Source organism: Lactuca serriola, chromosome 2 (genome assembly GCF_051521515.1).
Source record: "Lactuca serriola cultivar US96UC23 chromosome 2, Lser_US96UC23_V15, whole genome shotgun sequence".
Lineage (NCBI taxonomy): Eukaryota > Viridiplantae > Streptophyta > Magnoliopsida > Asterales > Asteraceae > Lactuca > Lactuca serriola.
Genome location: NC_136409.1, coordinates 7,329,826 through 7,401,914, shown reverse-complemented (window position 1 = coordinate 7,401,914; position 72,089 = coordinate 7,329,826). Strand labels below are relative to the sequence as shown.

The 72,089-nt window shown below is 38.4% G+C and overlaps 2 protein-coding genes, 1 long non-coding RNA gene and 2 other non-coding genes across 5 annotated transcripts; 2 read left to right on the top strand and 3 right to left on the bottom strand.

Moving 5' to 3' along the window:
• Nucleotides 1-4,694: 4,694 nt before the first annotated feature.
• On the bottom strand, nt 4,695-4,801 carry LOC145090902 (small nucleolar RNA R71). The gene has a single exon (XR_013701825.1). It is a non-coding gene; the product is annotated as a small nucleolar RNA R71 (small nucleolar RNA).
• A 16,076-nt stretch (nt 4,802-20,877) lies between these two features.
• On the top strand, nt 20,878-24,507 carry LOC145088997 (uncharacterized). The gene is made up of 4 exons (XM_079027502.1): nt 20,878-21,027; nt 22,717-23,321; nt 23,913-24,038; nt 24,135-24,507. Exons 1-4 carry the CDS (start codon nt 20,878-20,880, stop codon nt 24,505-24,507), a joined length of 1,254 nt encoding a protein of 417 aa, XP_078883628.1.
• Nucleotides 24,508-30,734: 6,227 nt separating this feature from the next.
• Nucleotides 30,735-30,841, bottom strand: LOC145091183 (small nucleolar RNA R71). Its single transcript, XR_013702070.1, has one exon. It is a non-coding gene; the product is annotated as a small nucleolar RNA R71 (small nucleolar RNA).
• Nucleotides 30,842-31,930: 1,089 nt separating this feature from the next.
• Nucleotides 31,931-32,917, top strand: LOC145088996 (uncharacterized). The gene has a single exon (XM_079027501.1). The coding sequence runs from the start codon at nt 31,931-31,933 to the stop codon at nt 32,915-32,917; it is 987 nt and encodes a 328-aa protein (XP_078883627.1).
• A 26,114-nt stretch (nt 32,918-59,031) lies between these two features.
• LOC145090225 (uncharacterized) lies at nt 59,032-59,707 on the bottom strand. Its single transcript, XR_013701443.1, has 3 exons — nt 59,620-59,707; nt 59,354-59,456; nt 59,032-59,155 (listed from the first exon to the last, which is right to left on the bottom strand). It is a non-coding gene; the product is annotated as an uncharacterized LOC145090225 (long non-coding RNA).
• Nucleotides 59,708-72,089: the final 12,382 nt, after the last annotated feature.

Genomic DNA, 72,089 nt, shown 5'->3' with positions numbered 1-72,089 from the left:
CTTTATCCAATATAATCTTTAGAAGATTTAGATATGATGAGTGGAGCCTTGGTCTTAAAGGATTAATACCTTAATGAAAATGTAACTCCCGCAAATTCGGGCTAGATAATTTAAGGATTACAGATTATAAATATTCATTTTATCAAAAAAAATAAATCCTCAAATACGATAATCGTAAATAAAAAAGAATCTTTCGTAGGCGATACGAGTCATATAAATGATATTTATATGTTGCGTACATGTGTAATGGAAAAATATATGAGCTTATAATATCTATATAAAACATTATTATAAATTTAATGAATTACGATAAACAAACGTTTAAAACTAAAATGGTATTTATGATAAATAGCATTGATAAAATTTGTAGTAGTCGCTATGATCATTATATGGGTATATTGAATGTCTAAATTAAGTTATGATTTTTTGAAGTTTTGCGTTCAACTCTAAACGACAAAGTGCATCATAATATATGAATCGGTGAGAGGTTGCTTATTAACCTAAGTGATCTAAATGAAAGACGTAGTAATCGTAAATAAAAAAGTATGCATATAAAGAATGTCTAAATCTGACTTCGTATGAGTAAGTTATGATTTTTTGAAGTTTCAATTCAACATCGTACAACAGTGTTTGACACAAACGTCGAAATTATAATCAGCTGATTGTTATCTAAAACAATGTAAACAACAGTTGAATATCTCTTAAATATGATTACGTCGATATAGAGGCAGTTAAGAGCGGAGTTTGAATGACAGAGTTTTGATTTTCATATGGATTTTAACACTATAATCTCTACAAAACAGGAATTTAAAATAGAGTGAGAAGTAGTAGTTGAGATTTAATAAAAGTTGTAGTACTCAAAATTGCCTATATGTTATTACAAAGAACGTCGAAAATAGAGCTCGTATGAGAGATATATGATATTTCAAAAATATGAAATTTTATATATGACTGATTAGATGGCGGCCCGAGAGCATGCCATGTGGCGAAGTTGAAACCGGATCTTCCTTAGGGATATGTTATTTGCACCTCAATTTTTATCCAATTTGCTTTGTGACCATTTTTAAACGAATATTTTTCATTTCTTTTATACATATTTTTCTCTATTATAAATACACATTTATACTTCACATTTCAAACCACAAAAAAAAAATTTAAATACTTATATTCTTTATAATTACAATGTGAAAATGTTTTCATCAACATCTACTTTGTCGGAAATGTTGGCGTTGCGGAAATTGACATTTATCAGGGATGTTATGTGAACACTCGCTTATCTGTTCGAAAATATAGTCGTAAGTTTACGTTCAAAAATTAGAAATCCTCTTTTACAGAGAAATCATGAGGAAATGAACAACCAACTTGTGAATAACTACTTTAAAGATGATGTAGTCTACGTTGACAAATCCAAACGTCGGTTCTAGGTAATGAAAGAATTATTTTTACGTATTGTTGATGATATCAAAATTCGATTTTCCTATTTTTAACAAAGGATTGGTGCTATAGGCCATGAAAGTTTCTCTACAATTAAAATTATACAATTGTAATTTGTCAACTATAACATCCCATTGACACAACCAAAAATTTTCATTTTTATTAAGGTAAACTTCCCAACTTATTAATCCATTATCTAAGAAAACCATTTATTCAAAATTACAATTATTAAAAATTAGAGTATTGTGGAAAATGTGAAATCCTCAAAGTTGTTGATGAGTGTGAACAGTCCCGCCTTCGTCTTCCCGCAATCACCTACGATTCCTGAAACAATAAACAACTAGGTAATCACAAAGCTTAGTGAGTTTCCCGCAAAATACTACACACAATAAACATATAAGCTTGCATAACGGCCGCTCTTCGGGACTTCGGACTGACTGGAACGCCTCACAGGCCTTCAATCTATCGAGGCTAGAATACCAGGGTTTGTTGTCGTACCGACTCAACCCAAACGCTCCTCCCGAGCCTCGATACCTACGGCTTATAGCCGGACCGTACCAGGTATATTGGATTACAACACAAAGCAAGACCACCTCAACCCCAACCAAACACAACACGTCATCATATAAATGATGAAGATCAAGTGGGCAAATAATACAGGCAAACAACAATCATACAACTCACTACCGCCTACTAGTCCTCTCATAACATACAATCCTGCTAACAGCTAACCTCCATAGAATGCAAAACCATAAGTAACCAGAGGTGAGATAACCACCCGAACAGATGATCCTACTCTAAAGCCACAACCAAACAAGGAACATGTAATATTTGACTTGGAACTCGTCGAGTTGATAGCCTCAACACAACATGTAGGGAATTCTCTACTCGGTGAGTTAAAAGGAAAAACTCGAGGAATAGGAGCTGGAAAACGAAACCTAAATTTCCAGGATTTTTCACCTGATATTGCCATATTTATACATAATTTTACGTAATATTTGAATACATTTGGTTATTTGCATGGAATAATGGTACTTAAAAGATTAAATTGTATTAAGAAGCCAAAATAAGTCATTTTGAAGAATAAATACTAAAAGTGGGAAAAAAAGAAACTTTAGTGGCTTGGAAGATTAAAGAGAATAAAACCCATGAAAAAAGTTGTATCCACGTCGTGGATAGTTGTTACACGACGTGGAAAGGAAAATTCTGGAAGATGAGTACGCACAAAGTCAAAATCCTTGTCCGATAAGGATTCATATAATTCCACGATGTGGAATGTAATTTCATTACAAGTGTATATATATATATATATATATATATATATATATATATATATATATATATATATATATATATATATATATATATATATATATATATATATATATATAACTTTAACACTTACAGGTTTGGGGTGGGGTGTTTTTTGGAAGAATAGAGTTCCAGAAGACGTTTTTCAGAGGATTACAAGTCAGAAAACAAAACGTTTCAACCATGGAAGAAGAAGTTGATCATAGTCTATTATTTTCTTGGTATATTACTATGTCTTTAACTATGAAGTTTACTAGTGTGATTATTTTGATGAGTAGCTAAATCTAGTTGCTTCTGTTAGCTAGATGAAGCTAGAACTCATGGTTTGTTTATATTAATTTAGACTTTTCTAGTTGGTTAATATCCTATGTGTGCTTGTTTATACCTATGATGCTTAACTTGATACTTGATTGCTTTAATTCATATTCTTTGTAGTTTAGTGACCATTAATCTACATGAATTTGACTACCTAGTAATTTAGTGAACACGATATTATTAGAGCTAAGATCAAACCAATCTTAGATAAGCAATTGAAGTATTGAATTTTGTTGTGTTAGAGAACTCATATTGTGACCACAATTGTGTTGTTAACGCAATCTTACATAGCTCCAATCCTCACTAATAATTGATTTTGTGTTAAATTATGTGTGACTATGCATAAATCTACATCAATTAATTGAATATTGGTAAATTTGGAATTGAATTGCTAATAACATTTTAATTGGTAACAAACGGAAAATGCCATAATTAATATTTAAACCACTGAGGGAAAGTGGATTCAAACTAACAAATGTGTTTTTATAATTTTCTTGAATAGTTGTTGCTAAATTAAGTTCATCTAAACTTGCAAAATTAGAAAAAAAACCCCATTTTATTTTTGTTAGAATTTTAGATTAATTTAATAGTAAGTAGGTTAGATAATTGATTCCATTCCCTGTGTTTGATACCTGACTTTTGTGGTATACTATTTGCGAGGGGTACACTGCCCTGAGTCGAATAGCTAGTTGGAGAGTAGTTAAAATTAGGTGTAGCTATTTGCACGCAACAAGTTGTTGGCGCTGTTACTGGGGAACGACTTATTTGATTGTTAATTTATTTTCTTTTAGTTAATCGACCCTTTTGTGGGGTAAAACCTGCAAAAAGTTAATTTTTTGCATTAATTTATGTTTTCGATTTTAGACCATGACGTGGACCAGCATTACATGTCGTGTGTTCACTTAGGAAGGTATTTTTAGTATTGTTTATTTTTTGTTCAGAGTTATGTTTTTATTTTTGGTTATTTTGAAGTAGTTCATGACCAGAGGTTCCAACAAACCTTTGGCACCACCACTTGAAGATCCAGAGTCGGCCCTTCACAAAAGACGGATAAAAACGTGAAAGAAGACCAACCAATAAAGAGTTCACCAATTAAAGACGTTAAATCAATATTTGTAAAGAAGAAAGGGAAGAATGTGGGAGAGTCGCATACATCTTCGAGAGACAAAAGAAAAATTGAAGACCTTCATCAAATACCTAGTCCACAAGAATCTGAATACGAGTCTGAACCTGTATTCGAATTAGTAAAAATTGAACCCGAAGATGAGCCAAGATAAGAAATGGAAAACATTGCGGATATGTCCATGGGAGCATACAAGAAGCACATAAGAGACGATTCTTGTCCTAGTTTAGTACAACCTACAATTCCCACCATTGCAACATTCGAGCTAAAGGGGCACATTCTTACTACACTTACGGATGTACCATTTTCTGGGAAGGATCATGAGGTTGTTTATAAGCATTTAGATGAATTCAATGACATTGCGGACTATTTCAATGTCCCAAATGTTCCAAGAGAGACTGTGTTGTTAGGGATGCTACCCGTTACTTTTAAGGGTGCTGGTGTAATTACTACTTGGGCACAAATGTGTGAGCAATTATTGGAGCAATTCTTCCCACCATCAAAAATATCTAAATTCAAGAAGGCAATAGCCAACTTTGAGCAACAACTACGTGAGTCACTTTATGAGGCATGGGAGCATTATAAACGGTTACTAATAAATTTCCCTCAAAATGACCTTAACATATTAGAAGTGGTGTCTATCTTTTATGATGGGGTGAATTTCATGACAAGGAAACTCCTTGATTCTAACGGAACACTTACTAACAAAAGCTGGGTGAAGTAAGGTTGTTGATTGAATAGTTTCCAAAGCGTTCTTGTGAATACCATAATCCAAGACATGATGGAGCTAAAAGAATTAGGGGACGAAATTCTGAAGACATGGATGATGTACTATCTATGCTCGATACCTTGGATAAAATAATGACCAAGATGGACCAATCAATTCATGCAATTAGAGTTGGTTGTGAAAGGTGCAATGTTCCACACGTAACAAAAGAATGCCACTTGAATGAATGTGGAAATAAAAAGATGCTAGTTTGCTACTCAAGTGGGGAAAAGTATGATGAAAATTGGAGGAAAACAAAATGGGAGTGGTTACCATATGATGAATACACGAAGAAGATGGAAGAGAAGTATAGGCAGATTGACCAAGGCTTCTACTAAAAAGAACAACCACCTCTCAAGAAAAACGTTGATCTTGAATCTATGTTACATATATTTATGGAGACTTCCGAGAAAAGGCACAACGAAATGGATGCAGTGATAAGGTAACATCAGAATATCATGAAGGAACAGCAAGCCTTGCTAAGAAATCACCAACCATCAATCCACAATATTGAAGTCCAACTAGGTCAACTAACTACTCTAGTACAAGATAAATTATCTCTAAAAATCCTAAAGAAAATTCTTCAAGCACATGTCATGATAATAGAAACTAAAGAGGATACTTTTTCTGAGTTCCTTGAAGCACTAGAAGTTTACCCATCTCAGTCTGAACCTAAGCCAAAGAAGACCAACCTCAAAGAAAATAAACTGCACCAAACTCGCAATAGAATGAAAAGTTTGGACCTCTGGTGCTAGTCCAAACTTTTTTGGACCAAAGTGGCAATTTTCAGCTAACCATAGGGACCATTAGTGCAGTTTTGTCAAAAATAATTAGTTTTGCTTGAGGGCAAGCAAAGGATAAGTGTGGGGTATTCTGGTATTGCCATATTTATACATACTTTTAGGCAATATTTGAATACATTGTTATACATATTTTGGTTATTTGCATGGAATAATTGTATTTATAAGATTAAATTGTATTTTCCAGCCAAAATAAGTCAATTTGAAGAATAAGGACTAAAAGTGGAAAAAGAAGAAACTTTGGAGGCTTGAAAGATTAAAGAGAAGAAAACCCACGAAAAAAGTTATATCCATGTCATGGATAGCTTTGACACGAAGCGGAAAGGAAAATTCTGGAAGATAAGTTTGCACAAAGTCAAAATCCTTGCCCGATAAGGATTCATCTTAGTCCACGACGTGGAATGTAATTTCATGACAAGTATATATATATATATATATATATATATATATATATATATATATATATGTATATATATATATATATATATATATATATATATATATATATATATATATATATAACTTTGGGGTGGGGTTTTTTTGGAGAAATGGAGTTCAAAAGTCATTTTTCAGAGGATTACAAGTCAGAAAACCCATAATTTCAGCCAATGAAGAAGAAGGAGATCATAATCTATTCTCTACTTGGTACATTACTATGTGTTTAACTATGAAGTTTACTAGTATGATTACTTTGATGAGTAGCTTAATCTAGCTGCTTCTGTTAGCTAGACGAAGTTGGAACTTATGATTTGTTTATATTAATTTAGACTTTTCTAGTTGGTTAATGTCTTATCTTTGATTAATTATACCTAGCTTTCTTAACTTGATACTTGATTGCTTTAATTCGTATTTTATTTAATTTAGTGACCATTAATCTGCATGAATTTAACTACCTAGTAATTTAGTAAACATTATATTATTAGAGCTAAGATCAAACCAATCTTAGATAACCAATTGAAATATTGAATTTAGTTGCGTTAGAGACCTCATATTGTGACAACAATTGTATTGTTAAATCACTCTTACATAGCTCCAATCCTATCTATTAATTGATTGTGTGTTCAATTATGTGTGACCATGCATAGCTCTACATGAATTAATTGAATATTGGTAAATTTGGAGTTGAATTGCTAATAACATTTTAATTGGCAACCAATAGGAATTGTCATAATTAATATTTAAACCATTGAGGGAAAGTGGATTCGAGCTAACATAAGTATTTTGATAATTTCATTGAATAGTTGTTGATAAATTAAGTTCATCTAAACTTGCAAAAATTAGAAAAAAAACCCCATTTTACTTTTGTTAGAATTTTAGATTAATTTAATAGTAAGTAGGTTAAATAACTGATTATGTTCCCTGTGTTCATACCCGACTTTCGTGTTATACTATTTGCGAGGGTTACATTGCCCTGAGTCGAATAGCTAGTAGGAGAGTAGGTAATATTAGGTGTAGCTATTTGTACGCATCATCACCTTGTTAAAAGGGTCATTAGCCTCCCTCTACCTCCGTTATCATTCCTCTTGAGCATAGAAAACCCTAATCGTATGTAACACCAGATAAATAGGTCAATAACAATCACATGTAATTATACCAATCATGTAAAGTGATTTTGTTAAACTAGTAATGTAATAAACACAATATGTATTTCATGATAATTCTAATATAAATATGAACTTTCATACATACTTTATGGTATAAATCAAAGTATACGTCCATACGATTCCAAAAATATAGAGAACATCTAAATCTGACTTTGCATGAAGAAGTTGTGATAAACCGAACACTATAAAATCTCTATAACACAAGGAATTTAAAATAGGCTTTGAATTAGCTATTGGAGTCTAAAAGAGAGTTGTAGTGCTCGTAAATACCTACGCGTGGATATAAAGAATGTCAAAAACGGAGTTCATATGCAAAAGCTATGGCCTTCCGAAGATGCAGCTGTCAGAACCCTAATTTGACTGACGACGTGAGCATCAAAAATTCACGACGTGAGGAATCAACAGACACTAATCGGAGCTAGAAAACACGCGTTAACACTATGGATGACTCATGGAAGTTCACGGCGTGAACCTATCATGTTCATGACGTGAATGGCCCCAGAACACCCTATAAATAGAGATCAAATCTCATTCAATCCTTACACCTTCTCCTTTCATTCTCTCTCGTTTCCGAAGGACGTTTTCCCTTCTCGAGCTTTACAACGACGAGCCTATGACCGTTTAGATTCTATAATCACGCTAGTAAGGTTTGTTTCACGGCCCCACTTTCTAATATTTTTGGGGGAAAACACATGCTAAATATTGAATAAAAGTTAATATTATGTTTATATGATAGTATGTTCGTATCAACATATATAGCTGTATTAACCTTGATATAGTTGTTTTGCTTCATATATACTCAAAGTATATATGATTATTTTAAAACATACAACTATCATAAACTTGTTAGCATGTTATTATGCTAATGTAGACCTTGAGTTATACTCGGGAGTTCTATATATACTATGTGTGATATAGCCTCGATGCTATACTCGAGAGTTATATATATTGATTTCTAAGTGTGTTATTATTATTGGTTTTATGTCAAGATAATACCTGCTGTGTTATATGTTATTATTGTTGATTTTATGTAAAGATAAAACCTAGTTTTACTTCAAGTTATAGCTGTTATACTGCCTAAATGTTATGAAATTAGGAGTAATTTTTAAAAGCATAGTCTAGTAACTTAGGGTTTTAGACACGAAAATGCTTTTGTTGTTAAAACTATTGAACGTCGTCAAAGTCTACCTGAGCTAATGTATTCATCATCTAAGATTGGGGATCTTAGTGAAAGTCCTCTGACCTGTATTCGTTAATCCCGTGTGAGCGAGGAAGTCGTGTATAATTAGTATACAGGTTGACCACCCCACTTGTGATTGTTAGCTACAGTCAACCAAAACCGAGTGATGAACTATCCTTTTTTTTGTTTATTGTTCCGGCGTCGATGAAACGTGTGGAAACTACCGCAAGGTGTGATCTTTGTGCTACCGCAAGGTGTAATCCTTGTACTACTGCAAGGTGTAATCCTTGTACTACCGTAAGGTGTGATCATTATAATACCGCAAGGTGTAATCCTTGTACTACCGCAAGGTGTAATCCTTATACTACGTCAAGGTGTAATCCTTGTACTACCGCCATGTGTGATCCTTGTAATAATAACCAAACGTATAAAACTAATTCATACAGTCCCAACTATAGACTCATGGTAGCATAACTTTAGAAGAATTATAATTTGTCGATATAAAAGTATGAAGGTTAAGTATAAGTTTTCCAAAGACTTATACTCTAAGTATAAGAATCTAGTAGGTATATTACTTGTATATTAAGTAGACCACTATACCTATCCTACTTACTCGTATAGAATTGAAATAAGATTTATACATAGCAACTTAGTTTGTATGGAATTACAAACACTTATACTTATACTCTAGGTTCAAGGATTGTTTAGGTATAACACTTATTCAGTAAGTAAACCATTATACCTAGGATATATATACTAAAGGTTTGAGGGTCAAAATGATACTTTCAAAACTATACTTTTCGAACTTAGAAAATGTATTATTTTTATATGGACTCAAAACCTGTGGACTCACCAACATTATGTTGACGTATTTTAAATTGCATGTGTTTTCAGGAAGTTGATAACTATGATACGAGAAATGACGTTACACCGCCCGGTGTTTCCACCGACGGCAAGGGTGTGACAGATTGGTATCAGAGCTATTAACTATAGTGAATTAGTACTTTCTTAGGAAAGCACGACTATATTTTAGGGCTTACTCTGTTAGGTTTAGGTATATACCTTAGCTTACAAATATAAAGTAGTAATAATTATAATACTAAAGGACTACTTACGGGAGTGGTGACAGGATAGACATGTCAATTTGGGTTGCTGGATTTTAGAACGACTATATGCTAAAATGATCCTGCCCTTTCGACTGTCCTGACTGGCCGGTGCCTTATCAGCTAGACCTGAAGTAACAAACAATAATTAATAGAGCATGAATACAACAAATAATAAATATTGAGTCATATATGAAGACTCAGACCCGCGATGAGAATACACCTAAATACCCGAAATGTTTTTGATCTCAAGGATTGAGATCAGATATTCCAACTAAAGTTTATATGTGCATAGATCTTATCACAAATAGGTGTAGGGGTACAACTATATTTTCTTATGATCAGATCATATGAACTATTTAAATTCGGAGTAATATTTGATAGACTAAACACTTTGTGATCTAAAATGTATAGGAACTAATCAAAATGCCTAGAAGAAGTAGCGCTCGTCTAAACCTGAACCAACGACCAGAACCAGAACAACAACTGCAACCACCACCACCAGAAACAAACCCTCCAATAAGTTCAGTAGAACTTGAAGAAATTATAGCTCATAGAATTGTTGTAGCTCTTGCTAATGTCACAAGAGGAGGAGTTAGAATCGAAGGCAATGTAAGGACTAGCAAAATGTGTACCTATAAGGATTTTATGAATTGCAAACCTAAGAGCTTCCATGGAACGGAAGGGGACGTTAGCTTGACCTGGTGGATTGAAAAGACAGAATCAGTATTTCAGATCAACTTCTGTCCTAACAAATGTAAGGTACAATTTGCAACGTGTAACTTCGCTGATGCAACACTTACGTGGTGGAACAGCCATGTGAATACAATGGGTATTGATGTCGCCAATTCCATGCAACGGGAAGAGCATAAAAGGATGCTAGTAAAGGTGTATTGTCCCAGGGAGGAAATACATAAGTTAGAACAAGAGTTGTGGACCCTAACCATGAAGGGTTCAGAGATAAATGCTTATACTGCTAGATTTAATGATCTTGCGGTGATGTGTCCAGCACTAGTAACCCATGAATACAAGAAGATCGAGCGATATATCTGGGGTCTAGCATTGCAAATCAAAGGAATGGTAATCGGATCGAAGCCTAAAACATATTACAGTGCAAAGCGTATAGCTTATCAGCTAACCGACACAGAAATCCAACTGGGATTTATAGCTGAGTCTCCCGAATCTGGAACGAACAAGCGCAAATTTAATGGAAAGAATCGCATACAATCATCTGAGGAAATACAATATGTGGAAACTAATTATGCAACCACAACAACAATACCCATGCAACCAAGGAAGTATGCTGGAAAACTCCCATGGCGCACTTAGTGTAATCGTCATCACCTAGGTAATTGTTCATGGTGCAGTCAATGTAACCATCAGCATGCAGGTGACTGTTATATTTGCATGAAGTGAAAAAAGAAGGGACACACTGCTAGTTACTGCAGGACTACAACACCTATAATAGAAAATCAAGGAACAAACACTGGAAAAGGCTAGGATAGAGGAAGAGTGTGTTTTGAGTGTGGTGAAACTGGACATATACAGAAGGAATGTCCAAAGTTAAGGAGTCAAGGAAGTTAGGCGTGGTAGGTCAATTGTAATAGGAAGCATGAAAGCTATCTAGTACCCTTCGGTGGTATCCAGTTAAAAATACATTTCGCAATGAAATTTTATCAACGGGGGGAGAATTTAACACCAGTCAAAATAGGTCAATAACAATCACATGTGATTATACCATCATGTAATGTGATTTTGTTAAACTAGTAATGTAGTAAACTCAGTATGTATTTAATGATAATTCTAGTATAAATATGAACTTTCATACATACTTTATGGTATAAATCAAAGTATATGTCCATACGATTCCAAAAATATAGAGAACATCTAAATTTGACTTTGCATGAAGAAGTTATGATAAACTGAACACCATAAAATCTCTATAACATAATGAATTTAAAATAGGCTTAGAATTAGCTATTGGAGTCTAAAAGAGAGTTGTAGTGCTCGTAAATACCTACGCGTGGATATAAAGAACATCAAAAACGTAGTTCGTATGCAAAAGTTATGGCCTTCTGAAAATGCAGCTGTCAGAACCCTAATTTGACTCACGACGTGAGCATCAAAATCACGACGTGAGGAGTCAACAGACACTAATCGGAGCTAGAAAACACGCGTTAAGGCTATGGGATGACTCATGGAAGTACACGACGTGAACCTATCATGTTCATGACGTGAATGGCCCCATAACACCCTATAAATAGCGATCAAAGCTCATTCAATCCTCACACCTTCTCCTTTCATTCTCTCTCGTTTCCGAAGGCCATTTTCCCTTCTCGAGCCTGACAACGACGAGCCTCTGACCCTTTAGATTCTATAATCACGCTAATAAGGTGAGTTTCACGGCCCCACTTTCTAATATTTTTGGGGGAAAACGCATGGTAAATATTGAATAAAACTTAATATTATGTTTATATGATAGTATGTTTGTATCAACATATATAGTTGTATTAATGGTGATATAGTTGTTTTGCTGCATATATACCTAAAGTATATATGATAGTTTTAAAACATATAACTATCATAAACTTGTTAGCATGTTATTATACTAATGTAGACCTTGAGTTATTCTCGGGAGTTCTATATATACTATGTGTGATATAACCTCGATGCTATACTTGAGAGTTATATATATTGATTTCTAAGTATGTTATTATTGTTGGTTTTATGTCAAGATAAAACCTGGTGTGTTATATGTTATTATTGTTGGTTTTATGTCAAGATAAAACCTAGTTATACTTCAAGTTATAGCTGTTATACTGCCTAAATGTTATGAAATTAGGAGTAATGTTTAAAAGCATAGTCTAGTAACTTAGGGTTTTGGACACGAAAATGCTTTTGTTGTTAGAACTATAGAACATCATCAAAGTCTACCTGAGCTAATGTATTCATCATCTAAGATTGGGGATCTTAGTGAAAGTCCTCTGACCTATATTCGTTAATCCCGTGTGAGAGAGGAAGTCGTCTATAATTAGTATACATGTTGACCACCCCACTTGTGATTGTTAGCTACAGTCAACCAAAATCGAGTGATGAACTTTCCTTTTTTTTGTTTATTGTTCCGACGTCGATGAAACGTCTGGAAACTACCGCAAGGTGTGATCCTTGTGCTACCGCAAGGTGTAATCCTTGTACTACCGCAAGGTGCAATCCTTCTACTACTGCAAGGTGTACCGTAAGGTGCAATCATTGTACTACCGCAAGGTGTAATCCTGGTACTACCGTAAGGTGTGATCCTTGTACTACCACAAGGTGTAATCCTTGTACTACCTCAAAGTGTAATCCTTGTACTACCGCCATGTGTGATCCTTGTAATAATAACCAGACGTATAAAACTAATTCATACAGTCGCAGCTACAGACTCATGGTAGCATAACTTTAGAAGCATTATACTTTGTTGATAAAAATGTATGAAGGTTAAGTATAAGTTTTCCAAAGACTTATACTCTAATTATAAGAATCTAGTAGGTATATTAATTGTATATTAAGTAGACCACTATACCTATCCTACTTACTCGTATAGAATTGAAATAAGATTTATATGGAGCAACTTAGTTTGTATGGAATTACAAACACTTATACTTATACTCTAGGTTCAAGGATTGTTTAGGTATAACACTTATTCGGTAAGTAAACCATTATACCTAGGATATATATACTAAAGGTTTGAGGGTCAAAATGATACTTTCAAAACTATACTTTTCGAACTTGGAAAATGTATTATTTTTATATGGACTCAAAACCTGTGGACTCACCAACATTATGTTGACGTATTTTAAATTGCATGTGTTTTCAGGAAGTTGATAACTATGATACGAGGAATGACATTACACCGCCCGATGTTTCCGCCGACGGCCGAGGTGTGACATCGTATTTACCCTCCATTTTGTATGTTAAGAAACTTGGAAGGAGAATCTTGTGAAGAAAACTTGAAGTCTAAGGAACATGGAGCAAGGAGATCCTTATGGATCTGATTTCTGCTTCATCTCAAAGGTAACAAGTCGTTACCTTGAATTCTCTTTAGCTAGATCTCTTCATGCAAAGGCTTAGGGTCATTTCTAGTTTGTTGTGGAGTTATTTCTGGTTTTGGGTTGGATCTGAAGTTGTAACTTTATATCTGGAGTCCTCTAGCCTATTATAGTCACAAAGTTTTAGTCTTTTGCAAGCTATGGCTTTCTCCTTACCCGAAACTTATTCTTTAGCTTGGTTTTTGCCCTTAAGACCTTGCATGCACGTAAAGTTTGCAACTTTACGTGGTTATTAGGCCGTAGGAGGGTAGATCTACAATTTGGAGCTTTTGTGTTGCTTAAAAGCATCTGAATAAGAAAAAGATTGAAGGAATTTGATGAGTTGCATAGTCAACTCGGCGAGTGGGGTGATGGTTTCCCGCTTTCTGGATTTTGCATGGACTCCACGAGTTAGTGAGTAACTCGACGAGTTGGTTAGGGTTCTCTCGACATTTCGAACACTACATGGAGTCGAAGAATTGGATGAAAACTCGGCGAGTCAGATGGGGTTTTTACGATTCCTTAAGTTTTGATGGAACTCTAAGGTTTTGTAAGCTGCACTCGATGAGTTGGGTCAACATGGACTGTTGACCTTGACCGTTGACTCTGAATTTGACCAAGGTTTGACCAGTTTGATTAGTGTGGGTATTATGGTAAATTAGGTCTCTATAGGATTGGTCCTATAATGGTTGTTGGTGGTTGAGTTTGGAGACGGATTTTGTGAGTTTGATATTACCGTCCAAAGCTACTTGTGAGGTGAGTTCTCCTTACTATACCCAGGGGTCTAAGGCACCAAGGCTGACCCTTTGGATTGTTATCCTGCTTATCTTATTATTATGTACTTTTATGATCTGTTAGACTGGTATCCTGGTAGATAGGCTGATGCTATTCTTAGGGATATGCTAGATTTGCTTGACTGTCTGTAGATTGTTATGTGATTACCTATTATATGTGTACATGTCTGATTGGTAGTTGAGGGTATTCCATCCCTATGATGATTGGCCCCATTGTATGTTGGCATTTAAACCTGATGGTTGATTGGACCCATAGTATGTTTGCATTCCAACCCGATGGTTGAGGGCCTGGGGTGTTCTAACCCAATGGTTGATTGGACCTATAGTATGTTGGCATTCCAACCCGATGGTTGAGGTCCTTGGGTATTCCAACCCCATGGTTGATTGGACCCATAGTATGTTGGCATTCCAACCCGACGGTTGAGGGCCAGGGGTATTCCAACCCGATGGTTGATTGGACCCATATTATGTTGGAATTCTAACCAGATGGTTAAGAGCCTGTGGTATTCTAACCTAATGGTTGATTGGACCCATAGTATGTTGTTCATGATTATATGCGCTTTGTTGTGTGTATGGGTATTTTGGGGGCAACTCACTAAGCCTTTGAGCTTACATTTATCGATTATTGTTTCAGGTACTTCTGACGATCACGGGAAGGCGAAGGTGTGACGTACACTTCCTCATATGTTGATTTGGATTTCTGGGATACTCTGACATGAAATTATTTTGAAAACATATTTGTAATAATTTTTGTTTTTTTTAATGTTCGAAAAAGTTTTAAATTGTCATGATTTTTATGGATGTTATAGAACATGCAAGAGATCCTAGACCAAGAGTTCTCAGGCTATCCTACATAACCACAAACAGTCCCTAAGGGCACTCCATAGATGATAACCAACAAGAACAAATAACATACAGTTCTACGGATTATTACCGCAAAGCAACATACTCAATACCACGAGACAAATTTAACAGATCACTCCATCATAACAACATACTCGATACCAGAACATAGATCTAACTGATCACTACAACATATCAATATACTCAAAACTAGAACACAAATCTACCATACCACAACATCATAAAAACATACTCAATACTAGAACACAGATCTAACAGTTCACTACAACATAGCAGTACACTCAACACCATAACACAGATCTAACAGATCCCTATAACCTAGTAGGATACTCAATAACAGAACACAGATCTAATAGATCACTACAACATAGAAACATATTAAATATCACCAATCCAAGGAATGCATGGTCGTATATACTCAGAGGTGTGATAGTCACTCGGATAGATGATCCAACTCTAGAACCACAACCAAAAAAGGAACATGTGAGAGAGCTTGGATCAAGATTCCTCAGTCTATCCTACATGACTATATATAGTCCCTAAGGTATCCCTTGACTAATAAATATCCAAAACTAGTGCGCCGACAGTGGTGCCTTGGACCCACAGGTATAGTGAGGCTAAACTCACCTCGATATGTACGTAGGTAACCATAGTATTAACGAAGAACTCTACTAGCTTCAACTTACTTCCAATCAACTATAGAAAGATACTAGAGTCAATACGCAATCATAGGTCATAGTTACTTGCAACAATGACTACCTCACATGAAATCTCGATTAGGGTTCAACATAAAATGACGATTAGGGTTAAGAAAGAACACTTAACCTATTAAGGACTTAATCACCTACGAGTAAGACTGATTAAGGTTTGACATAGTTATTTCGGGGTGAAATAATAATCGAAGCAGCAGCTTAAATACGCGTACGATCATTGCCCAAAATAGAGCTCCTCGATTCTAGGGTTTTCCAAATAAAATCATAACTAGGGTTAATGTTCCCCACCTAACCCCTTAAGGACTTACTTCATTAAGTATAATATTGCATTAAGTTTATTGTTAAGCATTATTAAGTATTATTTAAAGTTTAATAAACAGTTTTAACGCGTGTCTTGATAAAACTCCAAAACTAGGGTTTTTCTTGACATTTGGGTTTTCTAAACCCTAATTAGGGTTTCCAACCTCAAAATCGTGCCACTAGGATTATATTTAAATGCTTAAGTCTTTAAATGTTCAATAAATTGGGCACCACCCGCCGCCACCTCAGGTAGTGGTGGTCGGTGGCGGTCCATGGCGCCAACCACCGACATATAGCGTTGATGACAGTTTCGAGTGATAAATCCAACAATCCTAGACACATAAAAATTCCTACATCATTCATACACACACCAGCACAAAATAGAATACCAAAATGCCCAATACAACCACCAAAAAGGGTGGCAGACGTGAAACATCCCAAAAATACGACCCAAAAATTTTTGTTTTAACATTAGCTGACAACATAATCTCAAATATCATATTATCAAACCCTGTCTCGTCTATCCCAAAAAGTCATAACAATGTATCAACTCAAACCTGATATCAAAATATGTGGAAGTATCAGAGTTTAACTCCTAGGGTAAAACTGTGGTGTGTGTTATGCCATCATCCCGAGCCCTTCACCTTGCTAGCTAAAGTACCTAAAACCAAATTGAAACTATAAATACGAAGCTTAGTGAGCTCCCCCAAACTACCACATACCATACATCAACATAATAAGCACATACTGGGCCTTGCCCACTGCATCGGACCTGAGTCTGGAACTAACTAGGGCCTTGCCCTCTGCATCAGACTGAAGTCCGGAACTGCATCGGACCGAAGTTCGGAACTAACCCGGGGCCTTGCCCCCTGCATTGGACCTAGTTCGAAACTGCCTCGGACCGAAGTCCGGAACTAACTAGGGCCTTTCCCTCTGCATCAGACCGAAGTCCGGAACTGACTATACATAGCATAGCATAAGCATAACATATAGCATGAACACATATACTGCATACTACATCGGACCGTAGCCTGGAACACATTACACATAATCCTGCTTGAGTCACGAAGACATCAAGCATACTAACTACTGCATCAGACCAAAGTCCAGAAACTAATGCTAACTAAACGGGCCGGCATTGTGGCCTTAGACCCATTCCTACTGGAAGGAAACTCACCTCGTACGACTGACTGCTGAAATGCTGATCGAGAACTGTCTGACTGCTGCTGCGGTAGCTCACCAGCTACAATTCCCGTAAAAACACTTAATCAAACACTAATAACTAATCTTAGGGTAGAATGATTGTTTTACCCTCTAGTAAAGGTCAACGTCCTCGTCAAAGTCAACTTCCAGTTGACCTGACTCACCGAGTTGGTCTGCCAACACGTTGAATCCCTATCCTTCCTTCTATTCCCCCACCCGACACTACTCGTCGAGTTTGGTAAAGACTCAACGAGTTCTCCTTCTACATTAATGTCGAGTCGACCTTCAATTGACTCGCCGAGTTGTATGAGAAACTGGTCGAGTTCCACTTCAACATAAGAAGACACCTAGTCTATGACTCGCCGGGTCGTATGAACAACTCGTCGAGTCTGTCTGCTTCTAGATCCAAGTCTTAACTCACAGAGTCCCTAATCTACTCACTACACAGACTCGCTACTACTGAACCGGGAGTCTAATACTCGTGACCCGAATCGCTGAGTCCTTTGCATGTAGATTCCATACAATTGATTCTAATCAACTTTAGTGCATCTGATTCATAGATCTAAGCATCTGGGACTATCTGAACATGTAAAGTTGTTAACTTTACGTTTATCTAAGATGCAACGAAGCAATAACACTCAAACATTGCTATTATGGGGGGGATTATTAGACCAAAACAAAGCCTTGGTTGTCAAAAGGTGGTCTCCTTGGGCTTCTAGAGCTCAACAGAGGCTAGATCTGAGATGTGACTCGATCACAAGACTTTATCATAAAGGATTTGGGGTTTGTGAGCGTAAAACTAACAATTTGGGGGAAAAACTAGATCTATTAACACAATAATCAAGATGGAAACTTCATTACCAGAAGGGATAGTCAAAGAGGAGTGTATTCTGGATCTACTACTTCTTCCTTGAGCTCTTCCACCTTCTCCTTCTTCACCTTGCTCCAAGATGCACCAAAAGTTCCTTCACAAGGTAAAGATCACTCACACACACTTCAAGGAGGCTAGGGTTTCGGGAATAAGTCTCTGGGAAGTGAAGGAGGCTGGGTAGGGGCTATAATGACGTTTAAATAGGGTGAAAACCCTTGAAATTAGGGTTTCATCTTGACTGGCAGACTTGCCAAGTCCGAGAATATGGACGTGTCGAGTCACCAACTTAAACCGTGTGCAAATCCCGTCTCTACACGACGAGTCGAGCTACTGACTCGTCGAGTACCCCCCCCCCCCGCCAAAGAATGAAAATCACTTTATTTAAATCACATACTAGAAACAAGGCGTTACAATTCTCCCCCACTTAGCTTAGACTTCATCCTCAAACTCTGTTGTTGCTGATTCTATACATAACTCTGGATAATGCTCCATCATTTCCTCCTCGGCCTCCAAGGTCCATTCTGAACCCTTCCGGTGCTGCAACTGCACCTTCACTAGCTGGAATACCTTATTTCTCAAGTTCTTTGTTTTCCGATCCAAGATCGCAATAGGCCTCTCAATATAATTCAAGCTGCTATCAACCTGAATATCGTCCAAGGGTACAATTGCTGACTCATCCACCAACACTTCCTCAACCGAGAACCATGGAAAGTGTTGTGGATCTGGGTAAGCTCTGCTGGAAGATCCAACCAATAAGCAACCCGACCCATCCAGGCCAAAACCGTAAAAGGACTAACAAACCTGGGGCCCAGCTTGCCCCTCTTCCGGAACTTGATAACACCCTTCCAGGGTGATACCTTCAGGAGGAACATCTCCCACCTGGAAATCCATGTCCTAACGGCTTCTGTCGACGTAACTCTTATGCAGACTCTGCGCAGTCTACAATCTACTACGGACTGGGTGGATCAACTCTGTGGTCTTGAGCACCACCTCGGTACTCCTGATGAATCGCTGACCGACCTCGCCCCAACAAATCGGAGTCCTACACTTCCTTCATTAAAGTATCTCGAAAGGAGGGTGGTTAATGCTGGTGTGGTAATTGTTGTTATATGAAAATTCCGCTAATGGAAGATACGTATCCCAACTGCAACCAAAATCTACAACACATGCCCGTAGCATGTCCTCGAGAGTCTAAATCGTCCTCTCGCTCTTCCCGTCCATCTGAGGGTGGAAAGCGGTCCTGAAGTGAAGACGAGTCCCCATCTCGTCGCGAAACCGCTTCCAAAACCTCGAAGTGAACCGGACATCTCGATTTGATACTACAGATACAGGAACTCCATGTCGTGCCACTACCTCGCGCACATAAATATCGATTAGCTTCTCGGCCGAAAATCTCTCATGAAGCGATATTAAATGCACGCTCTTGGTCAGCCGATCTACTATGACCCAAATCGAATCAACTCCACGTGCGGTCCTAGGAAGCTTAGTGATGAAATCCATGGTGTTATCCTCCTATTTCTACACAGGAATGTCTAATGGTTGCATCTTGCCATGGGGTCTCTGGTGCTCTGCCTTGACCTTCCCGCAGGTCAAGCATCTCTCCACGTACCAGGCGATGTCCCGCTTCATGCAGGGCCACCAATAATCGGGTTGAAGATCTCTATACATCTTCTTCGCCCTTGGGTGGATGGAGAACTGAGACTTATGGGCCTCATCCATCAACAATTGTCGTACTCCACCCCAGTACAGCACCCAAACTCTCCCATGAAGGGTCAACAATCCCCGACTGTCATAATAGAAAGAGGCTACTCGACCCACGATACTCTCACACTTCTGCCTCTCCTCCTTTAGGCCCTTAACATGTGTCTGTCTAATATGCTATAACAATGGAATAATCATTGTCACCCTCAGGGATATATCTCTGATCGGGGCCGCCATTACCTTGCGGCTTAGGGCGTCAGCCACTATGTTGGCCTTGCCTGGGTGATACAGGATCTCACAATCGTAGTCCTTTACCACATCTAACTACTGACACTGCCTCATGTTTAGATTCGGCTGATCCATGAGGTACCTCAGACTCTTATGATATGTGTAAATAGTATAGCGGACCCCATAGAGGTAATGTCTCCAAATCTTGAGGGCAAATGCCACTACCCCAGCTCTAAATCGTACGTCGGATAGTTAGCCTTGTGAGGCTTCAACTGTCTAGATGCATAAGCTATCACATACCCTCGCTGCATCAACACTTCCCCCAGCTCTACAAAGTCATCCACGCCTCTGGAAGGGTAAGAATCGGTGTCTCACACAATCTCTGTCTAAGGGTCTCAAATGTTGCCTGCTGCTTAGGCCCCCAACGAAAGATCACCAACTTCCTAGTCAGTTGGGTTAGCGGAACTGCTATCTTGGAGCTTATAAATAATAGAAAGAAAATGGAAGAATTGAAGAAGGTGGTTCTAAATGAGAACTGTTCAGCTGCAATGTTGAACAAACTTCCTATGAAGAAAGGAGATCCGGGAAATTTAACATTTCCCTACCAATTTGGAAACATAGCCACCATTTATACACTAGCTGATTCAAGGGTAAATGTTAGTCTAATGCCTTACTCGTTTTTCAAAAAGCTAGATCTTCCCGAGCCAAGGCCCATTCGTATGACAATACACTTAGCAAACAAGATGGTTACATTTCTTAGGGGAATTTGTGAAGATCTTTTGGTGAAGGTGGACAAGTTCGTGTTCCCCATGGACCTTATATTTTTAGAAATGGAAGCAGATCCCTAAGTCCAGATTATATTAGGAAGAGCTTTCCTTAATACAACAAGTGCTATTGTAGACATGCGAGATTCTAATCTTACCCTTCGGGTATGAGACGAATCAGTTACTTTTGGAGTTGATCAAGCCATGAAGCATGAAAGGAGTAGTGACGACACGACATTTTCGATTGATATGTTGGAAGAATTTTTGGAAGATTGGAATGAAGATAACCCAAGCAAGTCCACCATCTCATTTGAAGAAGAGTTTGATGCTGAAAGGGACCTGTTGGAATTAGAAAGACTACTCTAGGAAGCTGAATATAACGACTTGATTGGAAGTACAGAAAGTCCGACTCGCCGAGTAGCCCCGATGGACTCGACGAGTCCGTCCGAAGAACCCAGAATAGTCGCGAGTATTACAACGGACTCGACGAGTTCCCTCACTGGACTCGACGTGTTCAGCATTCAGAGCACCAAAACTGAGTTCAAAGCACCACAAAATCACTTGGAGTATGCATTTCTTAAAGATAGCCATTAAAAAACTGTAATAATAGCTGCTGATTTGACCAAACATGAGAAGGAGAGCCTTGTGGGTGTATTAAAGAAGATGGAAATGGCTATAGCATGGAAGATAACCAACACAAAGGGAATTAGTCCAACCTATTGTTCCCACAAAATTAACTTAGAAGATCGGTTAAAAGCTGTAGTGCAATGCCAACGAAGACTCAACCCGAACATGCATGAAGTATTGAAAAAGGAGGTGGTAAAATTACTAGATGCCAGAATCATTTATTCAATCTCTGATAGTCCATGGGTGAGTCCAGTCCAATTGGTTCCGAAGAAAGGAGGTATGAGGGTAGTGGCTAATGAAAAAAATGAATTAATTCTAACAAATACGGTAACCGGGTGGCGAGTTTGCATCGACTATAGGATGCTAAATGAGGCCACATGCAAGGATCACATTCCATTGCCTTTTATCGATCAAATTCTTGAGAGGCTTTTCGGACATCTTTAATATTGTTTTCTCGATGGGTTTTCGGGGTACTTTCAAATTCTAATCGACCCACAAGAGCAAGAGAAGACCACTTGTACATGCCTGAGTGGAACATTCTCATATAGATGCATGCCTTTATGGTGGTTTTTATGGATGACTTCTCGGTTATTGGGTCCTCTTTTTAGGATTGCTTGTCCAACTTGGATCTAATGTTAGCAAGATGTGAGAAGACCAACCTTGTCCTTAATTGGGAGAAGTGTCATTTTATGGTGAAGAAGGAATTGTGCTAGGACACAAGGTCTCAAGGAGAGGGATAGAGGTGGATAGAGCAAAGGTGGACACTATAGCCAAATTCCCACCTCCAACAAATGTCAAGAGGGTAAGAAGCTTTTTAGGCCATGTGGGATTCTATAGGCAATTTATTAAAGACTTTTCGAAGATCACAAGACCCTTGACTCAACTTCTTTTGAAAGACGCCCCATTCAACTTTTTAAAGAATATGTTGATGCGTTTAATTTGTTGAAGGAAAAGTTGACTACTTCACCTATTAAGGTAGCTCCAAATTGGAGCCTTCCTTTTGAGCTAATGTGTGATGCTAGTGACTTTGCGGTGGGAGATGTTTTGGGACAAAGAACTCACAAGAATTTTCATCCAATCTATTATGCAAGTAAGACCCTAAACCCAACACAAGAAAACTACACCACTATAGAAAAGGAGCTATTAGTGGTAGTTTTTGCGTTTGATAAATTTCGCTCATATTTGGTTTTGTCAAAAACCATAGTATTTACCGACCATTCTGCCCTAAAATATATTTTTGCTAAACAAGATGCTAAGCCCAGGTTGATTCGTTGGGTTTTTCTATTACAAGAATTTGACATTGAAATACAAGATGAAAAAGGGATGGAGAACGTGGTTGCCGATCATTTATCGAGATTGGAAAACCTGCATTTGGAAGAGTTACAAGATAACAAGATTGGAGATGAATTTCCCAAAGAGCATTTATTAGTTGTAGCAGGTGAGATTCCATGGTTTGCAGATATAGCTAAGTATTTAGCTAGTGAATACATCCCAAAAGACTTAACCCGCCAAAAAAACAAGAAGTTCTTTTTAGAAATCAAGTATTACTTTCGGTATGAACCATACCTCTTTCGTAGTTGTGCCGATGGTATGATAAGAAGATGTGTATTTCGAGAAAGAAAGTTGGGAAATCTTGGATCATTGTCATAGCGAGCCCACCGGAGAACATCATGGAGTGCAATATACGGCCAAGAAAGTTTTTGATTCAGGTTTTTATTGGCCCACAATATTTGAAGATGCTACAAAATTTGTCAAAGAATGCGATTCATGCCAAAGAACGGGAAACATTTCATCACGCAACTAGATGCCCCAACATAGCATTCAATTTTGAGAAATATTTGATGTTTGGGGAATTTACTTCATGGGTCCTTTTCCAAAGTCAAAGGGAAATAAATACATTTTGGTAGCTATTGATTATGTATCTAAATGGGCGGAGGCCCAAGCATTACCCACGAATGATGCTCGAGTGGTGGTGCGTTTTCTCAAGAAATTATTTTCAAGATTTAGAGTTCCAAGGGCCCTAATTAGTGATCGAGGCACGTACTTCGCCAATGATCAATTAGCTAAGGTGTTGCAAAAATATGATGTCCACCATAGATTTTCAACATCCTATCATCCTCAAATGAGTGGGCAAACTGAAATAGGGCGTTGAAGACAATATTAGAAAGATCGGTTGGAAGTAATAAAGAAGGGTGGTCGGATAAGCTGGATGATGCACTATGGGGATTTAGAACAACTTTCAAAAAACATATTGGAAGTACACCATATCGGTGAGTTTATGGGAATAGTTTTCACTTGCCGGTTGAGATTGAACATAAGGCATTTTGGGCTTTAAAACTGTGCAATTTTGAGTTGGATGAACTTAGAAACAACCGATTGATGCAAATGAATGCCCTTGAAGAACTAAGGAATGAGGCCTACACTAGTTCATTGATTTACAAAGAGAAGACCAAGAATTGGCATGACAAAAGACTCAAGAGTAACAAGGACTTTCACGAAGGACAAAAGGTGTTGCTTTTTAATTCAATGCTCAAACTATTTCCGAGCAAGCTTAAGACACGATGGGAAGGTCCGTTTATAGTTAATAAATTTTTTCTACATGGAGCTATTGAGCTACTATCAAGAGATGGAGCGTCTTTCAAAGTCAATGGTCATAGGGTGAAAAGATATGAAGGAGGAATTCCAAGAACTGAAGAACATGAAGAAGGGATGATGCTGGAAGGGATTATGGCAACATAAGCAGGAAGGAGTGTAGCTAATGACTCCTTAAAAAAGAAGCGCTTCCGGGAACCCGCGTTAGAGTTTGCTTTCTTCTCTTTTCGTTTTTTTTTTTTTTTTTTTGCTTTGGATTTGTTTTTATCAATTTTCTTTTATTTTAAAATGATTGCTTGAGAACAAGCAGTGCTCAAGTGTGGGGTGGCATACATTTTATTTTCCAAACTCAACTCAAAATTTTCACAAAATGAAAAACTCGACGAGTCCTTAAGTCTGCTCGGCGAGTCTATCTGAAAATTTTCAAAAACACGTTGAGTCAGGTCTCTACTCGCCGAGTAGGTCCGCCTACTCAACGAGTACATATATTTACCCGAAAATAAATTTTATTTTTATTACATTATGTAAAAGAGGGGTTTTTACCCTAAATTGAAAAACATTCAACCATTCTCATGAGCTGCTTCCCCACACTCGATGTGCATACACTCTTAAGCATCCATCTTGAATCTTCTCTCCTTTAGCAATTTCATCCAACAAGGTAACAACTTTAGCTCATAATCCTACACATGTTTCAATTTTTGGTGTCATAACACCTTTAATTTATGGAAAATCCAGTTTTTAGGAACACTTGGACTTTAGGGTTTTGATTTTTGATGAATTAGGTCGTTTTAGTTGTCAATTTTTACATTCATATGCCCTTGGAACATACCGAAGCAAACCCTTAAAGTAATTTTTGGATTTGGCCGGTTAAATTCATCAAAACAAATTTATATACTCGAGCAGTTCGTCCTACTCGCCGAGTCGGTTCGTGGACTCGGTGAGTCCATGCTGCTGATGCCCATAAATTTGCCATTTTTAATTCTTCCCAATATTGTTTGTGGTTTTCTTGTTTCTTTGCTATGCAAGAACCATGTTTAGAAGAGCCCAAAGCTCACGAGGAGGCGGTCATGGGGATATCTCATGGTTAAGTTTTGCGAGCATTACGAGCTAGTCTTCACTTACAAGAACAAAAAGCAAGCTGGATGCCTTAAGGCGGAAGGAAATCTATGTTCCCAATGAGTTGGATTAATCATGGATGGGGCAGGCTAATTTGGAAGAAGCACTAAAAAATTATCTAATTAAGTCTTGTGAAGTTAATGGGGTGCAAATAGTTTGTGATGGTTGGAGTCGTTGTTTCACCTGCAAGAGCCGGTATATCAAGAGCTTTGTTGGGAATTCTTTGCCACCATATCTTTCTGGGGTGGTGATGAGTACTATAATCCAAGCATCATTTCATTCTACCTTGGAGGAGAGTATCGCCAGTGTAGCATTGCTGAGTTGGCGTGGAGGCTGGGAATTTATGATTAAAATGAAATCATGTCGGAGACTTTTGAGTTATTTTTGGAGCAGTGCCACAAGGATTTGCCTGAGGGTGTGGTTGCCTTTACCTGGTGGAACACCATTGCCAATCGGGTTTACATACCTTCATCCGCTCAAGAAGGGAGCATCCGTTTCCTGATCCATCGCCTGATACATCGTCGGATCGCAAGCACTATAAACATGCGAAACGATGACGATAAAGTCCCCACTCTCGACATTTTCTACATGTGGAGTATTATTACTCCTAATGTATTTTGCAATTTTCCATATTGCATGGAAAAGTACTTGGCAGAGGGGACAGTAAAAGAACATGTAACTTCAAAAATTAATGGTGGCATGTTTGTGACAAGGCTTGCGAGAACCTATGGCATTTTGGATCGACCGGAGGCACGAGCATTGACTTTGATTCCTAGTCCTCCCTTCAGCATGACTATATTTAGGAGGGCTAGGATCATTGAGGGTTATAGAGGGGGCCATATTAACATCCCAAATGACGATAAACCGTTGGTGCCGGAAGAACCGGGAAGGAGGGTACGACAAAGGAGGGCGCATGTGTCACAAGACCCATCGGTTATTCCGGTAGAGGAGGAGCTATCGATGGATTGGTATAGTGTTGAACAGTGAAGGTACCAAGACGACATCAGGCGTGGAGTGAACTTTACCAATGAGTCATTGGTTTCTTTTTTCGAGCAATTGCAATTTGCACAAACGCCCGGATACCCGTATATCTCCAATTGGGGTGAAAGGGTGCAAAGAAGAGGAAATCAAGCGGGTGGAAGTGGAGCAGGAGGAGCTGGAGGAGATGAGGTAGAAGAGGAAGATTGATGTTTTATTGTGTTCTCGGTGTTAAACACTATTTATTTTTTTCCTTCTTTTTTCTTTGTTTTTGGGCGTTAAACTTGTCGGATATTTATTTAGGAATCTGTTTTCTTCCATAACTTATGTCGTTATCTTTTCAGATTGAAGGATTGAATGCATGCAAGAGTCGCAATTATTAAGGTTAGAGTGAGGATCGGGTCTAGATGAGAATGTGCACGAGTTAGGGTCGAGTCCGTTATCAAGGAGGGTCTTAGAGAGTTATTTTGAAGAAAATCAAAGAAAATACATTGAGTTACTATACCAACCCACATTAGAAAGGGAACGCACAAGCAGAATGATTATATTTTTCACTCAGCAATGGACTCGCGGAGTGCACTTTACCTACTTGACAAGTCCGAGTTCAGTTCTACGTTTTTCTTCTTGATACACTAGTACTCGTCGATTTGCCGTATAGACTCGACGAGTTTGTAAGTTTTTCATTCTCAAGGCTGATATTCTGCTCATATTCACAGCGGGCCTTACTCATTTTCATTAGAGTTTAATTTCGAAAGATTTTTGAGTATTTTTTCCCTGCATTTTTGGAGCTTTCCCACACAAGAAGTAACACCCAAGGCTTGGATGAGGTGTTCTCATGTCTAAAGTCAATTGAAGATGGAGCTTTAACATGAAGAAATGCCGACCTCGCCACTACTACTCTATGGGAGTTTGTTCCAATTCCCTCTTTCTTTTATTGTTCTTTATCATGCATAATGTGCAATGGGGACATTGCATAAATTAAGTGTGGGGTAGGGGGTTGGTTACATTAGTTAAATTTCTAGTTAAATTTTGAAAATTTTGAAAATTTTGAAAATTTTGAACATTTTTCATTAAAATTGCTAGGGCTAAATTAGAAAATTTTGGTAAAAGCAAGTAGGGTTCATGCTAGTATTATGTTCGATGATTCTTTGAAGACCCAAATGTTTAGTTCAGCCTATATACGTTATAGTGCATTTGTGGCCACCCTTATTCTAGTGAAATCATTGGACAAAAACAAATCCTCGCTTAGTTTGAGGGGTGCAATATGTTTAGCATCGTGTACCAGAAATGTATCCTGGAAAATTATTATTTTAGTCAATAAAGGTTGAAGTTGAGCGCCCCTGCTTAAGCATGTAAGTGTTGAGTGAAAAAAAGTGAGGTACATGTAAAAATGGAGAGAGAATTACAAGCAAAGTTTTAAGAATTTTGGAGCAGTTAAAGTGAAGATCAAAAGACCAAAATTCCAAAAGTTCAAAAGTTGAAGATACCCAATAAAATCAAGGTAATCAAAAAGGTGGCAAATTTGAAGAATTCAAAGAAATCAAAGTCTAAATTATCAAGAAAGTGAAGAATTCCAAAAAGCTCCATAATGGTATCAAAGAATTGTAATTTTTAGAATATGTATGATTGTGTTGCTCAACCAAAAACACATTGAGACTAGTAGGTTTTATGTGGATGGATTCGGAGGGATGCATAAAATGAGCATTGTTCGGAAAAAGTGGGCGAGTGTTTATGAGGATTGTGAGTATTTAGAATCGAGGGGGGTACTTAGGAAAATTATTTAGACACAAATGCATGCGTTGCGGTCTTGGCATAATTGTTGGGTTCGATTAGGATTGTATTATGTGGTATTGGTGTGCTAAAATTAAGTTTTGCTTGGGGGCAAGCAAAAGTCAAGTGTAGGGCATTTTGATATTTGCATATCTAGCTATATTTTTATGTTGGATTTTTATCATTTATTGGCTAATTTATTGCATATTATGGACAAAAGATACTTAATATTTTTCAAGTTATATTTTCAGTCCAAAAAAGAAGCTCGGAAGCAAAAGGGAGCAGGAGATATGAATGGAAGCTTGGGAACAAAAGAAAGAAGAAAAAGAGTTAATTTTAAAGCAACTCGCCGAGTAGGATCGTCTACTTGACGAGTAGATGTGAAGGTTCGCAAAGCAACACGTGGAATCCTTGCCGTACACGGATTTCAAGTGAAGGACTCGCCGAGTAGGTCACTGGACTCAACGAGTAGCCCTTGTTTTGAGAAAACTATAAATAGAACTCACAAACCCGAATTGAGAACTTTTCTGGAACCCTAGGAGGCTGCTGAACGACTGGAGGTACTGCTAGGACGTGAGAAGTTGCAACATCAATCCTATATACAATTGTGAAGAGAATCAAGTCAATTTTGGTTTATTCTTAATAACCTTTTAATTTGAATCATGTTCATACACTTTGATTTTGTTTTTCAGTTTATGTTAATTGCAATCATGAGCTAAAACTCGTAACTTGTATTTAGGGTAGATGAATTTGTGAACATGGATTGATTATTTAATTAGAATTTATTTTAATTGGTGATTATGTTTTATCCAACTTGTTAAAGAACCTTTTGTGCTAGCAAAACTATTCTTCTGTTGATAAATAAATAATTAAGTTGCATGAACATCTCTTAGTTATTAATTTCATATAATTTATCATGACCACATAATTGTATGTCTAGGAATAGCGAATGTGAAACTAGAATTAACTAGAAGATAGTAAGTTAATGTGTGAGCTTGTTTGATGAACATCAACAAGAGGTTAATCGAAGGGCCAATTCAATTAACCATTACAAGTCTTATTTAACCCAAATCAATAACTAGAAAATCTGTTAATTTTGGTAACTAGCCATTGCTTGAGTTAATTTGTTTTCTAAGGATAAGTAATAACGAACGTGAATCTAATCATCTTAATCGTTATCCAATAAAGAATTAATCTGATACATTGAGATCCTCCATGGGAACAGATGAGTCGAACCTAAACAGAAGTCCTCTTTTTATTGAATTCAGTTGGTAATCTCGTGTTTTAGTTGTTAGTTAGTTAATTTGAGTGTTAGTATTTTTAATTAAGTTTCTAGTCATGCAAAACTAGAGAAACCCCCTTATTTAATACTTGTTCTTTAGATAATATTAGTTTTTAGTTTTAATTTTCAGTTTCCTGTGTTCGATACCCTACTTATTTAACTATACCATAATTGATAGGTCCACTGCCTTTGTGTGTCAATTTTATAATTAAAAGTAGGATTAAAACTAGTAGGTTTTACACATATCAAGTTTTTGGCACCGTTGTCGTGGAACGGTTCAAAAATTAGCACTAATTTCTAGTTTTATCGATCCTTTTTGTGAGAGTTATGTTGCACAAAGTTAGTTTTTTTAGGTAATTTAGTTATTAGGATTAGTTCTTATAGTTTTTTGTTTTAGAAATTAAAATAGAAATTTTTTCCATTTCTGCTTTGAACTCGCTGAGTGTAGTGGAAGCTACTCGGCGAGTCCGTTGCAGTTTTGTTTTTTTTTTTTTATTTTGTTTTTGTTCTTTTTACGCGTTTTCTCGTTTTTTTGTAGGATTTTCATGACCAGAGGATCCAACACACCTCTGGTTCCCCCTTTTGAAGACCCAGAATCCGCATTGAGGAAAAACACAGGTAAGGGCGACGAAAGCTCGAATACACCTAAGAAGTCACCTTTGACTAGCTTGAAGACGGGTTTTGGGAAGAAAAAGAACAAGAAACCAGGAGAGACCAGCAGTCAAAAGAGCGAAGAAAGTAAGTAAGAAGATATTGAAGACAATCCAAAAGAAATTCGAATTCGAATACGACTACGATACCGAATACGAAGAGGAAAGCGATCAAGAAGGAGACTTGGTCAACACCATGGCAAACATCGATGAAGTCCCCATGGGCGAATGCAAGAAGAGGATACTAGATGATACGGCCTGGGACTTATGCAACCCACAATTCCCGCAACTGCCATTTTTAAGCTTAAGGGTCACATACTTGCTCAACTCAAAGAGATCCCCTTCTACGGAAAAGACCACGAAGATGCCTACAAACACTTGGATGAAGTCAATGATGTAGTTGATTATTTTAATGTTCCAAACGTGCCTCGTGAAACCCATCTGCTTCGTATGCTTCCAGTTACATTCTAGGGTGCTGCAAAGGATTGGCTCAAGTCACTCCCCCCGGATCCATCACTACATGGGCTAAGATGAAAGAAGAATTTATTGACCAGTTTTGCGCACCTTCAAAGATAGCCAAGTTGAAGAAAGCTATTGCCAACTTTGAACAACAAAGCGGAGAATCCCTTTATGAGGCGTGGGAGAGGTACAAAAGTCTACTAAGGAATTGCCCGCATCATGATCTTAATAGCCAACAAGAAGTCGCTATCTTTTATGATGGAGTCAATGTGACTATAAGGCAGCTTCTTGACTCGCAAGGACCGCTCACCAAGAAGCCACCCCCGGTGATCAAGGAATTAATTGGGGAATTCTTTAAACACTCTAGAGAATATCATAACCCACAAAATGAAGTAAGTAGGGGGTGCTGAACACTGTTAACGATAGCATGGCTGCAATGATTGCTAAACTACATAGTTTAGATACGAGGATGACTAAGATGGATCAAACAATCCATGCTATTCAGGTAGGATGTGAGAATTGTAGCGGACCTCACCTCACAAAGGATTGTGATTTGGATGAGAATGGAAACAAGAAGGCTCAAGTATTCTATTCAAGTGGCGACAGATTTGATGATAATTGGCGAAAACCAAAGAAGGAATGGCTCCCGTATGACGAGTACAAAAAGACAACAGAGGAGAAATATAAGCAAAAAGAAAGAGGCTTCTATCAAAAGGAGGAACCAGTTATGGAAAAAAGGACTGATTTGGAAGAGATGCTTACAAGATTCGTAGCCACATTCGAAAAACAACACAATGATACCGATGCTACACTTAAAGATCAACAAAATATGTTGAGAGAACACCAACTTATGATAAAAGATCAACAAGCTTCTATCCTCAACATAGAAAAGCAGTTAGGGCAACTTGCACAAGAAGTAAATAAGAGAAGACCAGGTGGACTACCGAGTAATACCGAAAGTAACCCGAAAGGTACACATATAAACTTTGTCACAACTAAGAGTAGGAAGATCGTAACCCCTCTGGCACCTATTCAGAATGAAGATCCAAAACTGGTGCAAGAGAAGGAGGCAGAAGGGAAGAATCAAGATCCAAAAATCCATTAAAACCCAGACCCTACTCGCTGAGTCCACAATATGGACTCGACGAGTCCGACAACTGAATAGAAAAATAAACCTCCTGTTAAGCCATATCAGCCTCCACTGCCTTATCCAACTCGAGCTAGACAGGAAAAGAATGAAGAAGACTACCAGAACTTTTTAGAACACATAAAGGCTCTTCAAATTAATATACCATTCATAGAAGTAGTTGTTGAAATGCCAAAATATGCCAAATTCCTCAAGGAGCTTCTAACTAATAGAAGGAAAATGGAAGAAGTGAAGAAGGTGGTGCTAAACGAGAACTTTCCAGCTGCAATGTTGAACAAACTTCCTAAGAAGAAAGGAGATTCGGGAAGTTTAACATTGCGCTGCCAATTTGGAAACTTAACCACCATTTATGCACTATCTGATTCAGGGGAAAGTGTAAATCTAATGTCTTACTCATTTTTCAAAAAGCTAGATCTTCCCGAGCCAAGGCCCATTCGTATGGCAATACACTTAGCTAACAAGATGGTTACATTTCCTAGGGGAATTTGTGAAGATCTTTTGGTGAAGGTGGATAAGTTCGTGTTCCCCACAGACCTTATAGTTTTAGACACGGAAGCGGATCCTCAAGTCCCGATTATATTAGGAAGACCTTTCCTTAATACAACAAGTGCTATTGTAGACATGCGAGATTCTAAACTTACCCTTCGTGTAGGAGACGAATCAGTCACTTTTGGAGTTGATCAAGCCATGAAGCATCCAAGGAGTAGTGACGACACGACATTTTCGATTGACATGTTGGAAGAATTTTTGGAAGATTGGAATGAAGATAACCCAAGCAAGTCCACCATCTCATTTGAAGAAGAGTTTGATGCTGAAAGGGACCTGCTGGAATTAGAAATACTGCTCGAGGAAGCTGATTATAACGACTTGATCGGAAGTACAGAAAGTCCGACTCGCCGAGTATCCCCGATCGACTCGGCGAGTCCGTCCGAAGAACCCAGAATAGTCATGAGTATTACAATGGACTCGACGAGTTCCCTCACTGGACTCGACGTGTTCAACATTCAAAGCACCAAAAATGAGCTCAAGGCACTACCAGATTACTTGAAGTACACATTTCTTGAAGCTGGCCAACAAAAAACTATAATAATAGCTGCTGATTTGACCAAACATGAGAAGGAGAGCCTTGTGGGTGTATTGAAAAAGGAGGTGTAGTGCAACGCCAACGAAGACTCAACCCGAACATGCATGAAGTATTGAAAAAGGAGGTGGTAAAATTACTAGATGCCAGAATCATTTATTCAATCTCTGATAGTCCATGGGTGAGTCCGGTCCAAGTGGTTCCGAAGAAAGGAGGTATGATGGTAGTGGCTAATGAAAAAAACGAATTAATTCTAACAAATACGGTAACCGGGTGGCGAGTTTGCATCGACTATAGGAAGCTAAATGAGGCCACATGCAAGGATCACATTCCATTGCCTTTTATCGATCAAATGCTTGAGAGGCTTTCCGGTCATCTTTAATGAAGAGGCCTTTAGATCAATCGATATATCAAACAAAAACAATAAATAAGAACAAGAGAAATTCACAAAGAAAAACTCACTAAGAAAGATAATCTCACAAAGAGATTATCGTGTGCACAAAGCGACGATTAGGGTTTGTGAAAGGCGTAACCATTCACAAACCTGTACAAGATAATATATACTGTTATTCTAGACAATCCCTACAATTCAGGGATATGCCAGCTAACTAATTAGGCTAACTATGGAAACAAGATAAATACAAGATCTGTTACAATGCACTGATTAAACTATTACAAAATGATCCGCTGAAACGCTGATGCTGATGCTGAGACATGTGCTGACGCTGAGTCTGTTTTAAACATAATCATATTTCAAGGTTTGACCTTACAATCTCCCCCAATATGATGATGTTCAAAACAAACTAAATAAAGACACCTCTGGAAAGAAATTCTTCATACTCAGCTTCAGCTTCAATTTTAACTGGCCAGTAAGGACTGTCCAACAATTCCTGTCTTCTGTTCAGCAACTCCATGGCAATAAGAATGTGAAATTCTCTGGATAGATCTTGATGACTCATGCACATTTGCCTTAAGCCAACAAGGTGAGTGGTTGGAGTCTTTGGGATCTCAGTAGTTCATTGAAAGCACATCCTCCTGTTTTTGTCGAGATAGAACATCCCGTGTTCAGGAGCTGAGATGAATTGATGCTGAACCGGATCAACACCTTGAGGAAGTGAATTGTTAATTACACCAGCACCAAAGTCTAGAACCAATACATCTTCACCATCAACATGAAACTTGGTTCTTCGAGATCTAGGAACTGACGACCTTTGGCCTTGATGCTGAGGTCGTTCTTTAGGAACAAGATCCAAACGTTGAACTTTCTTGATTAGCAGATGAAGAGCACAAGTCAGTTCTGAAGAGTGAGCTGAGGTTTGCTTGGATGCAAGATCGAGCAGTTCCATCCATTCTGAATACCCATATCTAATCAGCTCATCCCTTTTGACAACTTCAGTATATGAGTGCTGAGGATCTTGACGAGTGATCAGCAACGTAAGGATTTTCTCGTTTCGAGGTTTAGAAGCTTTGACTTTGACGATCTTATCTCCACACATTCGCCGATTAAAAACATCTTCAAATCTCTTTCGATCAATCCGGTCAAGAACACTGTCAGTCTTAGGCTTGCTAGAGCTAGGAGGAGGTTGAGAAGACGGAGCCTTGGACTGAAATTCCAGGAACTTCTGCATCTGAGCTTCAAAAGATCCCTTGGCCTGAAGTTTGTGCTGAATAAGAGATTCATCAGCTTGAGCAATGTTCTTTAGAAGCTGAGCTCGATTGGCTTCATCAAGGATTTGCTTGACTTGATCAGGGGACATGTTCCATTCAGTGGCAAGGTTTGAAATACTGACAATGGACTTGGGTTTCTTCACAGTTGAAGAAGTATCAGTTTGAGAATGATCCAATTCAGTATCTGCTACCTTCCGCTTTCGAGACAGCGGATGAGATTCTTCACTGGCAATGTCCGAATCCTCTCCTTGGACCGGAATGATGGGATCAGCAATAGGATCGGCTAATATCGGATGAGATTCTTCAAGGTCATCTGAGCTTTCTTGCTGAACTGGAATGAGAGGATCAATAAAGTTCATATCAAGAATTTGACATTCATCATCAGGTTCATCATGCTCTTCATCATGCTCACTGTCTTCAAACAATTTTTCAATACCTGCTGGACTATTATGCCCCGCAAAATCAGATTCAGGAATGGGGTTGGGTGATTCATGCTGAAAGATAGTGTTGTCAGCAGGTTCTGTGTCTTTCTCATTTGGTTCACCATCAGCATGAGCATTTGGTTCACCATCAGCATGATCATCCGCATCAGCATCATCATCAGTATCTCCCCCTTTTTGAGCATCATCGGATTTGGGACTAGAGGGAGGAGTAAGTAAGAGAACCTCCTTGATTTTTTGAACATCAGCCTCAATACGAAGCAGACGCTGACTCATGTCCCGAGTCAGTGACATCAGTTCAGAAAATGCTGAAGCGGGAATTTGAACCATTGAGGTACCTGGGGCAACTGGAGAGCTAGGTTGCATCCTTGGAGAGAAGTGGTGAGCTGCTGGTGATGGATGCTCCCCCTGAGACTGATGCTCCCCCTGTGATGGTTGCTCCCCCAGAGGCATGGAATCCTGTGGTGCTGAGGAGGCTTTGCCAGTGTCCGAGATGAGGTGATGAGAAAGTTGAGGAGAGAAATGTCCGCCATCATGATGTTCCACCTCTTTATCAGCATGATCCATACTATTACCATTAGCACCTCCTTCATCAGTGTTAGCGGTGAGAGAAGGCACAGTGTATGGATTGGCAATCCATTCTCTCATCCTATCGGAGATTCCAATGTCAGTATCCAAAGGATCATCCTGATACATACGAACGGACATTCGAGGGCATTGGATTGGATTCCCAGAGTGAGAAAAGTAGTCAGCAGCGAAGAATTTGTTGAACACCAAGGCAATCCAGCGTGGAAAGGGAATGTGATCAGCACGCACATTTGCACGTAGAAGCTGAACAAGCTGATCAAAGAATAGTGCCCCATAATCTAATCTTTTGTTGAGAAGAAGGGAGCAGACGACTTGTTGCTCATAATTGCTCAATTGATCACCACTGCGAGACTTGTGACCCACACTTGCATAAAGCACCAGTGAAAAACTTCCAGCCTGGGGTCATGCACTGACGCAAAATAAGAGCTGATCGAGTACCAGCCTTTGAATGATCATAGCCCAGTTGATCAAACATGCATTTACATCTTTCAATAGTTAGAGGTTCAGAAGAGGGTTCGAAAATTGGTAACCTTAACGCAACACTGAGTAGTTCTGCGGTGATGAAGACAGGGTGTCTGCCATGGCCAATGGTTCCGGTGATGGCATTGTTTTCTTCATTAACTGTTGCAGTATAGTAAAACTCACATACTTGTTCAGGGAAGAACTTAGACGGTACATCACTGATTACATATCGAAGGCGGCAAGAAGCCAAGAAATTGACAAAATCATCGAGTCCAAGACCTCGATGAACCTCTGGAATGTCAGGGTTGAAGACGACATTGGTTGCCTTGATGTGAATTGGAAGTAGAGGAGAGTTTGGGGCAGGAATGACTCTTCGAGAGGTTGAGGAGTATGTGAACAGAGATGCCGCCATTGGAGAGTATTTGAGAATTCTAGGGTTTTTGAGAAAAGTTCAAGGTTTTGGAAGGAAAAATTAAACCAAGGGAGAAAGAGGTTTAAATATGGAATGAAAAGGGGGTTTTTAAAAAGGTAATGATTATCTTCCTTAAAAAAAAGTGATGATTATCTTCATTAGGAATAACGACGCATCGTAACAACCTGTCAGAGTAGAAAATAGCCGTTGGATAAAAGAGCCGTTGACTGAAGGTGAAATGTCAATCAGTGTTTGCGGAAGCGCTGAGCTTAGTGTCACAAAAGTTACATGCTGAAAATATTTCTCCATCAATTCAAGGTACAACTTGCTTAATCGGGGCTAGCAAGGAGATTGGTGCGTGTGATAGATACTAGTTACATTATCTAACCATCGGCACAGAGTGTTGTGACTTTATCAGTGAGTGGTTTATCTTACTGAATCATTAGACACTGAATAAGAGGAGGGTAAAGAATGGATTGTTGCGTGTGATAAACCTTGGTGTTTTGGTCTAACCATCGGCAAAGATTTTTTGACTCTCATCAGCGTGTGTTTTGGCACACTGAATCACAGAATCAGTGTAAGATTGGTAAGAAGGGGTAGTTGCGTGTGATAGATCTTGGTGTTTTGATCTAACCATCGGCAAAGATTTTAGATTCTCATCAGTGTGTGTTTTGGCACACTGAATCACAGAATCAGTGTAAGATTGGTGAGAAGGGGTAGTTGCGTGTGATAGATCTTGGTGTTTTGATCTAACCATCGGCAAAGAGTTTCAAGTCGTTATCAGTGTATGGTTTAATACAGTGAATCATTCAACTTTTATTTAGAAGACTTGAAGAAGAGATAAAGATAAGAAATCAAACCACAGTGCTCAGTAGCAAATATTATCAGTATGTCATCATCAGCACAATGTACGTCAGCTTATAAGACAATATCAAACATTAGCACAATTAAACGTCAAAATTAATTACAAGGAAATCATTCCCAGTTCTCTGATAATGTAAGCAGTTGATTGAGAATCCAGTGCCTTTGTGAAGATATCAGCAAGTTGCTCCAAAGTCTTGACATGTTCAAGAACAACTTTTCCTTTTTCAACATTATCTCTGATGAAGTGATGTCTGATTTCAATATGCTTTGTCTTTGAGTGCTGAACAGGATTTTGTGTGATCTGAATGGCACTGGTGTTGTCACAATATATGGGAGTCTTTGAGAACTTGAACCCATAGTCGAGAAGCTGATTTTGAATCCATAAGAGCTGAGCACAACATCTCCCAGCGGCAACATACTCAGCTTCTGCAGTTGAGATGGCTACTGATGTTTGTTTCTTGCTAGACCAACTGATGAGACGATTGCCAAGGAAGTGACATCCACCAGATGTACTCTTTTTGTCTAAATTACATCCAGCATAATCTGAGTCAGTGTATCCATAAAGTTGAAATGCTGAGTCACGAGGATACCACAGAGCAAGGTTTTGAGTGCCCTTCAAGTATCGAAAAATACGTTTGACAGCCATGAGGTGAGATTCTTTTGGATTAGCTTGGAATCGAGCACAGAGAATGGTTCCAAACATGATATCAGGACGACTTGCTGTGAGATATAAGAGGGATCCAATCATTCCTCGATACAGAGAGTGATTGACATCAGTTCCAGTTGGATCAGCATGTATCCTATCAGTCTTAGACACTGGAGTAGAGGCTGGTTTGCAGTCACTGAGAGAATACTTAACAAGCAGGTTAGATATATATTTACTTTGACAAATGGAAATACCTATCTTTTGTTGCTGAACTTCAAGACCTAAGAAAAAGTTCATCTTCCCCATCATACTCATTTCGAACCTTTGAGACATGATCTCTGTAAATTCCTTGCTCAGTGTCTCATTTGGAGAGCCAAAAATGATGTCATCGACATAAATTTGAACAAGAACCATGTCTGAGCCTATGTTTTTGATGAAGAGAGTATTGTCGATTGCTCCTCGTCTGTATCCATTTTCAAGCAGATATGATGTCAGCGTCTCATACCAAGCCCTGGGAGCTTGCTTCAGTCCATAAACAGCTTTGTCTAACCGGTACACGTAATCAGGATGATCTTTGTCCACAAAGCCTGGGGGCTGATTTAGGAATACTTCTTCTTCTAACACACCATGAAGGAATGCTGTTTTCACATCCATCTGATAGACAATGAAGTTCATGTAGGATGCGTATGCGAGAAACAGTCTGATAGCTTCAATGCGAGCAACTGGAGCAAAAGTTTCCCCGTAGTCGATGGATTCAATTTGAGTAAAACCTTGAGCTACAAGCCTTGCCTTGTTGCGAGTGATGATTCCATCTTTATCAACCTTGTTACGATACACCCAGCGAGTTCCAGTGATAGTCTTCCCGGATGGTCTTGGGACAAGAGTCCAAACTTTGTGCCTTTCAAACTCATTCAGTTCTTCTTGCATGGCTTTGATCCAATCAGCATCTTGAAGAGCTGTGTGTACTTTATCAGGTAAGATCATTGAAACAAATTTAACATACATGCAAAAGTTATTAAGTACACTAGATCTGGTTCGGACACCATCATGAATATTCCCTATAATTCGATCAACAGGATGATCTCGATGTTCAATGACTGATGCTGATTCCGGAGAGATAGACACTGACACATTATCAGTTTTGATGGGATTAAAACACCTTTTAATCTATGAAGATCGATTAGATCTTGAACAAGTATATGAATACGAAACAACAAGAACACAATATTAAAAACAAAGCAGAACGCAATATTAAGAACAAAACAGCTTGAATCAATCGTGTCGAATGATTAAACAAAATCCTTAGAAGAGCTCGATTAAGAACATCAACTATAAAGGATTGGAAGATTACAAGAACAATTACTTGAAAATATTGTACTCTTGATTAATCGCTATATCGATAATCTCTAGAATCTTAAAGCTTAAATCTTGAATCTCAAAGATTAACCTAATATGCATGCAAGCATTAACTTTATATACTATACATAAAAGGCTCTCGGTTGGACAGGCCCAAACCGAAGAATACAAGGCTAATCTAACGAGCCCAAAAGACGCAACATCAAAACTCTGTTCAGCCCAACAATCTCCCCCTTTGCGTCAATTTGGAGCGAGACCTTCACTTCCTACTTGGGCCTGCGGCTGAAGCTGGTACCTTCTTCTTCACGGTGCTAAACAGACACTTGGTTATGGAAAGGATGGTCTGTCTAAACCGGATGTACCAATTGATCATATCATTGAAGTACTTGATATCATCAACCGAATTGTCTTTACACTGCTTGATGATGAATAAGATGTGCTCCAAGCAAGTTGTAGTGTAAAGATGTTTGTCAGCTAAAGCGAAGAGACATTTCTGTCCTTCGGCTCTAGTGAACATCACAGAGTTTCGCCTCGAATCTATCTTGCCCATTTGCATTTGATTCAGATCACTGGCCGATCCCACAGGCTTGACTTTCGGTTTCTTCTTAAAAACTATGGCAACCTCCTGATCCATTAGGGCCACCTCCATGATATAGCATGCCAGCATCCTTTTGACATGGTCTAAGATGGGACCATATTCGGCTTCGTTTGTCAGCAGAATATTGTACAAGACTATCCAATCATGAGGGTTCAGATTGGGCAGATCCGCCAGAGAGATCATGTGAGCAGTTCTTGCACATCCTCGGATAAGCTTGAACTTGACGTTAGTGAATCTCCCCATGGAAAAAGGCTTCATCACCCGAACATTGACAATCTTCTGGGCGCTCCATGTAAGGTATTGAGGGCGAGCGGCCTCCAGGTAGAAGTCAATGAGCTCCCTGTCAAGCTCATCGTTCGGATGCGGGACTTCAAAGATGTTGGAGAAGGCGTGGAAGATGAACGCCTTTCGAGTGAGTGGCATATCGAACTGCGAATCGATGGTGTTGTTGCAGTCGAACGATATCACCGGCTCGAGCCATAGTATGCTTGGAGTCTCTATGGCCTCTTTTATCAAACGATCCCTGGTCCAGGCAGGGAAGAGCAGCTTTCGGCTCTCAAGGAGATCGTGGGCTTCTTTTTGCTTTCGCTCGGCTTCTTCAGCCTCACGCGCCACACGACTGGCATCACCTTCAGCATTGCGACTGTTTTTCCGTTTCAACAAGTCGGCAATGGTCTCCTTGTCTTCATCTTCATCTTCATCTTCATCTCCTCCCTCTGCTATGTTTTTGCCCTTGTTCTTCACACCCGAACCCGAGGCATGACCAGTTGGGGGTGGTTCGGTTGTGTGATTAGCTTTGGAGGAAGGAGGTGGTTTCCATCCTTTCTTCTCATCTCCCCCTTGTTTCGGAATGGACACGAAACTCGGCAGACCTTCAATTTTGCTTAAGAGATCCATGGCCGGGGAGAGCTTTTCAGCGAGGGTGCGCCTCACCGAATGATTAAGGATGGGGTCGTGTGCTTCCAGGATGTTGGATAGAGCTGCGTGGACATCCGAAACACACGTCTTTATGACTTCCCTCTCGGATCGAAGAGCTTCCAATTGTTGTTCGGAGTTGGAAAGCTGCGTGCTCTTGACCTTTAGGGCAGTTGTTTTACTCGCCAGAACGTCCATCAGAGAGTTCTCTGCCGCAAGATCCTCTTGTAGTTTTGCCAGACGGGCATCGATGGAGGCACGGAGTGCCGAGTTGTCGTCGCTGAGATTTTGTCGGAGGGTAGCGAACGAAGTCAACTCCGTCGAGACGAACTTGGCCAATTGCTGAACAATCGGTTCCAGAGTTGTCTTTGTGGCATTGGCGCTTTCCTGCAGAGACTTCAGCAGGTCAGAAGCGTCGGAGAATAGTTTATCGACTTTTTCGGTCGCAGCCACACAGGCTCGGGTGGAGGCATCTATCGCAGCAGTTGCTGAGGCCACTGAGTCATGTTGAGCCCTGGAGAAGGCATCAACTATCTTCTGAAGGGCAGCTTCAGATAAGGATGACTGCTGGTTGGAAGAGGAGGCGAGAAGTTGATCAACCTTCTCGTTAAGCTCGCAGAGATGCTTCTTTGTCACTGGAGCATCATCCTCCTCATCACTCTGAACCTGAAACGGACTATAGTAGACCGAATCAAAGTTCATGTGATCACCACCAAGGTATTGATCATCGCCATCGGAGGCGTCTTCTGGAGATTGAGGTGGTGGTGAAGCTGGGGGTGTTGTGGGTTTGGTTGGTTCAGGTTGAGTGGGTGGGGGGTTAGTTTCGGGTGGTGGTGGTGTATGGGTTTCGGTTTGTGGAGGTTCGGTTACGGGAGGGGTTTCGGTTACAGGTGGTGTTTCGGTTGATGTGGTGAATATGGGGTGTATAGGGAATGAGGTTGGTGGTATAGTAGGGTTTATGGTGGGAATGGAAATAGGTATTGTGGGTGGAGGGGAAGGAACTGGGGATTGGTGAAGTTCCATCTCCGGGGTTGGTGAGCGAGGGGGTGTGTTACCTCGCTGAGGAGATTCGTCTCCTTGGGATCCCTCAGAGTCCGAACTCCTACCTTCGGATTCACTGGAGGAGGAGGGAATGACGAGCTTTCGCTTTTGTTGGGTCTTCCTCCTTTTCGGTTGTGGGGATGAAGCAGCCTTCGGTTGTTTGCGCTTCTTGGGAGAAGGTTTTGGGGCTTTGGATGGTTTCTTCCCCTTGTCTGCCTTCTTACCCCTGGCCACCGGTTTGTCGGCATCATGAATCGAGCGCAGCATGTCCGGTGTCAGTTCCCTCGGACCAGATGGCCCTAACTCCTTGATCGCCTTGATCATACTGCTGTTTGAAGGCACACATCCATACATAGTCTCCGGGATGGAGCCAATGAAGGAGAATTTTGATGCATCCGAGACGATGATCTTCTTGGTATGGAACGTACCAATAGAAGACATCGATGCACCATCAGCAGTTGGGACATCAAACCTGTCCATAGCCCATCTTGTGATCAAGATCCAGAACCAGGCCAGCGACACCTCGAAGTGTCGAGAAGTAGAAGAGAGGCTCTGAAGCAGCTGTTGCCAGAGGACAAACCCATAATCCAGGTTTATCCCATTGTACACTCCGTACATGATAGAAAGAAAAAGACGACTTGCACCGTCAGATCCTGAGCTCCTCTCTGACAGTCCCTTGAAGAGAACTGTAAATAACCCATTCCACTAGGGCGGTAGGCATGACTTCTTGAATCTTGCGACGGAGGTAAGAACTTCCGTGTAGCCCATGTTGTAGAACATGTTGTAGAGCATACCAACCGGAATCGTCTCCGGGTGAACACGCGATGGGTCAGCAGCAAACCCTAACAACGTGCAGAAACGGGGGCGAGAAATGGAAGTCTTGTGATATCCCACTTCAAAGAATACCCGGTCGACGCCCTTGTCGTAGTAGGCCGTCGCATAGACCTGAGATAGAGCCACCAGTGACACCGTTTCAATTCTGGACAATGCCGGAGCAAGCTGGGAGTACTTGAGGCATTCGATAACCGGCGACATGTAGGGATCATAGGCCAGTGGGTTCAGATCAATTACGAGGCATTGCTGAGGACGGATTGGAAGAATCTGAGAAGTAGCATGGACGGATGAAGATTCAGCCATTGTTGCAGGTGTGGAGAAGAAGAAAAACGGGAGAGTGTTTTGGGAGTAATTTTGCTTTGGGAATTATGGGGCAGTAAAGAGGTAAAAGGTGGTGTTGATGGGTTTTTATAGTAGGTGATAGGAGAGAGAAAAATCGTTTCAAATCTCTTATGGAAATACGAAACGGGTTATTTTGGAGTGACTGATTGGTGACAGTTGGGACGTGCGATGATCACGTAGGAGAGAGAGTGTCAGATTCCTAGGATCACGCCGCCCAATAAGCGCCGGTTCAGAGAAAGAAATCGTTTCCATTTCCACACGCGCCTGTAACTTCAGAGATATGACGCTTCGACATTGCACACGCGTCCTCAAGTGTCAGAAAAAGCGCGGCCGTTTCAAATTCACGCGCCCTCCTTTTTACCGTCGTTTGAATTTCTATCCTTTTAACTCCCGCCGAGTCAGCAACTTTTTGTCTTATCCCCTTTTAAACGGCTGTTTCCAATTAATGATCCACGTGGCTAATTTTTTACCACAACTTCATTTGTAACCATCCAGTAAATATCCAGCCTGTAAAATAATTAGTAACGGAATTTTTGAAAATCTTGGATTTTCGTGCAAACAGTGTAGAAAAAAATAAAGAAGTAAAGCAACTCTTTTTAGGATAATCTGTGATGTCAATAATGACACGAAACTGATGATCCCGGGCACGAATCTCTTCCTTCAAGGTCAAGAAAGACCTCAAAGTGTTAGTGTGGAATCCCGTTGAATTAGGATCAAACATTCATTAATAAATGTTGAAAGGCTTCTTTTAATAAGGCAAATTAAGGGTGGTTTCGCTTTGATTCAACAGTTCAATTCTTGATATAAGAACGAACGTGAACAAAGTACTTGTGAGACCAGTGTAGTCTGTTGAACAAGTAGGTTTGAGTTGATTCTGTAGTGGCTTGGATTAATATGAAATCTCAGATAAAAATTTAAAACTGGATCCCATGGGAAGAAATGTCATGGTGTGTAACAATTTCATTGGAACCACGCAAAAAGAAAAGAAATTGAGATTTCATGAAGGTACATTCGTCAATTCATTGGTGAAAACTTGATCAAGTTAATTGGTCACCGTCAATTCATTGGTGTTGAATTTTGGGTTTCACTCAGCTCGTAGTGGCACGAAGCTAAGATCATAAACACAGATATTGTGTAACCATAAACCTCAGTGGTAGTTGCTGAGAGTCTCAAGGGTTACAGTGATGAAACGAATGTTATGGAGAAGTGTAATGGGGATGGTGAAAGAAGACATAGTACCTCTGCTGCGAACAAAAGGACCAAGCAAGAGACTCTGAACTCATGTGAGAAAAGAGTGAGGTAGCTCACGATTAGAATAAATGAGTTAGCCTTATTGGGAAGACAAGGTTTGTGTATACCAGGTCATGAAGGCTATTATTCAAAATCTTATGAGGCTTGGGACACATACAACAGCATGCTTCTAGGGACACTTAAGTAAGTCATCAATTATATTCCCATAAACAAATAAGCACACGAAAGAAGATAAATATTTTTGGTTTTGTGATAGATAATAAAAATAAAAGAGAGAAAAAAAAATACGAAAAAAAAAAATCTTTGGTGAAAAAGAAAAACCGAACCCGAACGTTCGGTTGGAATTGGTTGAAGAAAATTTTGGAAAACTGAACCCGAACGTTCGGTTGGTTTTGGTTCAGGAAAATTTTGAAAAACCGAACCCGAACCTTCGGTTGGTTTCGGTTCTTGAAAATTTTGAAAAACCGAACCCGAACCTTCGGTTGGTTTCGGTTCTTGAAAATTTTGAAAAACCGAACCCGAACCTTCTGGAGGTTTCGGTTTTGGAAAATTTTTAAGAAACCAAGGAATTTAGATATGCAATATGAAAAAAAAACTTTTTACATAAAGAAAAACAAATTTTGCACAAGAAATATACAACACAGAAAAACTACCTTTGAAGTAATGAGCGAGTGAAATAATTGAACCGAACCCGAACGTTCGGTTGGTTTCGCTTCTTACATTTGAGATTGAGAGGTAGTGTGAGGTACTGACTCTGATTCCATCATTCCTAGCCCTTGCAATATTTTATTGAACGATGCTTCTGGAAGAGCTTTGGTAAAGACGTCAGCCAGTTGATCAGTGGTTCTTACGAAGTGAACTTCGACATTACCATCCTCCACATGATCTTTGATGAAGTGATACCTCAGTGCTATGTGTTTGGTTTTAGAGTGTTGCACTGGGTTATGACAGATCCTAATTGCACTTTCAGAGTCACAATATAGTGGGATCTTCTTCATATTGAGTCCATAGTCTCGAAGTTGACTCTGGATCCAAATCACTTGTGATGTGCAGGATGCAGCGGCAATGTATTCCGCTTCAGCAGTAGACAGCGACACACACGTTTGTTTCTTGGATTGCCAGCTGACCAACTTCCCATCAAGAAATTGACAGCCACCAGTTGTGCTTTTGCGGTCGAGTCCACATCCTCCAAGGTCAGCATCAGAATAGGCTTGAACGAAGAAGCCTGAATTGGATGGATACCATAGACCTAAGGAGGCGGTTCGCTTGAGATAGCGTAGGATGTTCTTCACTGCCAGCATGTGAGGTTCGCGTGGGTTAGCCTGAAATCGAGCATAATAACATACAGAAAACATGATATCAGGCCTGCTAGCAGTTAGATACATCAGTGAGCCTATCATTTGACGATAGAGCGTGATGTCGACAGCCGGTTTATCTAGTGAAGGGGTAAGTTTGGTGCCGAATGCCATTGGGACTTTGACTTTTGAGTCTCCCATCATTCCAAACTTCGCTAGGAGAGTCTTTGTGTAAGCTTCCTGATTGATGAAGATGCCTTCGGGTCCCTGTCTTATGTTTAAACCAAGGAAAAAGTTAATAGGACCCATTGAGCTCATTTCAAACTTAGTCTCCATCAACTTTCTGAATTCAGCTGTTAAGCTGGGATTCGTGGAGCCAAAGATGATGTCATCGACATAAATTTGAACTATCATAAGGTGGTTACCTTCCTTTTTGCGAAAGAAGGTTGGGTCAACCGAACCTTGTTTGAATTTGGACATCTTTAAAAATTTTGTAAGCGTTTCATACCAGGCTCTCGGAGCTTGTTTGAGGCCGTACACAGCTTTATCCAGAATATAGCAATGATTTGGATACTTTTCGTTCACGAACCCAGGAGGTTGCTCCACATACACAGTTTTTTTAAGTTCTCCATTGAGAAATGCACACTTGACGTCCATTTGGAAGACCTCAAAGTTTTTGTGAGCAGCATAGGCCAGAAATATTCTAACCGATTCTAGCCTAGCTACTGGAGCGAACGTCTCTTCGTAATCTATCCCTTCTTCCTGACAGTATCCCTTGACAACCAGACGAGCTTTGTTCCTTATGACATTACCTTCCTTGTCCATTTTGTTTCTGAAAACCCATTTAAGACCAACAACTGAAGCATCCGGAGGAGTTGGAATGAGGCGCCAGACTTTGTTCCTTTCGAACTCGTTCAGTTCGTCTTGCATTGCTTGAACCCAATCAGAGTGATCGAGGGCAGTGTTCACTGTCTTCGGTTCAACTTTTGATACAAATGAGTTAAACATACAAAACTCAACCTTTGAGAATAAGGATGTCTGTTTTGCCTTCAGTTGAGATCGGGTCAGAACCTTTTCAGATACATCACCAACTACTTGAGAGATAGGATGATCTCTGGTCCATTTTGTAAGAGGAGGGTAATTCGGATCGAAGGTTGGATCTAGTTCAGCGTTGATCATCTCTTCTGGCTCAGATTGACTATCAAAATCAAGCATCATATCATCATGCTCCCCCTCAATTGATGAGTCTTGAGAAACATGAGGTTCAGGGGTTTCTTGCGGTGCTGGACTTTCAGGCATTGAAGCACCTTCGTTTGGAGGGGCACCTTCGGTTGAAGAGGTACCTTCGGTTGGTGAAGGACCTTCGGGTGAAGTGGTAGAGCTTTGCTCCCCCTCGACATGAGAACTTGGCTCCCCCTCGACAGAAACATTGTTGGTTGGAGATTCATTAGTAGGCGATTCTCCTTCATGCATTCTTCTTGCAGCATCTTCGACAATCTGCTTCATATGATCTATTTTGTTGTCAGCTGCACCTGCTTCGGAGAGAGAAGCTTTTTCCGGTTCGTCAAATAGTTCTAGAAAATTTTCGTACAAATTGGCGATTGAGACTGTGACTTGGCCAGTTTGAGGGAAGATTTCCCTGGCAGTGTCATCTATGGTCTGTAGTTTCTTGACATAGTTATCATCGAAGGTCACATAGTATGTCTCTTCAATCCTTCTTGAACGTTTGCTTAGGACCCTGTACGCCTTGGATGTGAGTGAGTACCCCAGAAAAATTCCCTCGTCGGCTTTGACATCAAACTTGTTGCGGTGTTCTTTAGAGTTAAAGATGAAACACCTTGAGCCAAAAACGTGGAAAAATTTCACATTGGGCTTCCTGTTGTTTAATATCTCATATGGTGTGAGCGTGAATCGCTTTTTGAGATAGGACCTGTTTTGTGTATAACAAGCAGCAGAAATAGCGTCAGCCCAAAAATAAAGAGGTAAGGAAGCGAAACTTAACATAGTTCGTGCAGCTTCACACAGAGATCGGTTTCGTCTTTCGACTATCCCGTTCTGCTGTGGTGTGTAGGGAGCTGAGAAATTATGGCTAATTCCCTTTTCTGCAAGAAACTCTTCAAACTCCCTGTTCTTGAATTCGAGACCATTGTCGCTCCTGATGTTGCGAACGACCTTCTTGAGCTGGACTTCAATTTGCTTGATAAACACTTTCAGCTTTTGAGTCGCTTCAGATTTGAGCTTTAGAAAGAACACCCATGTAAATCGAGAGAAGTCATCAACGATAACAAGAATGTACTTGCTACCACCGATGCTTTCAATAGATGAAGGACCACACAAATCGATATGAAGCAATTCGAGTGGTTCAACAACTTTTGTGTTAATTATGGATGGGTGACTTTGACGACTCTGCTTTCCCATTTCGCATGCAGCACACAAATGCTCTCTGTCAAACTTGAGCAATGGAAGACCCCTAAAGTGACCTCCAGTGACAAGTCGGTTGATATCTTTGAAATTGAGATGAGAGAGTCTTCTGTGCCACAACCAGCTTTCGTCAGATTGAGCTTTTGATAGCAAACATATGGCTGGGTTTCCTTTGATGGGTTTCATGTTCAGAGGAAACATTTCACCCTTTCGCTCTGACTTCAGAATCACTTTCTTTGTCTTTTTCTCTATGATTTCAGAACCTTCATCATCGAATGAAACTTTAAGACCTGTACCTCCAACAAGCTGAGATACACTGATGAGGTTGTGTTGAAGTCCTTCCACATATGCCACCTTCCTTATGGTAAAATCACCATTCGTTATCATCCCATATCCCTTTATGGTGCCGAAAGAGTTATTTCCAAACTTAACGTTGCCACCATTTGCAAGAGATCTGTATTCCCTGAGCTCCTCTTTCCTCCCTGTCATGTGACGTGAGCAGCCACTGTCGATGTACCATTCTTCGTCAAACTGCTCGTCACTTATAACCTGCAAAAATTAAGCAGATTTAGGAACCCAAAGTTTCTTGGGTCCATGTGAGGTTTTCATGGGAACGGGAATAGTCAGAGAGATGTCAACAAGATATGTTCTTTTAATTAGAGTTGTTTCATCTTTCTTTTTAATGGTGAATACTTTTATTTTGTTAATATTGGGTTGGTTTGCTTTGGGCTCAGGTTTGGATTCATCGACCTTTTGCTTTCCCTTCTGTTCAGCTGATGAATGAGGTTTTTGAGGAAAAACGGGATTAGCTTTAGAACAAGATGGAGATGAATGTGTAGAAGTAGAAGAACGAGAAGAATTAGGAAGAGAGGATTTGGATGGGGAGGACTTCCTGGCTGATGACTCAAGGTGACCCTTTTGCTTTTGATCATTAGAGGGGCTGACCTTCGAGTCTTGTTCTCTTTTGACTTTAGAGCCGAACCTCTGCGTTCGGTTGGAGTTGTTCTTGGAACCGAACCTTTGGTTTCGGTTGAAATCCTCTTGTGAACCGAACCTTGACTTTCGGTTGGTATCTTCTTGCGAACCGAACCTTGACTTTCGGTTGTTGTTTTCTTGCGAACCGAACCTTGGCTTTCGGTTGTTGGAATTATCAGGCTTTCTTACGGGATTGTTTTCATACTTCAGATTCTTGTCTTTGTGTGAATAGTATGCATTCTGGGAGTGCCAGAATTGTTTCCTTTCAGAAAGGTTTTTCCTGTATCTTAGGTTCCTTTCTATCTTTTTATCCCTCATCTGTTTAGGTTGATGATGAACGTTCGCTTTCGCTTTTGATGTCACCTTGGCTGGTTCCTTTTGAACTTTAGGATTTTTTCTTTGAGCCGAGGGAGCAGAGGGAATATCTGAAGAAGATTCAGTTTGCCCTGAGGAAGTGGAAGGAGTATCTGATGAAGTTTCACTTCGAGCTGTTGGCGTTGAAGGAATCTCTTCTTTTGCTGAACGATCAACCTCTTGAGGAGTATCTTTTGTACCACTTGTGCTTGGTTCACTGAAATTATCAGGCTTGTTCAAGGGTTCAGGTATGTATCTCCCTTTCTTCATCCAAGAGGTTCTTTCAGATAGGCCGATGGTTTCGTTTCCATTATCAATATGAGCTTCCCAGAAATACTCATCACAGCCATCAGCATTGTCTTCGTTAACAATAGCTGTGAGTTCAGCTGTTTGATGTTCGGTTACTCCAGTCACCTTGTATACTTGATTTGGAGTGGTCCTGACCTTTTGATACACAACAGCCTTTTCTACTAATTTCGGGGACTTTTGTTGGGACAATCTAGCGAATTCCACAGAATTTTCAGAAATAAGATTTTTGTGGTTTTCAGTTTCACTTTTAACAAATTCTGAGCAGTCAACCGTATCCTCTACATAAATTTCACTCATGTTTTCATCCTCGTTAAGCTCAGATGCATTTTCAACATCGATTTTATTTTCTGCGCTTACTTTGGCGTTTAGAGAGTCAAACTTTTGTATGGTTTCGGTTCTCAGTTTAAGTCTGTCATTTTCATCCAAAAGATTTTTGAGCATGTCCTTGTGGTCTTTGGACTTAATGAAGGACTCAATTTTGTCCAGTCCAATTTTATAAGTTGGATTGACATCATCAGACGATATCACACTCTCACAATTATAGGCTTCGGCATCGATTTCATCCTCCTTAAATTCTAGGAAGGGCAAAATCATGCGATGGATCTTTTGGCCTATCTCACAGTCCAAGTGAAGTTGAGTAATATTGGAATATAAACGTTTAGCTATTAAACAAAAAACATTTCGTTGTTTTAACAATTTCAAATTGTCTCTCTGTAAATAAATGTTTTCGTCTTTAACTTTAACTAATTCCGACTCTTTTAACTCAATCCACATACGCCGCTCCTCACTCTTCGACGCCACCCTGCTTAATTGATCAGTCAGGTTAGAATTGGTGACTCGAGTTTGAGTTAAGCTACTATCTAAATGAGAAATTCTTGTGTTAACGTTTTTTAGTTCTTTCTCATATGAGGATGATGGTACTTTAGATGAAATAAAAGCAGATTGTACCTTCTTTATTAGTTCATCAAGCTCATTGAACTGATGGCTGAGTGGTTTGGCCGTAAAGCACATATCTTCCTGCACCTTCGGTCCATTGCTTCCTCCATCGGTATTGTATCCCCTCATCTGAGATACGCCAGACACCATGAAGCATTTTCCACCACTGCTTTCCTCCTTAGCCATATAAGCCTTTCCATGAGTAGGCTTCCTCACTTCTTCGTCTTCTGAGTCAGTAGACCAAACTTCGGTGCTACCGAACTCATCGTCATTGACCGAACCCTGCACAATAAGAGCATTAATAGAAGGGTTAGCGGTAGACTTTTTCTTTCTCAACTCATCCAATCTCTTCTGCAGTACGGCTTCCTCATCCTTTCCATCGTCCTTTTCAGCCATCTTCTTAAGAACACAGTCCTTAGCATAGTGGTTCTTGCCACCACAGTAGAAGCAGCTTACTCCGGAATCGCCATCTGCATTCGGTTCCTTCTTGGGCTCCTCAGCTTTCGGTTCATTGTTTGCTTTTTCTGAGCTGTAACTCCCCTGCCAGTTTCGGTTTTTGTTGATGGGGAATCTCTTCTTTATGAACCTCTTAGGATTGGATACCATCATGGCATAATCCTCAGTTGAGAGGTCATATTCTTCCAAGTTGAGCTCTTCATCCTCCACCACAGCTTTACTTTTAGATAGGAGGGCCAACGTGTTGGGTTTTGAGCATTCTAACACTTCCTAAGTGTACATGCAACCCTAAATACCTTGGATCTATGTTTTCTCTATTATACATGCAAATAAGAACTTCCAAGGTATTATCCTAATCTAGCATACAAAACAATAATGTAACAAGATAGAATACATACCTCTTGATGTAGAAAGTCTTCATGAAGCTTGAGTGCTTAGTGCCCCAAGTGTGACACCTCAAATGGAATCACAATCATCAAAACACTTAGAATGACTTGAGAGAATTCTACACTCACCAAAATCGGCTAGCCCTTTCTTCACTATCTCTAGTGGCCGATTTTTCCTCAATAATAAGATGCTTATATAGTTACACAATTAGGGTAAACTCTTAATTGTCATGGCTTTCCATTTCCTTGGATCCATGGGTACAAATACACCATGGAGCATCCATGGACCATCCTATGGGTTTTAGCCCAACTTGATTATCCATGGAGCATTAGCCCACTATACAAGTATGGATGATTTACATAATCAACCCATATATTTAATTAGTCTTCTTTTGATCACTTAATTAATCCTAGATTAATTCTTGATCAATACTAATTAAATAATCTTATTATTATTCTTATTATTAATATACTAGAACTTATAATATATTAATAACCATAAGTGTCTTATTTCTCTCATTCAAGTGTATGATGGTATGCAACCCAAATGGACCATGCCGGGTCGGGTCAAGTCTTACCAATTATAGTTATGGACTTAGACATTAATCCAATAGTCTCCCACTTGGATAAGTCTAAAACTATTATTGCTTATGACTTCAGGAACCAACCGGTAATCGTAGCTCTCAAAAGCTTCTGTCGAACTCTGACCTTGTCGATGAACTCTGACCTTTGTCAATGACTTGTCCATTAGATAAGGGATCATATATTCCTCCATTCTAGATATCATATGGACTGAGACATGGATTATAATCATTCTCTCTGTCCATTTGTTGTTTCCCGATTTCCGATTTATGACGACTGACTAATTGAACAAATCAAATCAGTCCTGGCCCGGCCGAGCACTTCCATTTGTCATCATCAAATCATCGAGGGGCCCACAGATATCGCTTTTATCCCGAAGGTAAAAGGAACGGATAAACTTCGACTCATATGGCTTGTTCTACTACTTGTTGAATCATACACAAAAGCACGTTTTATAGCACCGAGTTACCGAATGCGGTTTCGTGCAATCAATGTACTACCAACTCATAGTAACAACTCATATCTCTAGGTTTGAAGAATATAAGATATTATCGTCTCATGATCACTCGTGATAAAATCCATGAAGTGATTCCAATGAGCGCGGGTTGAATCCAATACTCAGAACTTATGAGCACTCATGATTGCTGTAGCCTTGTCCAACACCTTAGACCTCTACAACCCATCATGACAGTCTTAATTCATATCTACTTCCAACATATGACCGACTGTGGATGGTTTGAATAACTTAGTCATTCCGGAAGAATAACCCAGTTTATTCGGGAAGTCAAAACATGCAAAGTGAAACACAATAATAATAGAATCCAATATGGTATCAACCCTTTGAACATAAATAAAACACCTTTTATTTATCACCATATGATTACACATTATTCATTGTATACTGTTTCAGCTATCAACTTTATTCTTGAATTTAAAACAATAGTTGTCCCATGCTCCAAGCATGTACACTATGTTTTCTTAAACACTAGTCATGCCATACACCAAGTATGCATACTATGTTTGTCTATGATCTTTACTTTGTGAACTAGATCCATTGAACATAACTTCAATGATTCTCTTTTCACACTCCCAAATCCTTACCGCAAATGCAGGAATTCCAAATTCATGCCATTTACTGAAATCTGTTAGATTCTAAACTTATATGCATTGATCCTCTCGTAATGATTATGCACAAAGTCATAAAGACTTGGCAACAATCATTACAGAGTATTCCAAAGGAGATCAACTCCTTGGAAATATTCTTCTTGCATTAAGTTTCCTTAATCTTACACAGATTGACAATTCTAACTTTGAAACATTTCCAGATTCCATTTTGACTATCACTTCTGAACAAGAGTTGCCTCCTTACAGATTATGTCAATATGGTCCTTCCAGAATTATCACTATACTTCCAATTGTCCTTGAGTAACCAATCTTTGGTAAACCTTAGATTGTCCTCGACAATTGTTTAATCCTTTTAGTCATATCCAGTTCTAAACCTTTTCCCTTCTTAATGCCCCAGGCATTTTTGAAAATTTTAGAACGGATGATTATAGCACATGTAATCGATCCTATATCCGAAGCATATGGGACACGATTCATGATGTCTCACATAAAGACTAAACCAGTCTTTTGCTATAACATTTCCATTTCAATTTGCCAAGTTCTCATAATTCAGATTATGAAAAGGGATGCCGTAATCATAATCGAATTTTAGAACGCAAATAATGGACCCATATACAGAATTTCCTTATGTTGAGCCATTCCAACATGAAATTCATATATTTCCTTGACTAAATGATTAAAACCTCACGATCTAAGCTTATAGATTTGAGATGAAGCATAATTTCCTCTCCCTTAATTATAGCAAAACAACTTTTTCCCAATTGAAACTTTTGTTTTCTATAATTAACATTGCTAACTTGCAATACTTATCATAATTATCATGCTCCCACTAACATGATGATTAATAGCATAACACTTATGCTCCCACTAGCTTTGACATGTACTCAGAAATCAGCTGGACTTCTAGAAATCAATACTTCATTGACTTTCTTACCAAAGTTCAGATTTCTGATGCTAGATTGTTTTGATAAAGCTGTATCAAAATCATACACCTTCCCTTAGATAGCACACTTGTGTATCTAAACAATTATGAAGAGGGATGCCATAATCATAATGTTTAGACCTTTTTGCCACTTCTCACAAGTCCAAATTAGTGTGCCGGTTAACCACACGCGCTCCACTAACGACTTTGAGAATGCAAATATCACAATTGCTATCTAGCTAAAATCTACTTAGTGAAAGTGTTTCCTCACCATCATTTTCATGAATCAGAGAGAAACCTTATGACACTTAGATTTAATGGCGTATGTGTTCTTATCCATGTGAATTGTCAAAACCATAGTCACAAGACAAGGATAATGACAAATCCAAACTCATATGGATTGAACTCAATCTTAACTTCTTGCCACCTGGCAGCTCAAGGGCCTGCCATTGCTTCCAAGTTGTTGTGCAACAAATTAAGAACTCTAAGAACTCATATGCAAAGCCAACTTTAACTGGAATGGGCACAGATATGTCAACACGATAGGTTATAAACCTCAAGTCGTATGCTAGCGAAGAACTTCAGGTTTTATTCTTGATTATTTCTTGAGACTTTCAAGACCTTTAAGACTCCCACTGTCCTCTTGACATATAAGACTCCCTTGTCAAATATCCAAGAGATAGTGAGGATTCTAATCAAGACAAACACTTCACACAATTGGCCTAAGTTGGTCTTTGTTTCATCCAAAACATCACAACTTACCAATTTCAAATGTACAAGAGTAGAAAAACTTTTACTCTTACATTTGACAAGTGTTTTAACCTTCTTTTGAGACATGTCACTCAAATTACAATCTTGGAGTATGACTCTAAGACTTGTATTGGAACGAAGTATGACTCATCTTCTTGATTTAACCACTTCAACAATTCAAGATCCCTCTTCTTAGTCATAAGAATGCACTAAGATTTCCTTAGAGAACTAATTGTGATATGGTTTCTTAATCATTAAGATGATCTCAAAACTGATACTAAAGTACTCTCCCATCTTTTCAGATATGAGAAACTTTTATCCTTCTGCCTAATTTGATTCTTCTTAACGATCTTTAGTGGTGGACTTAATCAGTGCACAAGAATGTGTACTCGATCCCTAAGTCCTTTACTTGACTCACACATCAATGTGAACAAGTAATTAGTCTTAAATTTTCCAAAACTTGAAAGTTCTCATTCATCATGCTATACAACTTGCATGATTCCAAGTTCCGGTCCAATTGAACCTTGGATGATGAGAATCTTTCCTTATTTGGTAAATTTAGACATTACCACAAATGAAAGAATCAATTTCATATTTCCACTCTTGCTCTTAACGGAATTATATAAGCAACAATTTTTCCTCAAATGCCATTGTAAGGATATTTTAAAATAAATAAAATCAAAAAATTCTCTTTTATTTTAAAACTTTGCGGAAAAAACTTATCCTTACAATCCATATGAGAACTTGTTGTTATCTATTCCTAGGCAATATCTCATAACTCCTAAGAAGTAGCACAAGAATCCGATTTTTCAAACTATGCGATAGAAATCCATCTACGCGATCAGATTCAGCATATTCTTTCTTTAAGTTTCTTCACTTTTTTTCCTTTGATTCTTAAAACATCGCCATGTGACCCAGTCACATCATGTATCAAGAATCTCAGAATAGAAACTTAACAGAGTTAGATAGTGGAATTTACCTGAAGTAGAGTCAAACTTATTGACTTTAACATCCTTAGGTAAATTTGGCAGCTTCGCAACCAATGCCCTTTCTTTGGCAATACAAACATATGGACCCTTTGATAATGGTACACAGGACTATCACAGACATAGCTTTTCTCTTTACCATTTGGTCAACCGAGTTGACTATAGCCGATCCCTTTCCATTGGGAAGAGAATGCTTTACTGGATATCCAATGTCATCATTGTCAATGTCCATAAAGTTTTAGGAAGTTGATCTTAACAAATAGACAAGATCATTAAGGGTCTTGTCATAGTCTTTTTCATAGGTGTTCCAAAAGAACTCACTATGTGACTTAGAAAGTAGTTGAACCACCAACTTTCTCAAGACTTTGACACCCAACTCTCCCGGCTTGTCAATATGTGACTACATCTCCAAGATGTGACCACACCTAGACCTTGCCTTGCCAATAGGGCCTGAGTGACCTTAAACTTTTCAAGAACTTGTGGGTTAGGGAGAATAATTTGAAGAGGTGAAGAAGTATGATATCCATGGGACATCATCTTCATTAGGAAACCTTGTTTCAAGAGATTTGGGAAGATCATAGGTGTCTAAACCAGACATCTTTTGGGAGATATTCAAGATAGTTGATTTAAAGTCCTTAATATGACACCCAATATGAAATATTAAGGCTAGGACCCAACAAACTATTTTATAACTTAGAAGAGGTATGCCGTAATCCAAGCTATAGAATATTTGAAGGTAGGTGAATGACGATTCACCAATTTCCACCAAGATAAACGAAATGTATAACACTACAAGAAAAAAGGCCTTTTACGACGCTCATTGCGCGTCGTAAAAGGCTCAGACGACGCGCAAATGCGCGTCAAGGAAGGCCCTGTCATAAAGAAAGACGACGCACTTTTGCGCGTCGTCTATAGACGACGCGCATTTACGACGCTCATTTACGACGCGCGTTTACGACACGCAATGCGTATCAAGGAAGACCCTGTCATAAAGGAAGACGATACGCATTCACGTGTCGTAACCTTACGACGCGCGTGTTAATGACACGCAATGCGTATCAAGAAAGCCACTGTCAAGAAAGGCCATGTCATAAATGTAGATGACACACATTTTTGCGTATCATAATTTTAAATGTTTAAAAAAAATATTATTTATAGATTTTTCTAATTTTCAAATTAAATAATACATTAAAAATCTCATAATACAAAATAAAATACCATAAATAACAAAGATAATTCATTTCACTAATATGTCAAATACAAATAACTATTCCAGTAGTGAGTAAATGTTATAAAAAAAATGAACTCATTTATATACAATTGCATTATCTAGCTTCCTATGTGCCAAGAACTCTCTGTACAAAATGTTATCTTTGGTATGCATGTCTAAATACCTACTAACTCCTCCTATTCAAAAGATAGCCACCAATTTTCTCAGCAAAGTGTTGAAAAGGTACCTGCAATACAAAATCATTAACAAACATAATATATTTTAATTTTTTATTGAAGTATATGAAAATTGAAGTAGTTAGTTTAGTTAGCTACCTCATTTTCCTGTTTGATATCATGTGTAAAGAGGGCCTGAAATTGCTTAAAGCTCAACACCAGTAATCGCTAATCAATAAGATAATACTTTGTTTTTTTAACTTCTCCAACCATTGGTGGTTGTTGAGTTGACCCGACATCTTGTTGGAAAAATCAGGGCTTCCTTCAACTTCTCTCACTTTGTCCATAAGAAGGGATGATGGGCTTACTTCCTTCAAATCAACATTCAGATTCTTAAACAAAACCTGAAAGGCCACAATAACAATAGTGAATATAGTATATTATCGGAATTGATGTTATAAACTTTTTGATTATGATGTGTATAATATGATGTGCGTGCAGAAGAGTAGGGATCTTGCTGGGTACCATAGTTTTCAGCATAAGTAACCTGAACAGGAAGGGTTTGTCCGCTTGCAGCCCCACCGTATGCATGGTACACATCCACCACACCATGTGTGGCTGCAACTGCAACTGGTTGTGCATACGAATCTTGACTGTTCACCATTGTCCTGCAACCTATATATATATATATATATATATATATATATATATATATATATATATATATATATATTACAACTGCAATTGGTAACACTGTAACTCCTAGGCACCAAGAAGGGTATTTTTGGAAATTGTAAAAGATCAAAAAGGGTATTTCAGGAAAGTGAAAAACCCAAAAGGGTATGTCTGGAAATTGAGATACCTGAACAAGCTCTTCATTTTCAGTAGCACAATTGGGTTTATCTTCATTTTCAATAGCACACTTGCAAAAATTTTAAACTTTTAAAACCCATCTTAGAAGGACTAAAGGTTAGAAAGGAGAAGTAATGAAGCTATGAGTTGAGAAAAGAGTAATCACAGCAAGGTCTCTAAAACAGACCTGCTGTTCAAAACGGATTTACTCCAAAATCTAAAACAGAAACGTAGCTTTAACTAAATTTTATAGAAAACTATGATTGTTCAGGATTCCAGAACTATAAAGAACTCCTTCTAACTCCAAAGGATGAATTAAATATGACTTTTACAAAAAGGTGTATCACTTCTATCTCCAACAAGACAGTCAAGTGAGGTTGGCCAATTCTACCCAACTTGTGAGTAGAATTCGTCCATACCAAAATTCAGAGAAGTAAAGGACATACAAATGAAAGTCTCAGAGTTGGAATTGAATGAAAAGCATTTCCCAAGCTCCGGATATAAAATTCACATTGTGGACAATCACAACACTAGTAAAAGCTGGTGACTGCCCACTGATCTGGAGTCTGGATCAATTCTAACCAATTTATAATTGAAAATAACACCCCATCTGCTCCAGATCTTAAATTCATAATATCAGGAACATATAGAAACTTGGAATCACTCTGGATCCTTTTCCAAGCCTTATAAATGATGAAAACAAAATGACATATCAGAACAGACCCGGATCAGACCTAACAGCAAAGATTCCATTCTTGCACATAGATAAAGTCCTTACCAGTGAAGTTGGGCTGCTTAAGAAAGTTAGCCAACTCAATTTGTGAACTTTGGGAACTGGTTTGGGGTCCGTTTGAGTTCTATAGCTCAAGGTATGATTTTTACAATATGACTATAGATCTGATGGAAAACAAAATCATTGGAACTGGGTAAAAGAAGAATAAAAACCAATGAGTGGACAGAAAAAAAAGTAAATAGGTAAAAGGAGCTTAACAGAAAGTTATACCAAATGAAAATACAAATGCCATCTACGCCTTACCATTCCTTGAATGTCTGATATACCTCGCGAACCACAAGTTCTTCCAGCTTATGATCATCAGGTTGAACACTTGTTACTAGCATTGTGATATCAATATCAAAAAGTTTCCACCTCTAAACGAAGGCTGCAAAGATACAAGGTCGAACAAAATTACATTATTACCCTCACGCTAAAAGTAATGGGAATTTAATAGTGATTTATTAAAAGTAAAATTCCAACACTCCACCAATCAGCGGCCTTATCATGGCCCCTCCCTTGTACAATTTCAGGTGTCATACCTTATATTTAGTAAGGAATGGAATATGGGATATGGGAAATATACCTTATATTTAGTAAGGAATTGAATATGGGAAATCATTTCAAAATCTTCAGTGTCTGCAGCCATCACTACAAATTCAGAAAACCCCTATTCAGGTCCCTTGTAACTATTTAAAAAAAAGAAAAAACAAGAAGTTAGAACCAACATTAAGAACAAAATATCAAAAATAAATATCAAAACAAGTCAGAATAATATTCACAAAGTTGATAAACTTTGGTTAAGAAAAAGAACAAGAAACATAGCCAATTTAGTTAGGCATTGAAACAAACCTGAATAATATCAAGCATTATGCAACTCTGGGAAAAGATAAGAACTTTATGGCCTTCCGGAATAAGATTACCCTGTAATTGAATAAAAAAATCACATTGTAAATTTGTACCTAATGTTATGAAACACACATTCAACTGATTAAGATTTTCACTGCTGTTATGAAAAATCTACATTTGTACCTGATGTTAAGAAAAATCACATTGTACATTTGGATGACCTAGAAGCAAAAGTTTTCACTTTATGTAGAACCAAGAACTATATAACAGTGTATGGCATGACCAAGAGAAACTTTATGCTGCAAATCCTTCAAGGATGGTTGGCAACAATCATCTTTCATCTCATTATCAGACCGACTTCCAGCAGCAGCAGCTGGCAAGGAGCTCATTGATTTCTTCTAATAATGGGCATTGGAGTGAAGGTGAGAATGGAAATAATGATATGAGACTACTGTGACCAAGGGTATGATTGTCATTTTCTAACACAACATACCATTTTCTGTTTTCACCTAGAATTAATTTTCACAAAATAAAAAAAACATATAAGGTTTTCTCAAGTATCAACTATAAAAAATAAAAACCAATTTCCACTAATCTCGATTGATGTTACTGCTATTCAGATGAAAGAAGAAGAGGAGAGAAGTAAAATAGAGAAAGGAAAAGAAGGAGCTACTGTGGATCTTATGCAAGTGCTTCTTGCCAGCACTAAAGAAGTTAAGGAACAAAATGATGGGTTTGTTGATGTGGTGAAGAAAACCAAAGGAAATAATGGAAATTTGTTTTCAAAAGAAGCTACAGGGGGGGAAAAACAGTTTTCGAGTCAGGGGCATCAAGGGAATTTCTCGAAAAATGAAGGTTCAGGGGTTTTTGCTGGAAACCGCAAGCAGGGGCAAAAATGGAATTATCTGAAAATTGGAAATTCTGGGGCTTCTGCTGGAATTCGCTATCAAGGGTATAATGGGAATAATCAGGAAAATTTGGAATTTAGTTTTGATAGAGGTGGGAAGACAGGAGGTAAAAATGGGCAGGGGTATTATGGGAATATTCAGCCAATGAAAGGAAAGTCTAATGATTCAAAGATTGAACAGGGGCAAAGTTGGAAAAGTAACAAGGTTATGGGAAAGAACAAGGATGGGGGTGATGTTTCGGAAGTCAAAGGGTTTGTGGGGAATAGTTCTATGAGTCGGCCTGACCAGGAAGCTAAAAAATCAGAAGCAGGGGTAAATTTTAATGGTAACAGGCAGGGCTATATTCCGAAATCTGGGGCTCGATTTCAAAATCAATATTATGGCTTGCTTTTAAAATCGATTTCATTAATTTTATATAAGAAGGGTACAGCTGACCTAATTTTATATAAGAACTCTAGAACTGATACGTACCTTTCTCTTTGATAATTTCTTTTAAGATGACTATTGTTTAGGGCTATCAACAACACCGTCATCTCCGCTACCATAGTGTAATAAACAAAGCACCATTGAAGGCCCTTCATCATCTTCCGCTGCCATTACTTCCTTGAGTGAAAATTTCGAACTCGATGGGAGAGGAAATGAGTCGCCAATAAGAAAGCTGAAATCATAAAATCAGATGGGAAGAAATCTGTGAAAAGAGTTGAAGTCGTTTGAGATACCGATGTAAATCCTTAGAAATCTCATTCGAGAAGAGAATGGAGAGCCGCTTCTTTTTTTGGCGCTGAATCGTTTCACCACCGGTCGATCACCACGGAAACAGGAGAACTGGAAGCTTAAAATAAAATAAAACCCTACACATATTTGTAATCTTCAATCGTCGGATCTAGGGCAGAAGTAGATGGACGATGGGAAGTAGAGCAGATGTGAAAATAACCCTCAATCGCTAGTAGGCTATGGAATCGTTAGCTTGTGAAAATTTTGTGAGGCAGTGGATGTGGGTGAGAGGTGGAGACGATGTAGGGTAGATATGAGAGTCATATGGAAATGAATGTAGGAGAAGAAGGCGGGTGTTTAAAAAATTTGGGGATTTCATTTTCCCTCTTAGAGACGCGCGTTTCTTAAAAAAATATAAAACGACATTCACAGAGGACGCACGAGTGCCCTCCGTGTTTTTAATTTTTTTACATGAGACACTATTTAAGGGCACGCAATAATGCGTGACCTAAATCCTTAAATTTTTTGAATAGACGACACTCTTTTAATGTCACTCTCCTTTGCGTAACATAAATCACCGAGTGTCGTGGTTTGCACGTCGTAAAAGGCTATTTTTCTTGTAGTGTAATTAGGTTTTAATTGGTTTTGAAACTCCTAGATCTTTGAGATTCATTGAACTTTTCAAAGGCATGTTTCAATCTCGAGTGTGCCCTTCAGGTTTTGTGACTGGGATGCCGAGGATCACAAAACAAGGTGTGAAGTAACCATGCAAATCACTTGGTACCCTTAATAAATTACCCCTCAATCGATGTGCCGGTTAACCACACACGCTCCATCGATACTATGATAAATATTAAGTCACCCTTTACCTACCTTGTTAAGTCCAAGTTAGTGTGCCGGTTAACCACACACGCTCCACTAACGACTTAGACAAAGTGTAAAGTGTAATTTCATGGATTAGCACCTTATTCACATTTTTCCTAAGTAACTAAGATTGGGTATTATTAAAAGTTTAGTTACTTAGTATTTTCATTAATACTTTTAATGAAGGGAGAATTATAGTCCTGTCAAACCCGTTCGGCTAACGACCCTCCACCGGTCAAGCAAGCGGTGGGTGAGAGTGGACACCCATTAAGTTGCCATTTTATAGGCAACAACCTTATACCCACCTTATAGACCGGCTTCGTGAATGAGGCGTACTAGCGGTAAGACTGACTTTACTCTTATACATATATATATATATATATATATATATATATATATATATATATATATATATATATATATATATTATTAACTTATAATATTATAAAGTATAAGGGTTGAATTTTAACTTTTAAAATTCTAAGGGCTAACTTGGAATTAAAGTATTCATTAGAGAAAACTTTACAAATTCCAAAACTTGAGGGCAAGTTTTGAAACTATTCAAAACTAATTAATTCCATAACTTATGTGTTTAAAGTAGCTTTAATCCAAAAACTCTTCAAGTTCCATAACTTGAGGACAAGTTATGGAAGACTTTAAACTAATAAAAGAATTAACTTTTCTTTATTTTATAACTTATGGAATTAATTAAGGTTACACCTTTTTTTTATTTTATTTTATTTTATTAAATGAAGAGACTCTTGGTCCTCCATAACTTGAGGACAAGTTATGGAGTCATAAAACCATTTAATTAGAACTAGACTCTTCATTTTTGTAACCTTTGCCAATTTTTATGAGTTTTATGATTCTTAAATGTGACTTTTCATATAACTTGAGGACAAGTTACAAAAACACATTTTAGAATCAATTCTTAGATTAATTTGGATTAAACCCAACTATCACATAATTTTCATCATTAATCCAAATTCACTCATAAAACAAGATAACACAAAAAACTTTTGGTGATCCATAACTTATTCTTAAGTTATGTAATCCTTTAAAACATTAACACCAAATTTTGTAACTCCAAAAAAACTTTGAATCAATTTTTTTTTTTAAAACCTTTTCAAATCCATAACTTATGGAGGTTTCAAAAAAAAAATAAAACTTTTTAGATCAAACTTTTAAAACTAATAAAATAATCATATTATTTTATCTTTTATTAAATTTGACCTAATTCAACTCATAAAGCAAATTATTCAAATTTTACAAATAATTAGTTTTTCACAAGAACAAGTAATTATTTTAAAATTTGACAAACTTCATGTTTTTTTTTTCCAACTTTGAAAATAAAATATTTGCATCAATATAACAGAAAACAACCCGTGGCTCTGATACCACTGTTGGGTTTTGAGCATTCTAACACTTCCTAAGTGTACATGCAACCCTAAATACCTTGGATCTATGTTTTCTCTATTATACATGCAAATAAGAACTTCCAAGGTATTATCCTAATCTAGCATACAAAACAATAATGTAACAAGATAGAATACATACCTCTTGATGTAGAAAGTCTTCATGAAGCTTGAGTGCTTAGTGCCCCAAGTGTGACACCTCAAATGGAATCACAATCATCAAAACACTTAGAATGACTTGAGAGAATTCTACACTCACCAAAATCGGCTAGCCCTTTCTTCACTATCTCTAGTGGCCGATTTTTCCTCAATAATAAGATGCTTATATAGTTACACAATTAGGGTAAACTCTTAATTGTCATGGCTTTCCATTTCCTTGGATCCATGGGTACAAATACACCATGGAGCATCCATGGACCATCCTATGGGTTTTAGCCCAACTTGATTATCCATGGAGCATTAGCCCACTATACAAGTATGGATGATTTACACAATCAACCCATATATTTAATTAGTCTTCTTTTGATCACTTAATTAATCCTAGATTAATTCTTGATCAATACTAATTAAATAATCTTATTATTCTTATTATTAATATACTAGAACTTATAATATATTAATAACCATAAGTGTCTTATTTCTCTCATTCAAGTGCATGATGGTATGCAACCCAAATGGACCATGCCGGGTCGGGTCAAGTCTTACCAATTATAGTTATGGACTTAGACATTAATCCAACACAACGAACCAAGACTGGAGACAACATTCTTCTCTTGAACCACAATCTTCTCTTGGGACTTTAGAATACCCACCAGTTTCGCCAAAGAATATGATTTAAACTGTTCATGGGCTTTGACTGTGGAAACAACTGCTCTCCATTCAGATCTCAGTCCGTTCAAGAAAGTAACCTTTTGTTCGATGAGCTTCCTTTCAATATCGTGTTTGATCATCTTGCTGAGAAGATGATTGAAGCGATCAAACGTCTGGGTCACTGTTTCTTCGGCCCCTTGCCTGAATTCTCCAAACTCAGATAGAAGCAAGGTTTGGATGGAGTGTTCAAGATCTTCGTCTGTTGAATACAGTTCGCGAAGTCTATCCCACACTTCCTTCGCCGTAGTGCATGAGCTGACCAGTCTGAATGTGTCGGACTGAAGGGCGAATCTGATCAACCTTAGTGCCTTAATATTGCACTGGAATTTATCTTTCTCATCTTGCGCAATATTCGTCACGTCCTTGAGCAAATCGTTGTACTCTTTTTGCGTCTTGATTATTCTGGATGTAGCAGAATGAGAAAACGGTCCATTGATGATGGCTTCCCATATGAGAAAACCATTGTCCTCCGATCCAATCACGTAATCTTCAAAATGATGCGCCCATACTTCATAGTCATGGGTGTATAAGATTGGAATCTTTGTTGTCGAACCGATGCTGTTGGAAATATTAATAGGGTTTGATTGCGTCGCGTCCATTATGATCGTAATAACCTGTTCAAAGATTAGACTTGTAATAAAGCAGATTAGGGCAAAACAATAAATACTAAGATACGTCAATTAAGATGACGGCTCAATAAATATCGATGATTGCGGAAAACCCTAATGGAAATCTTTTTCACAGAAAAGATGTGTATCGATTACACAGCCTCCTGCTCTGATACCAATTGATGGGATTAAAACACCTTTTAATCTATGAAGATCGATTAGATCTTGAACAAGTATATGAATACGAAACAGCAAGAACACAATATTAAAAACAAAGCAGAACGCAATATTAAGAACAAAACAGCTTGAATCAATCGTGTCGAATGATTAAACAAAATCCTTAGAAGAGCTCGATTAAGAACATCAATTGTAAAGGATTGGAAGATTACAAGAACAATTACTTGAAAATATTGTACTCTTGATTAATCGCTATATCGATAATCTCTAGAATCTTAAAGCTTAAATCTTGAATCTTAAAGCTTAACCTAATATGCATGCAAGCATTAACTTTATATACTATACATAAAAGGCTCTCGGTTGGACAGGCCCAAACCGAAGAATACAAGGCTAATCTAACGAGCCCAAAAGACGCAACATCAAAACTCTTTTCAGCCCAACAAGTTTCAGGAGAATCTCCAGCTTCAAGGGTTTCATCAGCACTTAATGAATTATCTGCTGATGTGGCTGCAGTATCTTGATTCAAGGAACATGGAACTGGAATGATAGGATCAGAGGAATCAATCTTATCTTCAGCAGAAGGTGCTTCATCGAATGGACAAGAGAGAAGCTCTTGAAAGATAGAAGGAGAATGAGTGACTTTTTCATCAGTGTATGATTCCTCATCAAACTTCACATGAAAAACACGAAAAGCCTTTGAAATAGATGAGTACCCAACAAAAATACCTTTACCAGCCTTAGGTTCAAACTTGGATCTTGGGTCACGCTGATTTAGAATATAACAAATGCATCCGAACACATGAAAAAAAGATACATCTGGTTTTCGATCTTTCAACATTTCATATGGAGTCTTCTTGTGAATCCTGTGAATTAGAGATCGATTCTAAGTAAAACATGCTGTATTGACAGCTTTAGCCCAAAACGACATAGGAAGACCAGCATGGATCATCAAGGTCCTTCCTGCCTCAATCAGTGTTCTATTCCTTCGTTCAACAACACCATTTTGCTGAGGAGTACGAGGAGCTGAGAAGTTTTGTCCAATTCCTTTATTATCACAAAATTCTTCAAGAGTTGAGTTTCAGAACTCAGTACCATGATCACTTCTTAGTTGCTTAACTTTAAGACCTGTCAGTGTCTCATTTTTACGAATCAGTGAGATAATTTCCTATGCAGCATGACTTTTCTTCTTCAAGAAAACTACCCAAGTAAATCGAGTGAACTCATCAACGACCACTAGAGTATACTTATTTCCACCTAGTGAACGAACAGGAATAGGTCCAAACAGGTCCATGTGGAGTAGATGAAGAGGGACTGATATACTGGAGCATGACTTGGGTTTGAAAGAGGACTTGGTTTGTTTTCCTTGTTCACAAGCTGAGCACATCTTGTCTTTCACAACGCTGAATTTTGGGAGCCCTCTAACTAGGTCTTGATTGGATATATTGGATAGATTCTTGAAGTTCAGATGAGAAAACCTTTTGTGCCAAATCCAGCTAAGATTCGTCTGAGACTTTGTAAAGAAACATTGCATCAGTGCGTTGTCACTTGAGAACATGTCAAGAACATATATATCATCTTTTCTACTTGCTGAGAGTACGATGTTCTTGTCAGTGTTTACAACTCTTCCTTCCTTCTTTGTAAAGTGAACTTCATAGTCAGCATCACACAACTTACTGATAGAAATGAGGTTGTGTTTGAGACCCTTTACATATGAAACGTTTTGAAAAACCACGTTATTGCATTTGATGTTTCCATATCCCTTAGTGAACCCCTTTCCATTGTCTCCATAAGTAACTACAGGACCAGTTTTCTTAACATAATCTTCCAGGAGAGACTTTGATCCTATCATATGCCTTGAGCAACCACTATCTAAATACCAAAGATGCTCCTGACCCTGCAGTACTGAGAAACTAGTTAGAACACACTGACCCATTCAAAGATGGGTCATTCACAAAGTTATTTGATAATAGATTATAACACTCCTTAGGAAGACAGTTTAAAGAGTTTGACTTAGGAGTCCATTTTTCATTTCTAACTTTAATATTTTCAGCTCTTGAAGATGATTTATCAAAAGAACATTCACTGATCTTGTGAGAGGAATCACCACATCTGTAACAAACTCTAGTACCAAAGTTCTTCTTGGTGAGCAAATTTTTTGATTTAACACATTTTGACATGTAAGATTCACCAAGAGAGCTTTGAGTCCTTTTGCTTATCATTGAGTCACGACTGAATTCAGTATCAGGAGGAGTTTGATCAGTGTTAGGTGATAAACTATCAGTATCTGATTTTGACTCATTCACAGATGGATTGCAATCAGGGAAGTGCTTGAGTTGTTCATGAACAGCATGAAACACTCCATTTGAGATAGGAAAAGCAATAATATTCTCAGTTAGAGGGATTGGTCTAACAAGATGTGCAGGATAAGAGGTAGGATCAATTCCGGTAATCTCAACATTACACTCAGTGATACCATCATAATTAGTAATGCAATATTCATCAATTAAACTTTGATTAATAAAAGAGTTACTAACAAACTTATTTTTGAAATTGTTTTTCATCTCATTCATGGAATAGACCTCAGATTCCTTTTCTTGTGATTTAAAAACTTTTTCAGCTTCGGCAAAATTACCCCCAAGAATTTTCTCACAAGAATGTGGAATTTGAGCTGAAATAATATAATTAGCATTCTTATGAGATTTTGCCCAAGTGTGAAGCACAGTTTGTTCTTTGATCAAAAGATTTTTAACATCATCAATTTCAGCAGACAAAGATGAATTTGACAAACTAGTAATTCTAAGATTTTCCTGAGTGGACTCAATAATACTATTTTTCATGGATATATCAGTTTCAAGAAGATCAATTTGATTTTGCAAATTTCTTATGGTTTGATTCTTCTTAGAATTAATGACACCCAAATACTCAAACATTTTGATTTTTTCATTCATTGAATAGGAAACAAAGTTTTTAACCTGGTACATTGAAGAAGAGTCAATGTTGTGCTTCCTGGAATTTTCAGCATCAGACATATCAGTGTCAAAAGTACTTTTGTCTTTATCAGAAATAGTCGGGTCCTCTATTTTGACCATTAGACACTTGACTTCATCATCTGATGACTCTTCATCAGTTTTCCATTTTTCTTCTTCAGCTACAAGCACTTTATGTTCCAAGTTTTCAGCTTTTAGCTTCTCAATCAGCTTGTTGTACTTCTGCTTCCAGTATTCATCTGAGCCTTGTTTCTTTTGTTTACAATCCTTTGCAAAATCATCAGTGCTCCCACAGTTAAAGCACTGAGCCTTCTCTTTCTTATCAGCACCATGCCTTTTATCAGCTCCTGACCCTTTTGAGAACTTTCCACCCATCTTCTTTTGAAACTTTGAGAAGTTTCGACCTGATTTCTCAAAGGTCTTCACAATCAAAGCTGCACTTGCCACAATCTTTTCAAGATCATCAGTGTCAGTTTTAGATGAATCAGTGTCTGAATCTGACACCAGCTTTTTGTTGGAGAACAAGGCTACAGAAGATTCACGCTGAGAATCTTTCATCAGTTCCTTTCTTTGAAGCTTGGATTCTTCATAGTATCGAAGATTTCCATAGAGACTTTGTAAGTCCATAGAGTTGATCTTCTCACTATTTTTCAGCACATCAACATGATTCTCCCAACCTGCACCTAGAGAATCCAAAAACTTTTGCACTAGAACAGTTCTATGCTTCAACTGATCTAGTCTCCGAAGATCATTAACAAGAGTATTGAATCTGTTAAAAGTTTGAGTCAAGGTTTCACCTTTCTTAGCAAAAAAATGTTCATACCTTCGGTTAAGATCATTTATTTGAGTAGCCTTGACTTCTTCAGTTCCTTCAAAAGATACAGTCAGAGTATCCATCATCTCTTTTGCTGAGATGCAATTTTGAACCAGCCCAAAGATGTTGTATGGCAGAGAGTAGCTGATTGCGGCACGAGCACGAACATCTAGACCATGTTTTCTCTTGTCATCTGCCGTCCAGTTTTCTTTGGGAGTTTTCTTCATAGTACCATCAGGAACATTATTTTTAAGAGGCTGATACATCGGAACATAAGGACCTTTTTCAATGATGTCCAGCATGTCTTCATCAACAGACTCTAAGGCATATAAAGCCTTTATTTTTCCACATAGCAAAGTTCGTTTCATCGAAAGGAGGGATTTTAGCAGAAGGATGATTTGATGAGTTTGATGAAGAAGAAGATGAAGCCATTTGTTTGATAAAAGAAACCCGCTCTGATACCAATTGAAGAGGCCTTTAGATCAATCGATATATCAAACAAAGACAATAAATAAGAACAAGAGAAATTCACGAAGAAAAACTTTCACTAAGAAAGATAATCTCACAAAGAGATTATCGTGTGCACAAAGCGACGATTAGGGTTTGTGAAAGGCGTAACCATTCACAAACTTGTACAAGATAATATATACTGTTATTCTAGACAATCCCTACAATTCAGGGATATGCCAGCTAACTAATTAGGCTAACTATGGAAACAAGATAAATACAAGATCTGTTACAATGCACTGACTAAACTATTACAAACTGATCCGCTAAAACGCTGATGCTGATGCTGAGACATGTGCTGACGCTGAGTCTGTTTTAAACATAATCATATTTCAAGGTTTGACCTTACATTTAATATTGATTTCTCGATGGGTTTTCGGGGTGCATTCAAATTCCAATCGACCCACAAGACCAAGAGAAGACCACTTTTACATGCCCGAGTGGAACATTCTCATATAGACGTATGCCTTTTAGGTTATGCAATTCACTCGCTACTTTCCAAAGGTGCATGATGGCTATCTTTCATGATATGATCGAAAAGTTTGTGGAGGGTTTTATGGATGACTTCTCGGTTTTTGGGTCCTCTTTTTAGGATTGCTTGTCCAACTTGGATCTAATGTTAGAAAGATGTGAGAAGACCAACCTTGTCCTTCATTGGGAGAAGTGTCATTTTATGGTGAACGAAGGAATTGTGCTAGGACACAAGGTCTCAAGGTGGGGGGTAGAGGTGGATAGAGCAAAGGTGGACACTATAGCCAATCTGCCACCTCCAACAAATTTCAAGGGGGTAAGAAGCTTTTTAGGACATGAGGGATTCTATAGGCGTTTTATTAAAGACTTTTCGAAGATCACAAGACCCTTGACTCAACTTCTTTTGAAAGACGCCTCATTCAAATTTTCTAAAGAATGTCTTGATGTGTTTAATTTTTTGAAGGAAAATTTGACTACTTCACCTATTCAGGTAGCTCCAAATTGGAGCCTTCCTTTTGAGCTAATGAGTGATGCTAGTAACTTTGCGGTGGGAGATCTTTTGGGAAAAAGGATTGACAAGCATTTTCAGCCAATCTATTATGCAAGTAAGACCCTAAACCCAACACAAGAAAACTACACCACTATAGAAAAGGAGCTATTAGCGGTAGTTTTTTCATTTGATAAATTTCGCTCATATTTGGTTTTGTAAAAAACCATAGTTTACCGACCATTCTGTCCTTAAATATCTTTTTGCTAAACAAGATGCTAAACCTAGGTTGATTTGTTGGGTTTTGCTATTACAAAAATTTGACATTGAAATACGAGATAAAAAAGGGATGGAGAACGTGGCTACCGATCATTTATCGAGATTGGAAAACCCGCATTTGGATGAGTTAGAAGAAAACAAGATTAGAGATGTATTTCCTGAAGAGCATTTATTAGTTGTAGCAGGTGAGATTCCATGGTTTGCACATATAGCTAACTATTTAGCTAGTGAATACATCCCAAAAGACTTGACCCGCCAACAAAACAAGAAGTTCTTTTCAGAAATCAAGTATTACTTTTGGGATGAACCATACCTCTTTCGTAGCTGTGCCGATGGTATGATAAGCAGATGTGTATCCGGGAATGAAAGTTGGGAAATCTTGGAGCATTGTCATAACGGGCCCACCGGAGGACATCATGGAGTGCCAAGAAAGTTTTTTATTCGGGTTTTTATTGGCCCACTATATTTAAAGATGCTACAAAATTTGTCAAAGAATGTGATTCATGCCAAAGAATGGGAAACATTTTATCACGCAAGGAAATGCCCCAACATAGCATTCAAGTTTGTGAAATATTTGATGTTTGGTGAATTTACTTCATGGGTCCTTTTCCAATGTCAAAGGGAAATAAATACATTTTGGTAGCTGTTGATTATGTATCTAAATGGGCGGAGGCCCAAGAATTACCCACGAATGATGCTCAAGTGGTGGTGCATTTTCTCAAGAAATTATTTTCAAGATTTGGAGTTCCAAGGGCCCTAATTAGTGATCGAGGCACCCACTTCACCAATGATCAATTAGCTAAGGTGTTGAAAAAATATGGTGTCCACCATAGATGTTTAACATCCTATCATCCTCAAACGAGTGGGCAAAATGAAGTTACAAATAGGGTGTTGAAGAGAATATTAGAAAGATCGGTTGGAAGTAATAAAGAAGGTTGGTCGGATAAGCTGGATGATGCACTATGGGCATTTAGAACAACTTTCAAAACACCTATTGGCGCTACACCATATCGGTTGGTTTATGGGAAGAGTTGTCACTTGTCGGTTGAGATTGAACATAAGGCATTTTGGGGTTTAAAAATGTGCAATTTTGAGTTGGATGAACTTAGAAATAACCGATTGATGCAAATGAATGCCATTGAAGAAGTAAGGAATGAGGCCTACACTAGTTCATTGATTTACAAAGAGAATACCAAGAATTGGCATGACAAAAGACTCAAGAGTAATAAGGGCTTTCACGAAGGATAAAAGGTGTTGCTTTTTAATTCAAGGCTCAAACTATTTCTGGGCAAGCTTAAGACACAATGGGATGGTCCATTTATAGTGAATAAATTTTTTCCACATGGAGATATTGAGCTACTATCAAGAGATG

Excerpts from the sequence above, each read along its gene's own strand:
- LOC145088996 (XM_079027501.1), top strand. The coding sequence starts at position 31,931 with ATGCCAAAATATGCCAAATTCCTCAAGGAGCTTCTAACTAATAGAAGG.
- LOC145088997 (XM_079027502.1), top strand. The coding sequence starts at position 20,878 with ATGGAAGAATTGAAGAAGGTGGTTCTAAATGAGAACTGTTCAGCTGCA. Across the intron at positions 21,028-22,716 it reads ATACACTAGCTGATTCAAGG|GAAAAGTTGACTACTTCACC; the intron begins GTAAATGTTAGT and ends AATTTGTTGAAG. Across the intron at positions 23,322-23,912 it reads GAAATCAAGTATTACTTTCG|GGCGTTGAAGACAATATTAG; the intron begins GTATGAACCATA and ends AAACTGAAATAG.